We start from the raw sequence: 69,189 nt of genomic DNA, 5'->3' as shown, positions 1-69,189 counted from the left end.
CTTGGCAACAGTGAGGGTGGTCCTCCAAGCTCTATTTTTAGTCTGGTATTTAAACTGAGACACGTTTCTAAGCAATATGAGGCCACCCTTCAGTCTCAAGCTGGGTTGCCAGACCCGGGGTCCCCTCCCCGCCAGCCCCACTCTAAGGAAACACTGCTGATCATTGCAAAGAGGCTGCCGAGCTTTCGTGCACTTTTTACTTAAGAAAAAAGGGGGAAAAAAGGAAAAAAAAAAAAACCTTGCCACAAACTGAGCCGCAGAAACTCCCGCCTGCCCTCCCGCCTACACCTCTCCGCACCCTCCCCCTCCCCCCCTTTCTTGGGCTGTGCACCAAAGCCATAGGAGCTGTGGTCCAGGAGTCCCTGCCACCCCTGCCAGCTCCAGGCACCGCGTGTTGGTGCCAAGGAGGGCACCTCCACCGCCTGTTTCCCCAGCCTGTGCCTGGCAGGTGCTGACCAGCACTGGGCCTGCCAAGGCCAGGTGTGCCAGGGGCTGGGGTATAGAACAGGGAGGATTGGTGAAGGGGGCTCTTGAGTGTCAGAGGCAGGGGGTCCCGGAGCAGGAATAGAGGTGGAGTGCCCCCCACTCCCGCCTGAGCCATGCCCACTTTCAGGGGCTCAGCAAGGCTGTTCATTGGCTGCCTCCCTCCCCTCTGCTCTGAGAGTGTCCCCGAACGCCCTCTGGGGTGTCTGGCAGGAGGAGCTGAGCTCGCCTGCCTGCCATGCTGGCTGCACTGGTCAGAGGGCAGATGAGTTTAGGGTCTTATTCTGAGCTCTCCCTCTACCAGCCCTCCCCAGGCCAGTCTTGGAAGTCAGGTGCACTGCAGGTGAGGGGCTGCGAGGAGTGGCCGTGAGCACCTGTCCAACCCCATGCTTGGACAGGTGGGGGGGGGGGGCCTTAGGTGATGCAGGACGTGTCCCCCAAGTCTACCCTGCCCTCCCTGGGGCCTCAGAGGAGAGAAACCCCCTGCACAACCCTTTCCCGGAGAGCTCTCCCCTCCGAAGTATCCCAGTATCTTCAAGTGGTATGCCAGTCCCCACCCCAGGTGGCTTTGGGCCCAGGTGGGCCGGCCTGGGAGTGAGGGCAGGAGAAAAGGCGCAGCCACCCTGGCCCACACCCACTGGGGTTCTTGGGACCCAGGGTTTTTGGAATAGATGTACCCGACCTCAGAAGTCCTAGGGTCTAGGACATGGGTGGGCAAACTTTTTGACTCGAGGGCCACAGTGGGTTCTTAAACTGGACCGGAGGGCCGGAACAAAAGCATGGATGGAGTGTTTGTGTGAACTAATATAAATTCAAAGTAAACATCATTACATAAAAGGGTACCATCTTTTTTTTTTTTTAGTTTTGTTCATTTCAAACGGGCCGGATCCGGCCCGCGGGCCATAGTTTGCCCACTGGTCTAGGATGTGGAGCTGGCCCCTAGGGAAGCTGGCAGAAGGGGTGGCCCCGGCAGGACTGAGTCCCACCCCCAGCTGCCCCTCTGGCTGTTTCTATTTGTTCTTTGGACCCACAGCCCCATGTCCCTGTCATGCCTCCTTTAAGCGGAAGTCCTGTTCCTGATCTCTGTCCCCACCCCGTTCCCCAAGAAATAAGCTATCATTGTTGTATTTGCAATCTATGGATTAGAGGTTTAAGTATTTATTAATATTGGTTAATTATTATTATTATTGATTATGTAAATTGCCTCCTGTTTGTCTATTGTGTTGGGTTTCTGAGGTGACACTAGGTGGAGTGCTGTCCCGGAGACAGTGGCCCGGGCCACTAGTGGCCCAGCACTCTGGATGCAGGTCCCACGGGGGGTGGGCAGAGGTGCTCTTGCTCTTGAGGCACTGGTCACCCCAAAAGGAGCAGCTGCAACGAGAAGGTTCCCTTTGGGTGCTGGGGGCCCCTCCCTGGTCGTTTCCGCCCCCTGTCCCAGGCAGGGAGGGCTGGGCCGCAGTCCTCCCCAAGTCCCCTTCAGCTCTCTCCCCCCTGCCTGCCCCCCACCCCGTGCCCTGGCCTTGGGGTGGCTCCAGAATGGATCGCCCCCCTCCTATTATTTGCTGGAAAGTCCAGCGGAGGAGCGGAGGCAGGTTCCCCCACTACACGGCTCCAGTCTCTCTGGACTGGCTGCCCGGAACCCTCCCCCAGCGCGGCCACACTTTCTGCTCCCATCCTGCCCCTTTCTTTTGTATTTGGGAAAATTGTGTTGTAATAAATCCTGAGATGGATGTTTTCTCCACGCGTCTGGTGCCTCTTTCTTCAGGGTGGGAGGGTGGGGAGGGGTCCTGGAGGCCCCTCCAAGGCCAGGAGGTCAGGGTGTTGGGCCTGGAAAGCTGGACTGCCCCAAACCCAGAGGGCAGAGGGCAGGGCAGGTGGGGGTTCGGGGGAGGGCATCGCTGAAGGAGGCCCGGTGTTACGAGCTGGTGGGGACTTAGAACCAAGTGAAATAAAAACTCAGCCCTGCCCTTCGACTGCCCCTCTCCCTCTCCCTAGGAGTAACCCCGGAAATGATTGGCTGCAGCCTCCGTGGGTCCCGTGTGGGCCCAGGGGTGCACATACCTACGATGGCTCTTCCTGCTCATCAGAAATGGGGTCCAGCTATGTACAGTGTCTGCAGCTATCTTTGCTTTTTAAATATCATGTAAATGATTTGTTGAAGTCATAGGTTCACGTGGTGCAAGGGCCTCTGGCGTCACTCCCACCCTTGGGCCCCCCCTAGATTCCATTCCCTGGAGGCCACCCTGCCCGCCCTCGGACTTCCCTCCCCTGTCGCAGTCGCCAGGAAGCAGAGGCTGCAGGCTGCATGGTGTGTGCGATCCTATGGGACTCACAGTAGGCTTTAGACAGGCTGTCCTGGGTCCCTCCCAAGTTTGCTTGGTGGTTGTATAGCTTGGCCCTGCTGCTGGACACCCACTGTGTGCCAGGCACCTCACTGGGTGTGTCCTAGGCAGCTCCAAACAGGCCTGTGCCCTCGACCCCTCAGTCCTGTGCAAATACCGTCTGAGACCCACAGGGGCCTGACCTTGGAGGTTCGGCCTGCTTCTCTTCTGCTATGCCCTTCCTGCTGGGCAAGCCGGGAGGTAGCCACACCAGTGACCCCGGCCAGACCTGTGTGGCAGTGTGCGCATGTGGGTGCACAGGTGGGCCTGTCCGCATACATGGGTGGGGGCTGTGGGAGGAGCTGGGGTCCTTGAATCCTGCACCCTTGAGAGTTCTGAAAGAGGCCGAAAGCTAGAATCACCGCTGGCGCTCCAGCAAGGTTATTTTTAGCTAAAGAACATCTATTTATAACTCTGGCAGCCCCTTGGAGTCAATAAAAGGAGGACTGGAAAAAGCGGGTGTTGCTTCAAGCAGCGTGGAGGTGCTCCCCCACCTCTCATGCTCCTGAGCCCCTGCAGCTACGGGGGATGGGGGGAGGGGGTTGACCCCTGGGGTGCAGACGGCCTCGAGTAGTGAAAGACTGAATGGGGATGGGAATCACTGAGCAAGTGGACCAGGCCTGAACCAAGCAGGTAGTGAGGCAAGACCGGAACCCTGTGGTCTGGCCTGCACCTGCTCCAGCCCGCACACTGTCCTAGTGGGACAGCAGGTCTTCTAAATGCTGGGCACCCCTGTATCTGTCTCTGTGTCTACCCAGCTCTGGGCTAAGAACTGTAGGCACTGGAGGGTTCTGGGTGGTGGGTAGAGGGTGGGTATGGGGTGGTGTTGTGTGGGTCTTGACCTGTCCATGGTGATGCTATTCTATTGGTTAGGATGCCTGGGTCACTCTCTTGAGCTCCCCTCAGAGACGTTTCCCAGACCAGAGCCAGGGCTGTGTTTGGCCCAGCCCTGTGGTTCTTACTTTGATCGCAAGACGCAAATGTTTATGGGTGATCCATGCCTTTGAGACAGATGCCTCAGCCACCAAAAGCTGCAGCTCAGGTGTTTACCTTACAATCAACAAAGCCAGTGTCAGACACTTACAACTAACGGATGGGTAAATGGGTGGGTGTAAGGGTGGGTGGGTGGGTGAGTGGATGTGAAGGAGAGTGGGTGGATGGGTGGGCGGGTGAGTAAGTGGTTGGGTAGATGGCTGATTAAGGAGTGGATGGGTGAATGGGGGCATATAAATGAGTGGGTGAGCAGATGAATGGATGGGGTGGGTAGGTAGTTGAATGTATAGATGGATGGTTAGGTGGATAGATGATGGATGGATGGATGATGGGTGAGTAGGTGGATGGGCAGATAGGAAATGGGTGAGTTCATGGATAGGAGGTGGATTGATGGGTAGGAGGTAAGGTGAGTAGGTGGATGGATGAGTGGTAGGGTGGATTAGTAGGGTGGGTGGGTGATAGGGTGGGTAGGTGGGTGGGTGGCAGGGTAGGTAGGTTGCTGGGTGGATGGGTGGGGAGCAAGGTGGGTAGGAAATGATGGGGGGATGAATGGGAGGAAGGAAGGGAGGGAGAGAAAGTGGATGAGTAGTAACATTTATTACTCTGCTAGTCCCCTTATATCAAAGCTGTGTGCTTACCTGCACGCTCCCAATGAACCAGAGAAAGCTACTGGTCCTTGCCGATAGGAGGCGCCCAGTGAATACTTAATGAATAAACTGAAAACTATGGGTCTCAGAGTTGGACACCACCCCAGAAACCCAGGTCAACCCTTTCTGAGGCCCAAGGAGGGGACCTGACTTCAACATCTCTCAGAGTTGGGCTGGGGGGGGGCGGGGGCGCTCCATTCCCTGATCCGTAGGCTCTGCTCTGCCTGGCTGCACAGTCCCTGGAAGGCGCCAGCCTCAGTGGCCACTCAGCCTCCTCCCAACTCAGACTGTGCTCCTGTGGATGGATTTGTCAAGGTCTTCTGAGGCTCTGGCCTGAGGGACTCTGTGGGGAAGAGAGAAGAGGGCCAGGCCGCAGGAAGGCGGGGCCAGGCCTGGAAGGCCAGGTTGTATTTGGAGAGACTGGGGCATTGCCACCAGGGCCCTTGAGGGCAAAGGGCAGAGATGGGGTTGCACAACATTGGGGCCATGCGGACCGCCTCTGCCCAAGGTGAGGTTAGATGGGAAATGGGGGCAGCTCTGCATGGTTCTCAGCAGCAGCGGGGCAGGGAGTTGCATGTGTTGGGCAGAAACGTGGTCTGTCGTGAGCAGGGCAAGGCCTCTCCATCCAGGAGGAGCCAGGGGCCTCTGAGGAGTTGGAGAACAGAGCCGGAACCCGGCAGCTGGTGTCCCCTTCTCCCAAAAAGGGGCGCAGAGGGCCAGGTGCTGGACAGACAGGCGTATGAGTGGGCCGATTCTTGGCAGGGCTACTCCAGGGGCCTCCTGCAGCTGGCAGAGCACCTGGGAAGTGCAGGTCTCCCTCCCAGCTGACCATGCTCCGGCGTCCACTCCCAGAAGAATCTCACCCATTTTGGCAGGGGGTGGGGTGGAGGTCTAGATTGGTAGGCAGTCCCTGGGCCTGCTCCCAGACAAAGGGTCCTTTAGGAAGGCATGGCCATGAGGACATGGTGGTGGCTTTATGCAGGGAGAACGGGTCGTGGAGAAGGGGGCCATCGCTAGGCTGGGCAGGCAGGAGAAAATGAGGCTGAGAGATGGGGCCAGTTCCCAGAGCCCTGAGTGAGTCCTGGTGGGGCTGGGGGAAGAACAGGGTGCTCCTGGCTGCTACCCCGCAGGCCTGGCCAACACCAGGCAGGTGCCCGGTGAGCTCGCTCCAAAGGTCTTCTCCTGGGGAACTCAGATCCAAACTGGAGACTAAAGCAGGGAGGCCTTTCCTCAGGGTGGCCCAGCAGGGGTTTCAGGGAACAGAAGAAAAAGTTGCCATTACTCTTCCTGGCCATGAATTAGGCAGGGCGCTGGGTCTCCCATCCCACCCCAGCACCTGTGTTCCTTGGCTCCTCCCTGATACCCCAGCCCCAGCTTTGGGGCTTCAGGGCTGCACGCGCGCGCGCACACACACACACACACACACACACACACACACACGGTGCCAAGGACTCCACAGGGCAGGTGATGCAGGGACCAAGGGGAGGTGGCACCATTGGTGTGGGGGCCAGCAGAAGCCAGACTGGGCCTGATGCCATTGGCCGATGTGGCTATAAATAGCCAAGAACTTGAAATAGAAGTGGGGGAAGGGAGGGGGGGCTAGCCTGGAGCTCAGTGTGGAGGAGCGCCTGTCACCTAGGAGGAGACAAAGCCCTGCTGATCACCCTGCCCCTGGCCGGTGAAGTGTCCACAGAACATTCGGGGAAGCGGGATGAAGCCGAGACTCCGCCAGCCCAGTGGAGTGGAGGGGTGTGAGGGGCAGGGTTACCTGTGCCCACACAGCTCCCCCTCCCGTCCCAGGTGGCCCCTGCTCCTCTGCCTCCAGGAGGAGCCCGATGGAGATTCCAGCTGCTCCTTCCTCGCGAGACCCGGCCAAGCCCCTGGTGCTGGAGACCCACGGGGACGGGGATCACTGGGCACTGCCTGCCCCGGCCTGGAGGAAGGAGACTCCTCTGCACCTTGACCTGCACCACCCTGTAGGAACCTCCCCGACTGGGAGGAGGCTCAGAGGCACGGCCGACCTGTCCAAGGACGCATGCTGCGCTGAGGGGAGGCTCTGGGGACGGGAGCCTGGCTTCTGGCGCCAGTGGTCTTTCTGCTCAGCTCCTTTTTCTCCTCCTGCCCACTGACCTGGGGGGTCTGGGCCCCAGGCCAAGACTGGACAACTGTAGGCCTGCAGGCCTGAACCCACAACGGGGCAGGGATGCCCACAGCTGCCCACACGCAGGTCAGGGAGAGAACCCAGGGCCTCCTTCCTGAGTCCCTTCCCTGCCCAGTTACTTCAGCCCTGGGTCCCACCCCTCACCCTCTCGGAGATTCCCCCCGCAGGCGCCGCCCCTCTCTGCTCCCCATTTCCGCCGGTGGCAGCCCGGTGGCAGCCCGGGAGGGGGCCGGCAGTCCTGGGGAAGATAAAGAACCAGGGGATGGCGCGGCGCCGCTGATCAGGCCCTTCCCGCCGAGTCACCCCAACGGGAAACTGCGGGAGGGGCAGGATTTGGGGCAGTAGGGCGGGTGGAGGAGGGGCGCTCGGGCGTGACCTCTCCCCTCGGGTGGCTGCCTGCCCCGCCCCTTCCCGAGGCCAGGACCCACTGGCGGCTGCTGGCTGCTCCTCTGGCTGGGGGAGTGGGCGCGGTCAGGTTGGGTGGGTGGGTGCCCCGGGTGGGCGGTGAGGTCGTCCAGGTGTCGAGCGCCCACAGCGCCGCACCTGTAGCGGGTCCTCCGGGAAGAGCTCCGGTCCCGCTGAGCCGGCTCCCAGGAGGCCGCCCCCGCCCAGCCGCCGGCTTCTCGAGCCCGGAGGCCGGGCGCGGTGGGTGCGCCGCGCGGCTCGGGGTGAGTTCGCGGCAGGAAGGCCGCGCCCCCTCCGCCGCCGCAGGCCGAGCGCGGCCCCCTTCTTCCTCGAAGCGCCGGCGGCTGCCCGCAGGCTCCCGCCTCTGCGCGCGCCCTCGCAGGCCCGGCCGGGAGCGGAGGGCGGGAGCGGTGCGCACCTGCCCGGCGCCAGAGCGCGAGCGCACCCGGGCCCCGCCCCACCACCCCTGGCCGTGGCCCCTCGTGGGCAAACACCTGCCCGGTGCGGGCCTGGGCCGTAGTTTGCGCTCCGCTTGGGGCTCGGGTTCTGACCTCGGCTCGCCGGCCACCCCGCCGCGCGCTCCCGGAGCCCCAAGGGCCGAGAGCAACCCCGCAGCGCCATCTGCTGCCCGTGCCCGGGAAGGCAGACCGTCGCGGGCCAAGGATCACCCCCTCCCAGGCTCTGCACGTCCCATCGTTCAAGGGCTCTGCAGGCTAGGAGGAAGCGGCCTTCCGAGCTTCAGGTCCTCTGCCCTCTCCAGCCCGAGGCCCCCCACTTGGCCTGTCTGCAGCCTCTACTGCCCACAACCTCCACCTGCTCTGAGCCGCCACACCCATGGCTTCTGGGACCCTCAAATGCAGTCAGCGGCCCCAGCTGCTCTCCAGCCAGATTTCATCCTTGACCTTTGGACCCGGAACTGCCAAGCAGCTGGGTGCTGCCTACAGTCTGGCTGGCATCTCATCTCAACTCCTCCAACTCTTCCCTGCCCATCCGGGTATTAGTGGAGGGAGGGAGGGAGGCACACACTCTCCCCAGGATAATGGGAAGCCCCTCGGACGTGCTCAGCAGCCGGCCTCGGGAACAGGCTTCCGGCACAGGTCTGCAGAGCCAGCCTCACCACCGTCCATGGTCTGGGTCTCTGCACCAGGTTGATTACGAAATGCCAATAGGGCTCATCTCGTCCAGGGCTCTCACCTGGCTGCCTGTCAGGATCCCCGAGAGCAGACCTAGAGTCAGACACTAAGGAGGAACAGAGCCCAGGAATCTATATTTCCAAAGTGCCAGGGAGTTGGAGTTGGCTGCACCTATGGGTAGGGAGCTCTAGTGACCCTGCCCACTGGACAGAGGGGATGAGAGGGAGCCTGAGCTGGCCTTGGGGGCCAGAAGCAGAGCTGAATCTCTTGGCTCCTCCCAGGCCCACTTGTCCATTGCCACCTGCCAGGGGCCATGGCCTAGGGCCCCAGCCAGCCTGCATGGAACAGGGTCAGGGAGAGGAGCCCTGGAAATGCAGTGGCCCCTGACCTCTGACCTGAGGCACCTCCACTCTCTGTTGAAGTTCAGTCATGACATTCCACTGGCAGGCGACCCAGTACAGGAGAGCTGGGAGGCCCTGTGAAAGCCCTGGAAAGGGTGGGTGAAAGGGAGTGAGGCCTATGCAGTCCCTCTTGCCTTACTCACCCCTTCCCTCCCCTGCAGATGTTTCTGGTCACCCACCCCACCCAACTGAAGAAGGGCTGATGGTGGCCCTATAACACCCTGCTGAGGACTCTGAGCAAAAGGCGCAGCCATCCCAGCAACCGCCAGGTTGCAGCCCAAACTGGGGGTGCAAACCCGGGGCCCTGCTGCTCTAACCTCCCAAACCACCAATACCCCCAGACCACCCTGTGCCCCTCCCAGGGCACAAGACTCCCACCAGGATAGCCTCCTCTCTACCCTCCACTCTGATCCGGCTTCTGCTGGCTCCTGGGGGGGGGGGGTCTGCTTCAGTCCCCCTACCCCCAGGCCTCCAGGGAGCAGACCCAGTGGCCTCCTCCTGACCAGGAGTCCAGCCCGGCTCCACCAACTCCTCACTGCACCTTGGGCAAGTGCCACCCTCCCAGGGCCTGTTTCTCACCTGTAAAATGGGAATGGGGAACCAGGAGACAATATCACTGACTGACCTTCCAGCTCCCTCCATTGTGAACTATCTCACTTGCCATGTATTGAAAGCCCTTGGTGCTGGGGATCTGCATAAGACAGACTCCTCACCCCCTTACACCCTGGGGCACCAGTGTGTGGAGATGAGTGACAGGGGGCATGCGGCACACCACCACAGTGACATCAGAGGAAGGGGGCAGCAGGAAGACTGCCCCTTGGGAGGGACATTTGAGAGAGGCCTTTGAGGGATGAGCAGGAGTTCTCTACACTTAAAACAACAGGAGGGGGAGAGGGGCACGGGACCCTCAGAAGGCAGGGCCGGGAGTAAGCTCATAGTGCTCAGAGGCATGTGCAGGCTGCACTCTGGCACCTTCTGCAGGCTGGTGCCTACCGCCCTCCAGGGCTTTCCCTTTCTGGAGTGGTGGCGGGGGTGGGGGACAAGGCGGACAAAGATGAGGCAAGAGAGGCGCCTAGGCCACCTCCACCACCCTGAGAGCGAGCACTCCGCGCCTCCTAGCACTCTCTGCCCTGCCTGAGACTCACCTTCAGCTCCACTCATTCAGCCCTGAGCTGGGCCCAGGGGTGTCTTGGGAATGTTACCTACACACCTGCATGTCTCCTTTTGAAAATGGAAGGCCTGGCAAGGTTGGGCCTGTGGTCTCAGGCCTCGGGTGGTCATCCTTTCCTTGGCTGCCCTGTGCTGCGGGGCCAGTGGGCCAGGAGAAACCTCCTTCCCCAAGTCGTTTCCTGCTGTTCTGGGCTGGAGGGCAGAACCAGCCACAAAATGGAAACGACCTCCTGGGGGGAGAACCCTACCTGCACACATGGGCTCATAAAGGGGGAGGTGGTTCCTTCTCTTCCTCAGAGGCAGGAGGGTCCGGGAAGAGGGAGTTTGGCTCCCACAGTCAATGCTAGAGAGGACCCAGGTGAGTGATGCTCTTGAAAGTCCCCCATGAGGTTCCAGCGAGTAGAAGACCGAAATTTGGGAACTGCTGGGGAAAAGACCAAGTTAGACCTTAGGATTAATTCCTAAAAAGGAAGCTTGGACTGTCACCTCAGGAATGAGTCACACTTAGGTCATGACACAGCAAATCTGTAACTGCGAGTCCTTGCGGACTTACAGAGTCCCATCCAAGTCTCAGGTGGAGCACTGCAGGTGTGCTTGGGGTCACATGACTGAAGCACCACCGCTGTGATGGGTTGAATTGTGTGGCCCCCCAAATCTATGGAAGTCCTCACCCCAGCACCTGTGATTGTGACCGTGTCTGGAAATGGGTCTCTGCAGGTGTCATCAGGATGCGGGCGTGGCGTGAGCCTGGACCCACTGACTGGCGTCGCTAGAAAAAGCGGGAAGTTTGAATACAGAGACTGAATTCCCACAGGGGGTATCATGGGAAGGAGGCAGAGATTGGAGTGATGCTGCTCCATGCCCGGGCCGGCCTGCAGAAGCTGGGAAGACATGGCAGGGTCTTCCCCCAGGACCCACTGACACCCTGACCCTGATATCCGGCCCCCAGAGCTGCGGGAGAATACGTTCCAGTTGAGGTAGGCCACCCCATTTGTGGCCAGTTTCTACAGCACCCCTAGGAGATGGAGACCATCTCCCACCAGCACCTCGATTCAGTTTTTCTAAAGGTTAAATCTCCACATACATACTAGTAAGTCCCAAACTGACAGCTGGGGGCAGAGGTGTTGGCTCAGCCTCGGACCTTGAGCAGAAGAATGAGCCTCAGACAGTGAAGAAAACACAAGAGTCATTAGCCTCAAAGGTCCCAGCAGCCCTCAGCTAAATAAAAAAGGAGGGTTTCTGGGAGCAGAGGTACCCCTGTCACTGGTTCTCAGGACACCTTGCCTGGCCAAAGCTCTCAGTCACCTGCAGGTCCCATGGAGGGGGCTGGAGAAGGAGGAGGAAGACCTGGATGCCAGGGCAACAGGCAGGGTAGCTCTGCGTGGTGGTGACGAACCCAGAAGCAGAAGCACTGGCTGAAACTCCCCTCACATACAGCCTGGGCCAGGTGGCTTAGCCACACCTGGAGACAGGGATGCCGAGGCCCCCACTGAAGGGTGCAGAGAGGAGGCCATGGGTCATGGGCATGAAAGGTTAGTGTCCCAGAAGTGATGCCAGGTGATATGACTAGTGTCCCTATTGAAATTTTAGCCCTGAGCCCTAGTTGCAGCTTCCTACCTGCTGGCTGAGGGACCTGGGACAAGTCCCTGCACGGTAGGAGCCTGGGTCTCCTGCCTGAGTATCACTGTCCCCAAAAGTAAGCAGGTGATGTTGTGTTAGGAGCCTGCCCAGGGCGCCAGCCCAGTGCAGCTGCAGGAGCTAAAGGCTTCCAAGGGCAGATGCCCTTGGAGCGGGAAGGCAGGGGCATGTGTGGTTCCCCTGCCGGGAGACTGGCTTTCGGCAGGGCCTCCCCCAGAGCAGACCCGAGGCCTCTCTGAGACTAAGCAAAGGGGCTTCCTTTACTGGGCTGGCCCTCTGTGCTGTGGGCACTGCTGTTGCTCATCTTCCACCTCGCTTGGGACCGTCCCAGGCACAGGAACCAGCTCAGGAGGAGAGGGAGCCATTATCTCCGGCCTCTGGAGTGTAGGAGAGTGTGTCACGAGGCCTGCCCCGTGCCAAGGCCTCTTGGCGGGGCAGCTGCACGGGGAGGGGATGTTCTGCACTGACCCTCTGGCCAGGCCCCATTGGCTGTGGGAGGAAGGGAAGGCAGCGAGAGGAGGGCCCTCTGCCCCATACAATGATCAGGAGCCTTCAGAGGGGGGTGGGGGGAGTGCAGTCAGTGGGGTTGTGGGACAGACAGGATCAGGCCAGAGGCCAGGAAAGAGAAGGGAGGATCCTGCAGGCTCAGCCTGCATCCTGGGTAACCGATCAGAGTCAGCTTTGCCCCCTAAGTCTCAGCCATGTGGCCACCCTTTTTCTGGAAGCCTCATGGTCCACCCCACAATGGAGGACAGCTGCCTTGGGGAGATTCCTACAGGTCCTGCCTTCACAGGGTCCCCAATCCAAAGCAAAGCATCAGTGAGAAAACCAAGCCCCCCACTTCCCTGGCTCGTCAGCTCCAGGTGCCCCTGGGAACCTGGGCAGAGGCAGGTACCCACAGGAAAAGGCAAGGCTGAAGCTGCAGCCTGGATTAGCTTCCTAGCGCTGTGGTAACAAGGTCCCACAAATGAGTGGCTTCAAAACGTAGAGATGCCTTGTCTCAGCTCTGGAGGTCAGAACCCCCAGGGTGTGGTGTCAGCAGGCTGGTGGCCTCTGACCTGGAGAGAAGCTGGCTCAGGCCTCCTCCCCTCAGCTGCAGACACATCCCCTCCCTGTGGTTCTTCACACCCTCCACCCACTGTGCTCACCACTCTCTGGGCCCCAAGTTCCCCCGGTCCTAAGGAAGCCAGTCAGTCATATTGGATTAGAGGCCAGTATGAACTCATTGTAACTGATTTAATCTGCAATGGCCCTATTTTCAAATAAGGTCACATTCTGAGGCACTAGGGGTTAGGACTTCAATATGTCTTTTTGTTGTGGGAGGGGTACATTTCGGCCCCTGACACCCAGCCTTCTTTGTCCCTACCACTGGGGTGACTGTTCCATCAAGGAAAGAGGGGAGCAGGAGAGGAGGAAATGGATGTGGACAGAGGGCAGGGGACTGACAGTCTGGCCAGTGCTCCCTGGATGCGCTGCTCTAACCCAATTAGCAAGGCCCTCCGTGCCCACACTGAGAAGCTGTAACCGAGGCTGCAGACCAGGCAGTTCTACCGCTTGTCACTTATGAGCCCCAGATGTGTGGAGACCGTGGCAAGCGCCAACAGAAGAGTGAGGCAGGAGGGCCCTGGGCTTTAGGAGCAAAGCCAGATCTTCTTAGGGAATGACTCGTGATTCTTTGAGATGCAAGTTTTGACTTGCCACTGGGCTCCACCTCAGACAGCACACAGACCCTGGGATACCACGTGCCCGTGTGATCTGAATTGCTCATTGCAGACTGGGTGACGTGATGCCATAAAGTGGGGTGTGCCCAGCAGCACCCTCATCAAGGGCACTTGGATTTGCCTTGAGCACAGGTAAGCTGCTTGAACAGGTGGGTCACACTCCAGATACGCCCAGTCATACCTCCCACTTCCCCATCCCCGACCTACACTTGTGACCTCATGAAGTTCCTTATGACACATCTGGCAACATTATTCTCATTATACTAATAAAAAAAACCCTGAGTCACAGGGTGTTAAACAAGTTGTCCAAGACACCAGCCAGTAAGTGGAAGAGCTGAAAGCTGAACCCCAGACTATGGAGGGGACATAGGATTGCTGTTGCACAGTGGGGACAGGAAGGAAGATGGATGGGCCTTGGGGGTTGCCTGAAGCATTCCTAGGACCGCATGCTATTGTCACAGCTAATAGAAGAGCAGCGCCACAGGCTGGTGGGGTCACCAAGACCCTATTTCTCAGGAAGGGTGGTTTGGGTCACTGCACCAGGAGGAGACATAACCTGCCGCGGGCTGGCTAGAGGCAGAGTGAACGTGGACTGGAGAGAAGGAAGCCCAGTGGTAGCGAGAGACCCCAGCACATATCTGCATGCTTTTCCTTTCTGAGACATCACATGTGGAGGGAACCTCTCTCCTTTGTCTCCTCACTGCGCTGTCTCAGCGGCTGTTGGTGGAAAGCTCTGCAGTGTCCACCAGGAGTTTCACAGTCATCGAGGAATGAAGGGAGAAGGGAGGTCTCTGCATCCTGGTGGTCGCTGGCAGCACTTGCACCTGGCCCTTAGGGAGGGGTGAGCAGTTTCAAGTGTATAAGGGGCAGTTGCACTATGGTGGGCAGCACGTTTTTTTTCTCTCTCTTTGGACCTGTAGGTGAGGGAACAGTGGCATTTGTCAGTACAAAGCAGCAAACTTGGGTGGACTAGCTTCCTACCGAGGACTCCTCACCTGCTGACTCTCACTCTAAGGCTGCCTGCCTCTGGTGCAGCCGGGCGCAGGCAATGGACCTAGTTTTCCCCAGTCAGCCTGCTGCCCAGCGTCCACCCCAGTGCAGGGTCACATGGTTGCATCCAGGAACATTGGTTCTGGAACCAGTGGCAGCAGTGGCCACCTTCAACATCCCAGTTCTGCAGCTCACATGTCAGTTGGAAGGGCTTGGCTGTGACTGGCAGAAGAGCCTACATTTCTTATACCTAGAACCTGGAGGAAAGCAGCCTGGGGCTGGCGAGGCAGCAGTTTGAAGACACCCATGTCCCAAGGTCTGTCTTTTGTTCCCAGTGGCTTCCACTGTCATGGTCCCAAGATGGCTCTGTGCCTCCAGGCATCATGCCCAAGCAGCAGAAGCCCCAGCCTCTTCTGGTCACTCAGGAGGGAGGCCTCCACACGGATCTCTGGTTCACCTCATAGGCCATACCACGTCCCTGGCCTCCCGCTGCTGCGAGGGAGGCTGGGATTGACAGGTTTACTTGCTGGTCTCCACCTTGGGGACGGCAGGATGCAGGGGCTCAGAATCACAGAAGAGGCCGCTGTTACTGGCCCGTGGGCTCAGTTCTCCATCTCTCCACCTCTCCTGGCAATGCTGCGGGCACCTATATCCGTCCATAAACTCCTTTCACCTGAGACCTTTCTGTTGTTGGCAACTGAGAGCCCAGCCTGATGATACCTGAGACTTTCTGAGCCTGGAGAGAAAGCGAGGCGACAGGAGGGGATCTGGAGAAGAGGGCAGGGCTGGAGGGGCACCTCTGAGAGTAGGGGTGGGGGGGCTGCTTCCTTCTGGTGCGAGGAGCCGGCGGGCGTGGTGGGGCGGGGAGGGGTGGGGGGAGAAACAGTCCGGAGAGCGGTGGACAGCCCAGGGTGTGAATGGACAGCCAGGGCGCCATGACACAGTCCGGGGTGTCCGGGCTGCAGAGGGACAGTCCGAGGAGCGAAGGACAGTCTGGGCTATGAGGTCAGTCCCAAGACAGGGACGGACAGCAGGGTGCACGCTCCGGGCGGCGCGGGCGGGGAGATGCAAGGGAGCCGGGCGAAGCAAGGGAGCGGGGCCTCCGGGACTACATTTCCCAGCAGGCGACGCGCTAGCGTCACTTCCGGCGCCGCCGCGGTACGCGTGTGGGAGTGTACGAGCGAGTGTTTACTTCCGGCCGCCGCGGGCTTGGGGCCGAGCGTGTCGGACGGCGGGCGCGGCGGGTCCCGCGCAGCCATGGACTGGCTCATGGGGTGAGTCGGGCGGCCGGGCGGGAGGGCCGGGCCCGCGGGAGGGAACTCGAGGCGCGCCGCGGGCAGCGCGGGTCAAGGGCATCCGGTGCGGGCGGAGCGGGCTGGGCCGGCAGGGGCGGCTCCGTGGGGACTGGACTGGGGAGCGGGCGCCGGGCCAGTGACCGACCGGGGCGCGCGGCGGGGCCGGACGCGGGGTGTCGGGACCGGGAGCAGGGTGGCTCGCCCTGGGCGGGACCGGCGCCCGCGCTGCCCGCCGCACCCCGCGAGCCGGCCCAGGGCAGGCCGGCCACACCTCGCCGCTGGGTGTCGGACCGGGTGCTGCTCTCGCCGGTCGCCGAGGGGAACTTGCTTCTGGGAGAAATAACGTTAGCACCGACCGAGAGCAGCTCCTTAAAACCGAGGAACACGAAGCACAGCAGCCCAGCTTGGCCCGTCAGCCGGGCTCGGGAAGAGGGCGAGCCGGGCGAGGCTGGGGTGGGGAGGGTGCGGTGGGCGAGGCGCACGCCGCGCTGCGATCGGCGGATACGGGCCGCGGGTGGGGTAGGAAGGAAGCGTCGGGCCGGGAGCAGCGGGCTGGGCTTCCCCTCCAGTGGCTTTTGTGTTTCGCTGGAAATGAGAGAAACGAGGTAAAATGTCACACGGTCTCCAAAAAGTTCACTGGCTCCAGTGATTGTTCCAACCGTTTACCTTTTGAGGACCAAGAAGGGAGGCACTTTCCCCCCAGCAGCGGGCCCTGCCCCATGTCCTTAGCTCTGATTCTACTAGCACTTCTCCCCCCGGAGGCAGGTTCCTTACTCAGGGGCTGGGCGCGGGGAGCCGTTGCTGTTGGCCCCCGGCTCCTGGAAAGGCTTGTCTGGAGACTGAAGTCCTGGAAGGAGGGGGAAGGCGTTTGTTCCCCTTGCAGGGCATAGGGCAGGGTGGAGGGTGTGCTGTTGGATAACTAAGGCCATGGGCTAGATCATCCACCTTTGCCTGCAGGTTGTGTGGAGTCTAGGAAAGGGGGATCCCGGGGGGGACAAGCAACTTGAGGGATGAATTGAGCAGCCAGAGCGAAGTGCCAAGTGGGGGGGGGGACCCGGGGGGGGGGGGACCCAGAGTGCAGGGGTCAGGCAGGGCAGCGTGTGGGTGATGCTGGGGACCAGCCTTGGTGTGGCCGGCTCACTTGGCTTCTTGGGGAGGCAGCACTGCTGCTGTTAGCTGTGTGACTTTAGGTGGTCACGCTCCTCTCCTGACCTCCTCCTGTGAAATAGAAACTGTAGTGCTTGCAGGATGGCTTTCGGAGAAGGTGAGCCGAGGAGATGGAGAAGGGCACTGACACCGTGTTTGGCGTTGCTGTGCGCTGGCGGCTCCTACCAGAGGTGTTTTGTAGGAGGCCTTTGAAGGCAGACGGCTGTTTGCCTTGTTTTGAATTGCAGACACTCGCTTTCTGCACTTACTGGGAGGGACTATATGGGGGGAAACCTGGCCTCCCAGTAAGCCTGTTTCAACCGAGTCCACTCAGTGAGTGTGGGAAGGGCCAGCCTAATCGGCTGAGTTGCTGAGGAAGCAGCCGCTGGCATTCTGGTCTTTTGCCCCCTCTCTGTGAAGATGGCGTGCTTGTGTCCATAGGAAGCAGGTACTCCAGCGCCTGGAAACTGACCAGCAGACAGTCATTTAACTTGACAGACGTCTGTGCTTTGTGGACTCCACTGTCACCGCTGTGACTATGCAGGAACTAACCACAGTTAGGCTTCTAAGGGACTGGTTCTTGAGGTCCTTGCCAAGACCTTGGCACCCAGGCAGTCGTCTGTGTAAGGCCCTCGGGGCACCCATCTCCTGGGCCCCCTTCTGGGGGGCTGGTCCGGGAAGACAGTTCTGAAAGGGATGAGGCTTGGAGCTGCTGCTTCCATGGGCCCCTGGGAAGGGAAGGAGTGTCCGCTCTGCCTGGCTGTGCAATGGACAGTTCCAAGAGGACACTGAGATGTGGGGAGGGCATCGGTGGAGTTTGGTTCTTTGTGCATGTGTTCTTAAATTCAGTGGATTGCATATTGGACACTATAAACCACGAATTCTCCCATAGTTCCTTAACTATGACCCCCTCCCACTATTTTAAAAAGGGGTATGATTTCATTTGTCAAGTACTAATCTTCCTCAAGAGCTTGTTTTCAATGTGGTATCCTAGGATGCTGGAGCCAGCAGAGCCCAGGTGCCCTTCTGCCCCTCCCACGTGTTTATTGAGCAGCTACTGGAAAATATGATGATGCGAGGCCTAGACTAAGCCACAGAGTGGGTGAGCAGCAGAGCCCTGGAGATGTCTCCTACTCGGGTCCACGTCTCACTTAACCCGTCTCTCCACTCCAGCGAGAACAGCCAGCCAGCGGCGCTTGCACCCGTTGCACGCCTTTTGTGCACTCAGTACTGGGGCTTGAGCTAGCCATCAATTCTTCAACTGGGTTTCAGCCTGGGAGATGTCAGGAAATGTGTTATTTTTTTATATTTCCTTACTACTTTTATTAATTCACACCATTCAGTGTCAACCATGTAGTTTGCAATATAGTTCGTTCTTTGTGTTTTAAATGCTGTTTATTCAGTTTTTCTAAGAAAGAGTTTCTTTCCATCAGTTCATCTCAGGTGACAAAGTATGGACTCCACTAACGTAGCGCTCATGCTCCCTCCAGCTTTGACCACTGTCACTCCAGCATGGCTTTTGTCCCTGGAAGGGCTGTGCTGAGTAATGGTGCGGCCTTATCTTCCGCTCTCCCGGCTGCGTCTGAGGGAAGGGAGGTCCCGCAGGAAACCTGCTCGGAAGCCAGAAACAACGCCGCACGTTGCAACTTGCCTCTGGAATCTGCCGGCCTGACTTAGAGAGGAGCTTCTTGGTGTGTGGCTTGCATGCATCTGTGTCACTGTGCATTTCCTGTTCTTGGCCTTGAGCTGGCTGTTGCAGTAGGTGTGTAGCACTTTCTTTTTCTACCTTGCAAAGGGTCACCGCTTCTTGTGTGGTCTGCTCTGCAGTCCCTGGCTGTCTCCACCCTGGGAAGCTGATGGCAAGGTAGCAGCCTGGCCCCTGGGAAGGAAGCAGCCACATCAGATTCAACGAGGTTTGCGGCGCGAGGAGCCCTGCAGCAGCATCTGGGGAAAACGTGTGTCTTACCCTTAACTGGCAGCCGTGGGCATTGATGAGCGGACGAGAAAAGAGCAGTGTCAATGTTACCAACAGAAAGCACAATGCAGCAGCTTCCCGGCTCTGGACATACAGAAGAGGAAATGTACTTCCTCCCTCTTCTGACTGCGGGGCAAACCTGGGCACCCTTCCCTGGCCCTGGGTGGGGCCCACAGGGTGTTGTTTGCAGGGACAGCCCACCCTCCGGCTGGAACCCGAAGCTAGGGGCAGCAAGCACACCCCAGGAGCCCTCTTCTCCCATCCTGGGGCTGCGGACACCTTGACACAGCCACGCCCTGCTCCTCCAAGCAGCAGTTGAGGTGAGGTGGGGTGAGGTGTCAGTCAGAACTTCCTGGCTCTGGCCAAGGAGACAAACCGACCACCAGGAGATGCAGTGCTGAGTGCATGGCCCCGGGAGCTCCCGGCCAGCTGACCGTCTTTGCTGAGCTGAGCTGCAAGGCGTTCTGGCCTGTGGCTCTGCCTGCAGGAGTCCTGTGCCGGGTGGAGCCTACCTGCCTGACTCTCAGGGACTGAGTGGCTGTCACACATTGCCTCCTGGACAGGTGTTGCTGGTGGCTGGCCACTGAGCCTGGTTATGAGGGGACCCGACTGAGCTCGCCCCAGTCTCTAGGCTATTTTTATAACAGCCTCATTGAGGTATAATTTACATACCATAAAGTGTACTCCTTTCGAGCATACAATTAAGTAATTTTTAGTGAAATTACAGAGTTGGGTAACCATCACCACAGTTTAATTTGAGAACGTTGCCTTCACCCCAGAAGAAAACCCCATGCCCGTCAGCAGTCCCTCCCCGCTCCGCCCCTGCCCTGCCCCGTCCCCGGCAACCACTTGCTTTCTCTCTGTCTGTGGATGTGTCTGTTCTGGGCATTTCGTGTAGGTGAACCACACATGTGGTCTTCTGTGGCTGGGTCACTTAGTGTGACATTGTAAAGCTCGTCTGTGGTGGGAGACAGGAGCGCACGCTGCACCCTGAGCCTGCCTCTGGCAGCCGCCACATGAATGCTGGCAGTGGGCATCTGCCCTGCAGGCCCTGGTTTTGGGAGGGGCACTGACAGGAGGCATGGGTGCCCACCTGGCATGCCATATGTGTCAGGCTGTCCCGGGAGTCACAATTCTCTGAGCCTCGGCACCCAGCTCTGGGGAGGACTCCCAGCCCTGCATGCAGTGGTGTGGCTGACGTGGCTTCTCGGAGGCCCTGGTCATGGCAGTGTCGTTGTAGTCAGGTTTGCTAGTGTCAGGGACACTGATGTGCTGAAGCCCCAGAGCGCGGAGGCACCGAGGGCACGGGGGCGTATGTCCTGTGGTCACGTTGTCACCATGCAAGTTGTCCCTGCTGCCACCCTTCCTTGCCTCCGGGAAGCAGTGTGGCTGTGTGCTCCGGGGCTGGCAGTGCTGTGGGCCGGGGCTGTAGCCTGACATTGGCTCCTACATTTGCAGTCAGAGCAGAGAGGCCGTCCTCTGGAATGTCACTGCAGGGCTCAGACACGTTTTGTCATTAAACCTGTGTTCAGGATCATTCTGTGTTCCCCCTGGGGCGGCCTCCTACCTTTTTGGCTGAAGAAATGCTGGACTCCCTGAATTCTGCTGTGAGTTTCTGGCACGTATAATTCATGTAAAAACAAGTGTGTGGTCTTGTGGTGCCCTAATTGTCTTCAGGGCCTCCTCCAGGCTGACTGGCAGCCGGCAGCCCCGCCATGCTCCATGCCGACTTTCTGCACAGGACTGAAGAGTGGGCAGTGGCCACGGAGGAGCTGTGCTTCCTCTGGGGTGCTTGGTGCTAGTTTCTCCTCGTTTACTGCCTCCTCATTGGACTCATGTTTTTAGGGAGGGAAGAGCACTGGTGGTTTGCTTGTCCCTGAGATCTGAACTGTCTCCAGGAAGGCGGCAGGGCCCTTGGTTCAGCGGCAGTGTCTGCTCACTCCTGAGATGGGGCACCACCGCCTCCCCAACGGTGGAGCTGGTGCAGAGGGCACCACCAGGCGACTGGGGACGTGTTGTGGCCGAGTCTTCACCCCATACCTGCACCGCCAGGCTGACCACACAGCTGGGAACAGCTGCAGAGAGCACAGCCCGCAGGATCCAGTTCGGGGGCCTCATTGGGAAGGCGGGAGGCAATGCTGGTGAGGCCGTGGAGAACAGGGAGCCCCCCACACTGTTGGTGGGAATGTACATTTGGTGCAGCCACTGTGGAAACAGTGTGGAGACTCCTCAAAAAATGTTAGAAAAGAATTACCTTCTGATCCAGCAGTCTCACTACTGGATCTATTTTTAAACAAAATCATTATCTTGAAGAGCTATCTGCTCTCCCATGTTCATTGCAGCATTATTTTCAACATCCCAGACATAGACATAATCTAAGTGTCTGTGGACAGGTGATCAAGAAAACGTGGTCCGTATACACAATGGCAGTTACTCAGCCTGAAAAAACAGCCCTTGGGAGGATGTGGCACTGGCCCGGGGCCCAGAAAGGTGCTGGGGCTGAACCCACTCACCTGCCCTGCATTCATGCAGCGGCGGGAGGGGCTCTTCACACAGGCTCAGCGTAGCTGTCCTCTGACCACATGTGCCAGCAGCAGCAGAGACTCGAAAACTACGGTGCACACATTTGACCTAATGCAGAGAGTAGAGTGCCCACCAACGGTGGACTGCACAGCCTCTAAGCCAGCCATGGGCAAACTACGGCCCGCGGGCCGGATCCAGCCCATTTGAAATGAATAAAACTAAAAAAAAAAAAAAAAAGACCGTACCCTTTTATGTAATGATGTTTACTTTCAATTTATATTAGTTCACACAGACACTCCGTCCATGCTTTTGTTCCGGCCCTCCGGTCCAATTTAAAAACCCATTGTGGCCCTCGAGTCAAAAAGTTTGCCCACCCCTTGCTCTAAGCACTCGAATATCTACTGACCGGAACCTCTGCGGATTTCAGCAGATGGAAACCCTCCGAAGCATGTTCTTGGCCAAAGTGAATCAAATCAGGGCTCAGCCACAGAGATCATCTGTATTTAGGAGTTAGGAGACACACTTCTGATTGACCAGTGGGACAAAGAAGGGCTCGTCAAGGAAATCAGAGAAGAGTTTTAGCTGAAAGGTCACAGCAGCACTGCCGTGTGGGAAGCAGACCGGCCTGGGAGGACCTCGTGCTATCCTGACAGTTCTCTGAAGGGCAGAAGCCTGTGGCTTGTTGGGTCAGTACCCCTCTGGGCTCCTGAGCACCCTGCTCTTCCCCCGGCATCGTTTGCATTTTCTCATTGGACTCGGGGACCACACTGAGAATCAGCCGCCAGAGGCAGGGGAGCACGTGGTGCTTCTGCGAGGTGGTCCCGACACGGGGGTCCGGGCCTTGTTTGATGTCCTACCTTTCTTCACTGTGTAAAGAGACGCAAAGTAAAGTGATACCTGTGTCACCTTCCACTGTTGGAAGGTGAGATGCCAGTGTCCCGTCTCCTCCTCCACCCCTAGGCCTGGACAAGAAGAGTCTTCTCTCTTGTGTCTGTGTCTTGGTTCCCTGTTCTGGGTCTTGCTGAGACCTGCTGTGGCCTCCTCCCGAGCTGGTGGTTGGGAGCCAGCCCAGAGGGACTGTAACCTGGGAGACTAGGTTGTTTCCATGTGTGGTGGCTGGAAACAGTGTAGCAGGGGCCACAGGCATCTGAGGGTAGTCAGGTGGCCCTACCCTTGTTGATACATTTTGTCACATACTTTCTATTAGCTTGTGCCTGCTGGGTGGCCAAGGGCCTGCCCTGGCGGCTGCCAGTTTTCAAAGGGCTCTACTGTCTGTCACCTGTGTTTCGCTGTTCGTAGGGTGAGCCTGTTTGTGATCTCCGTTACTTCTGTGAGTTTTCTTCTGCAGGCTGCTCCTGGCATTCTCCGGATGCTGTTTAGAGTCACCTGGTCACGGCTGAGAAAGGACTTTTCTTGCTCGCTCCTCAGCTGCACTCGCCATGCAGAGGCGCTAGGGAGACAGAGGGCAACAGAGTCCCATGTCGTGGGGCCCTAGCAGCAGCAGTGCTTGACTCTGTCTGTGTGCACTGGCCTCGCCACTGCCCAGTAGGAGATTCGGCTTTCCCAGGGGCTGCTCCTGGCGGCCCAGGCGCCCAGCTCTTGGGCAGCAGACCCTGAGTGCCCAGGGCATCCAGGAGCTGGTGGTGGGTTCCTCTGCTCACTCAGGACACTGGGCTGTAGGTCAGCGTCCCATTTACAGGCAGGAAATCGAGGCCGAGAGGCCAGTAGCTGCCAGGGACCGGAGGCTGGAGGCTCGTGCCGGGTCGGTGCACTGCTCTCTGCTCTAAGTCCACTATCCCACTGGCCTCTGCCCCCATCTCACCACTGCCTTCAGGACCTCCCCACATAGTTTCCGGAGGCTAAGGGTGTGCAGACCAGGCTAGCCATGGGGGAACTTTCGAGGGCTCTCAGGAAGAGAGAGAAGGTCTGTCTGAACTCCAGAGTCACCTTTATTCCCCTGTCCTGTTACCAGGGAAGACAGGTCCCTGTAGATGGTCCACCAGGGGGCGCTGCCGACCATGCAGGTGACTACAGTGGTGGCAAGCACCGGCTCTGTACCAGACCACATGAGTGTGGAACAGGTTCCATGTCACCCACAAATGTCGCCATGGGCTGCTGGGAGCCAGAGGGGTCAGGCCAGGGTGAGTGTAGCAAGGTTGGCTTCACGGGGCCAGACCGAGGCCTGCTGCGGGCTGGACTGGCCAGGCCCACCTTAGGCACCTGTGCACGTGTAACTGCAAAGTGAAACCTCAGGGGGCGCACCCCCGCTGCCCAGGCCAAAACGTGTGATAAATTCCACCAGTGTGAATGCCCACCCCACTACCACACCCTGGGCTCTGGGGCCAGTGTCCCCCAGGATCAGGGACCGTGCCTGTGACTCCAGCAGATCGGGACCTTCATGAGCCACACAAACCTTCTCCGAGTGGTGTTGGAATCTCATGTGGGGGTGGGCATGGGTAGCGGTGGTGGGGACCCCCAACACGAGGTGCTGCGTGCATCCCGGCAGGTCAGAGGCCCCCTTCTAAGCAGCGATGAGGCTCAGTTATTAGTGTGTTGTTGAGGGTCCAGTAGAGGACAGGTTTGTGCTTGTTCTTGGCCTCTCAGAACCCCCAGGGAGACAGTGTTGTTTGTTCAGAAGCCTTGGGCTAGGACCTGGGTACAGTCATGGCCTTGGACACTGACCCTCAGGGTTGGGTCCAGGCCGTGGCTTTCTGACTGGTTGGTGGCGTGGGGCTAGGGCCTATATGGAGGGTCATCCTGTGATGCTGGCAGGAAGTGGGTGGGGCTGAGCCTTTTGGGAGAGGCTGTCAGGGCACCGTCTAGCCCTGCCATCCAGCTACGTCCAGGCAGGGCTGGGCCCTCCTCTGTGAGTGGTCCTGAGCCGGTGGGAGGTCCTGCCATCCATGAGCAGAGCTCCTGTTGATGCCAGCGACCCCTGTGTGTGCTGGAGACGCTGGTGCTGCCCGGAAGGGAGCTGGGCTATCCGCCCACATCCTGTATCGCACTTGGACCTGCTGCCGGAACCGAGTGGACTGGCCTTGTAATTGGACCTGCTCCCTCCCAACCCCACTGAAATGAGAGCAAGGGGAATTCTGGGAGGTAGAAACCACAGAAGCACAGGATGGGAGACAGCACAAACAGGTTTGGATGTTGGGAAGCTGATGATGGGGTGGAATGTGAATTTGAGAAAGGTGAACCAGGGCCAGCGGGGGTCGCTGAGAGACCTCCACCAGCTCCGCATTGGTAGGGCCCAGGAGCTGGAGGGTGAGCTGGAGAAGCAGCAGTGAGTCACCCCCCACCCCTGCTATCTGCCCTGAGGGGGCACCTTCAAGCAGATACAGCATCAAGGACGTCCTGCAGCCAGCCTGTTGATGTCCCCCAGCCACTCTTGTCTCAGACCCCAGCATTGCGGTCTCCTCTCCAGGCAGAAGAATGGAAGTCTGACCAGCCCAAGAGAAAGGCCCCTAGAACTGAGAGTGGAGGGGTCATCCTCCGTGTGCTGCCAGGGAGCCAGGTGGCGCCCAGTGACGCCCCCCGAGAGCTCCCCTGCCTTGGAGCTGCCAGGGAGCTCTTAGTGCCCACTGTGAAGAAGGAGTGGGTGGCGGCTCCCTGGGTGTTTTGAGGAAAACCTGCATAAGACAGAGCAAGGCCAGCAGAAAAGGGCGCAGGCTGAGCAGCAGAAACCACTGTGGTCACTCTCCTCGGAGACGCCACGCCAGGACTACGCAGCCCCCACAAGAAGAGCAGCCAGAGAACGAAGGAGAACGCAGGGCCATGAGAGGCCACAGCAAACCGAAAGCCTGACTCAAGGACCGGAGGGAAATTGGGTGCACTTCTCAGCAAGTACATCAGCCTGGCGTGGGCATCTGCCGAGCAGGGGAGGCACAGAGCATCCGTGTGTCTGTGCGGGAGCTGCAGCCACGTGGGCCCAGCAGGAGCCAGAAGCAGAGGGATGAGTTAAAGGAACTCTGCAGTTTTCCAGATCCGCGGGCAGCGAGTTCAGGTGGAACAGTCTCCCGTATGAAGGGCCTGGGGTCACAGCTGTGATGTTTCAGACACCAGGTCCAGGGAAAGTTTACAGGCACAGAGAGGGACAGGACCCAGGACCGAGCACAGTCCCACCCACATGCTAACCACAGTCCTCAGGATGCGGTGGGGGAGCCTCCTCAGTGCAGTTCAGGAGAGAGCACTTCCTGGGATCCCCATTCTTCCCAAGACCCCTTTCCTCCTGGGAACCCCTTCCTCCCATGAACCTCTTTCAGGAAGCGTTTGAGGGGACCAGTGCTGAAGGGAGAGGGAGGGGACCGTGGTGCGGGGGAGCATCCGCTGGTCACCCTGCCCGTGCTGGACGCCCCATCACGAAGAACCAAGGCTGCGGCCTGCCTTCGGTCACTTAAAACACCTAGGGCTGGTCCTGGCTCTTGCCCAACCCTCTGGCCCTGGCCCCGGCCCCTGCTCCGTGCTGAGCTCTCCCCCCTGAGCTTCTCTGGGTCTCCCCTCGGGAATCTCAAGTATGGACCATGGCATCTCGGCATTCCTCTCCCTTTCGGGCACACCCACATCTTATGCCTCCCCTCTCATTCCAAAGAGAAAACAGCGTTTCCAATTAGAGGGGAATGTGCCCTTTCACCTTGGCCGCCAGGGAATCCAGGAGGAGGACCAGGGTCCTTGTCCCAGCACGGCCAGCCCCATTTTCCTGCCTGTGACCTGCTGGGTGTCGTTCTCTCCATAAAAAAACCAGGGACACGCCCTGCTCAGGCCTGTGGTACCGCAGGAAGGGAAGTAGATGAGGCCCGGCCAGCCGCCTGCCGGGGTGGCTGCAGCAAGCTCTCGGGGACAGAGCCCTGTGGTGGGTTTTGACCCTCATGCCCTCGCTGAGCTGCAGCCCAGGCAGACCGGGTTCCGTGTGCCTGTGTGTGCTCACGGGCACGGGGCACCTCCAGTCTGTACTTCCTGGGGTGGATCTGCTGTGAGGGGATAGCCTGGGCCCTGGGTTCAGGGAACGAACGGTCCCTTCCCTGTGGGTCTGCAGGGTGACCATGGGGTGGGAAGGCCTTCTCCGCTCGTTGGGCTCTCAGCCTGTGCCTCTTGGGATTCCCTCCCTCTCTGGGAACATTTCCACTGCCCTTGCACAGGGAGGGCACTGCTCTCTCCCTGGCATTTTCCCAGGCCAGGCTGTTTTTTTCTTAGATCTCAGTGGGTATTTTTTTTGGGGGGGGGGGGGATTCCCAGTGTTTCTGGAGGATCAGCAGGTTGCCAGGTCCATAGGGTGAGGGACGACTCTGGGTGCTGGGAGGCCATGGTCTCCTGCCTCTCCCAGGCTCCCCTGGGTCTGCCAGTGGCTGCTCCGGTCACTGCTCCCTCCCTGTGGCCTGAGCCGCCTTCCTGTGCACTGAGCCTGGGCTAAATCTTGCAGCCAAGGTTTTTATACCCACAGGGAGGGTGGAGTGACTTGGCAGGACCCACATTGCCCTTTTCTTAGGCAGCCTGGACCCTGGCTGCCTGGGCTCGGTGCCTGCTTGGCTGGTGACACCAGAGGAGGGAAGAGAGTGTCACCTGTCCCCTGCCATGAGTCCGCTGGCTTTTCTGAGCCCAGGTGACCTCACTGCAGAGCAGCGAGCACCAGCCTCTGTCCGTGCCTGTGCCCTGGGTGGGCAAGGGCTCTGCTGTATTCAACAGGGTGCTGTTTACTCAGGGGTCTCAGCCACTGTGTCCGTGCCCAAGGCTGGTGGGCCCTTGTTCGGCAGATGCAGTGCAGGGTCAGAGGGGAGACTTGCCAGAGGTGGCTGCCCCATGGCCTGGGTACCCTGCCCCTCGGTCAGCGGTAGCTGGGGCTCAGGTGGGATGACCCATCAGCTCCAACAGGCACTGTGATCGCTTGAACTGTGCCTTGACTTGAACTTGAAACAGACGGTTTAGGTGGTATGTGGGGTGCACGGGTGTTTCCCTGCCTTCTGTGACCTAACACCCTGGCCCTGGGGTCTGTGGCCGCCGGTTCCGGGGGCTCCAGTGTCCCGGCGTTTCCATGGCTGGGCTTTAGTGGGCACTTGGCCTCCAGCCTTACCCCTTGGCCTGCCACCCAGAGGGTCTTCCCTGACCTTTTGGGCCTGGTTGTACAGAGCTGTCAGGTGAGTGTGTGAGGTGAACAGCGTGAGACCCACCCTATGTCTGTCTCTGCCTTACCCGGCAGACCTGGCCCTGCCCACACACTGGTGCCAAGGCGTGTCTTGGACAGGCAGGGCTGTCACCTCTCCGCTGTCCCTCGGGGCGTCTCTGTGGTGTGAGGCCTGTCGGCTGTGGGGGCAGGTGCACTGGGGGCCTTTCCTTTCCTGATCCCTCCCTCTGCTGTTGGGTTGGGAGGGAGGCAGCACGTGCTCGCCCTTGGAAGTTGAGGCTCAAGGGTGCAAACAACTGGAGAGCGGTCGGAGGGTGCTGGGGGCGCAGGTCCGTGGGCTGATCCAGACAAGGCGTCACACCTGCGCGTGGTGCCACCCTGGGCCGGTGAGGATGAGGCCCAGGAGCTGGGATTCCAGGCGGCCAGTGCCTTTCTGTCCCGCCTCCTCACACTCCCAGGGCTCCCAGCCCAGTGAGGTCTCGGGAGCAGGTGAAGGCCTTTCTACCCAGCTTGGGACATGCCAGGAGTGGGTCAGTGGCCAGACCCACTGAGCCTTGTTCCCATGGTCACCCTGGTGGCTCACCTGCGGGGGTGGTGCTGAGATGCCTTGGTCGCCATGGACCGTGTGGAGTGGGACCTCTGACCTCAGGAGGCTATTTCAGTCCCTGCGCCAATGACTCCAGAGTCAGCGTCCCCACGGCCCAGACCACCCCTGCCCCGTCTGTCTCCTTGGACACCCCCCGCCCCCCCCGGACCAGCGCTTCCTCTTATGTAGCAGGTCAAACAGACCGTAGGATGAAGTTAGCGTCGCAGCGATCACTGGATGTGGCGATCCCTCCCATGAGAGGAGGGCTGCCAAGCAGGCAGTTGTCCAGGTAAAGGGCGAGCCACCAGGCATTGTCTGATGGTCCAGCGAGGAGCTCTGGGAAGACGACCCAGTGCAGCAGAGTCACTGAATCAGACGGCACGGGGGTCCCACACATTCCCAGGATGGTTGTGGGTGCTGGGATGCAGCTGTCAGCACACTGGGTGACATTCCGGACATGACTCCCTGGTGTGGTGCTGGTAAGGCATGTGCCAGGCTGTGTGTGCCGGAAGTGGAGTGAGCACAGCAGCCGATGCTGGCCATGAGCAGAACCTGAGAGAATAGAACAGGACAGTCTGGAGGAGCAGCAGGTGGGCATGGCGGGGGCTGAGCCCAGTGCGGTGTTCAGGAGCTGGGAGGCGAGGGTGGAGGGCTTAGGAGGAAAGGAGCACATCTGCCCAGCAGTTACACACACACCTACATGGACACGCACTCACACACACCTCTCACACACGTATACTTATACGCATAGGCTGGATTCAGTTTACTAATACTCTCAGTTTTACATCTGTGTTCATGGAGGATGTTGCTCTGTAACTTGTCTTGTGTGTTCTTGCCTTATTTTTATCTAATTGAATTAGTTTGGTATTGTTTCTCCCTCTGTTCTCTGAAAGAGCATGTGTAAGAATGGTATTGTTTCTTCTTCCTTTTTAAAAAAATATATTTGTATTGATTTCAGAGAGGAAGGAAGAGGGCGAGAGAGAGATAGGAACATCAGTGATGAGAATCATTGATCGGCTGCCTCCTGCCCACCCCAGACTGGGGACCGAGGCTGCAACCCAGGCATGTGCCTTGGCCAGAATTGAACCTGGGACCTTTCAGTTCTCAGGCTGATGCTCTATCCACTGAACCAAACTGGCTAGGGCTGTATTATCTGTTCTTTATGGGCCTGATAGAATTCACTCTTAAAGCCACCTGTACCTAACATTTCCTTGTAGAAAGGTTTTTAATTATATAAATTTAAGTTTTTAATTCCTTGTATCGGTTTTGGTAGCCTGTGTTTGGTCGTCTACATTTTCTGTTGGCATGAAGCTGTTCACTGTAGTCCTCGTTATTCTCTCAGTGTCTGTGGGGTCTGTAATGACGTCTTTTATTTTTAATACTGGTTGCCTCTCTCCCTTTTCTATCAGTCTAGCTGGATAATTTATCAGTTTTCTTAAACTTTTCAAAGGTGACTGTGTTTAATTTAATTCTTCATTTGTCCATTTCCTGTGACATAGATTTTTAGTATCTTTATTTCCTTCTACTTTCTTTGGGTTTCATATGAACTTTTTTCTAGTTTCTTAAGGTAGATGTATAGATTATTGATTTTAAGCCTTCTCTCTCTCTCTCTCTTTTTTTAATATATTTTATTGATTTTTTACAGAGAGGAAGGGAGAGAGATAGAGAGTTAGAAGCATCGATGAGAGAGAAACATCGATCAGCTGCCTCCTGCACACTCCCTACTGGGGATGTGCCCGCAACCAAGGTACATGCCCCTGACCAGAATCGAACCTGGGACCTTTCAGTCCACAGGCCGACACTCTATCCCAGCTGTGGGCAAACTACGGCCCGTTTGAAATGAATAAAAATTAAAAAAAAAAAAAAAAAAAGACCGTACCCTTTTATGTAATGATGTTTCCCACCCCTGCTCTATCCACTGAGCCAAACCAGTTAGGGTTAAGCCTTCTCTTTTAACATAAACATTTATGGTCATAAATGTTCCCCAAGCCCAACTTTAGCTGCATTGTACAAATTTTTTTAAAATCCTCACCCAAGTATATGTTTATTCACTTACTTATTTCATTGATTTTAGAGAAAAAGGGAGAGAGAGAAAAAAAAAAAAACATCAATGTGAGAGAGAAACGTTTGATCAGTTGCCTCGTGCATGTGCCCTGACTGGGGATTGAACCCGAAACCTAGGCATGTGCCTTGACTGGGAATCAAACACAAAACCATTTGGTGTACGGGTTGACACTCCAGCCAACTGAGCCACCTGACCGGGGCTTCTACAAATTTTATGTTATATTTTAGTTGTAATCTTTTTTTAAAATATATTTTATTGATTTTTTACAGAGCGGAAGGGAGAGGGACAGAGAGTTAGAAACATTGATGAGAGAGAAACATCGATTAGCTGCCTCCTGCACATCTCCTACTGGGGATGTGCCCGCAACCAAGGTACATGCCCTTGACCGGAATCAACCTGGGACCTTTCAGTTCGCAGGCCGACGCTCTATCCACTGAGCCACACCAGTTAGGGCTGTTGTAATCTTTTCTTTGCGTTGTTTAATCTGCTGTTAAGTCTATCCCATAAAATTACATTCCAGATATTGTAATCTTCAGTTCTAAAAGTTTCTGCTTGTATTTTTCTAATTTCTATATCTTTCGAGGACCCTAATCTTTTCACTCATTGTATTCATCCTTTTCTTTAAGTCCTTGAATCGTTGAATATATTAATTTTTGTTGTTTAAAGTCTTTTTTACCTTCAGCATCTTTGTCGTGTCTGAGTCTGTTTCTGTTTTCCTGGTTATGGTTGCATTTTTCTGTTTCCTCACCTGATATGCACATCTGCTGTGTTAGCTATGGGATGGCGATCCTGTTGAAGGTCCTCCGACAAGGACTGTGGTGGTGGTTCCAGCGGGCCGTTCATTTTCTGTTGGTTCAGCAAAAGCTTTCTGGGGGCCAGTCTAAAGATACCCTTCCTCTGGGGCTGCTGCTCCCCCTGCAGAACCTGCAGTGGGGCTCTGGATGTGGGAGCACGCTGTCTTCCTGCCCTTATGACCTCTGGAATGCTGCTTGAGCTCACGGCTCCTTGGAGCTGTTGTTTGTGAGGCTCTGTACACCCTCAGCCGTGTGGTTGGCCAGAGGGTTGGGTGGCTCTGTCCATAGGGCCAGAGCAGGGGTGGGCAAACTTTTTGACTCGAGGGCCACAATGGGTTCTTAAACTGGACCCGAGGGCCGGAACAAAAGCATGGATGGAGTGTTTGCATGAACTAATATAAGTTCAAAGTAAACATCATTACATAAAAGGGTACGGTCTTTTTTTTTTTTTTTTTTTAGTTTTATTCATTTCAAATGGGCCGGATCCGGTCCGCGGGCCATAGTTTGCCCACGGCTGGGCCAGAGTCTCTTGATGAGGCAGCTCCATCCTGTTAGCAGCCCCAGCTGTGTGCCTGCTCCACACCAGCCTCCTGTGCGTTGCCAGTTGCTTTGTGTATTTCACTGATTGCGTTGATGGCGGTCTGGGCCCCTGTCTGTTGCTCCATCATCGCACAGTGGAAATGAGAGTCCCACTTGTGTGTTCTCTCAGCTCTGTGTTCCCGTGTGTCACTTTGAGCTTCTGGTAGCTCCCCCGTTGTTCAGGAGCTCTCGTTCCCGATTCTCAGAGCTCTTGCGCCTCTGTTCAAATCTCTCCATATATCACTTTAGTTCTGCGCTGTTCTGATGTCTGGGTCTGGTTACAGAGGAGCCTGGAGGAGGTTGCAGTGATCCATGGGTGAGGGACCAGAGTAGGGGCATTGAGAGGGACTCGTGTGCAGCGTGATCTGCATGCAGACGCCATGTCTGAAGTGGACAGATGTGCACACAGCTCTGTGCTGCCAGTGGAGAGGCTCGCAGCAGTGTGTGCACCGGCGCAGTCTCGGGGCTGTTTTCTCCAGTGAAGGAACCAAGGCGGAGGTGGTTGGTCCTAGGACAGGGCAGTGCAGGGGATGGGACACGGTGAGCCTAGAAGCACCCCCTAGTGCTCAGTTATTCCAGCTGCCTGCTGCTGTGGCTGGTCCGTTGGTGTCTGTCCCCAGACAGTCTGGGTGGCTGTGGGGGCAGAGGGGCTTTTTGCCCTGGTCCCCGTCGTTCCTGTTGTTCCGTCCTCAGTGCTGAGCTGGGTTGAACCTGGACAGGTGAGAAGGTGGGTGGGGCCCTTTATGGGATGCGGCCTTGGGGAGGGAGAGGGGGGTGGAGGGCAGGGCTGAGGGGGTGGGGATGTGAGCATGGGGCTCCTGGCTGGGTGGGGCCTCTCAGGGATCTTTGTGGACGGCTAACCACAGGGGCAGCCATTCGGGGTTTCGGTGCTTCCTGCTCTCCTACCTGCCAGCAGCTGTCAGGAAGGCGTGGCCGCACGGCCTCTCCCCCCACTGGAAGGCCCTGGGCAGCTCACGCCTGGTCTGGATGCCCCAAAGCTGCCAGCCGTGTCTTCCTCCTGCCTCGGGCGGCGTCACTCTTCAGGTGACAGCCCGTGTCTGCAGCCACACAGGGCTGGGCTCAGGCAAGGGGTGCTGTCAGCCCTAGGAGGTCATGGGCAGAGCTGCCGCCTGCTCTCAGAAGAGCTCTCCCAGCTGTGTCAGAAGGGCCTCCAGGTGCCAGGGCCTGGCTGACGCATTCTTCCCTGGGGCTCTGCCCTCCCCATACAGCACCGCCCGCAAGGCGCCACTTTGAAAAGTTGACTGAGACACGCCCTCATCTAACCAGGCGGGCTGGCCTTGGCCTGTGAAAGGAGCAGCTGTGTGTCTGCCAGGCCAGAGCCCTCCTTTCCCCTGCGCGTCCTCATTGGCTGGTGTCGCTGCTCCAGGCAGACTGCCCAGGGAGGGAGCGACGTTGGTGCTGGGGCTCCCACTTCCCTCGGCACCTCTACTCTGCTCCAGCATGCTGGGGGATCACAGCAGCCTCCCCGCAGACCGGGCTCTGCTCAGCCAGCCCCCCAAGACTGGACTCAGCTGCAAAATGGTGCTTCAGGCGGTCGGCAGAGTGCTCAGGTGAACGCTGGGCACCGGGGGTGCTTGTCAGACTATCCCTGGTCCCTCCCCTGGGTCAGGCTGCAGTTGTCTGCTGCCCCCAGGACTTGGTCAGGAACTTGGTTTGCAGGGGTTCCCCTAAATGCCTGCATCCTGCTGCTCGAGGGAGGGAGTTTGCCCCTGCAAGGAAGGGGCACCTGTACCTGGGAGGTGAGAAGGGCCCACTGGTGAGTCTTTCTGGCCACAGCAGTCCTGCCTCGTCCCCGCTGAGCCTGCGGGACAGGCCCTTCTCCGTGGGGGGGGGGGGGGGGGGTGGCCTATTGTCTCCAGGCAGGTGATTGGAGCCTGCCTATGAGTAGCCATACCCCGAGAACTGACCTAGGCTGTGGCCGGCTGGCCATGATCGTTTGCACCTCTTCTTTTACTGCAAGGCCTCCAGTGCCCCCACATGGGTAGCACCTTTCCTTGCCCAGTATGAGTGTGCGTGTGCATGGGGGGCCCGAGGGCCATGCCTCAGCCCCAGCCGGAGCAGAGAGGCGCTTGGGGGTCAGGGTCGGTGCTGGAGGGGCCCCGGGGGTCAGGAGCGGCCGTCACTTGGAATGTGTCACAGTTGAGCTCAAGCCTGCTTTCCTTCAGGTGACTGTAGTGGGTCCTCTGTCAAGTGGAAGCGTCTCGCTTTCCCAGTTCTGTCTGTAACTGTAAGTGAATAGCAGCCGTGGTGAGGGTCTGGGTGTGGGCCAAGCCTGATGGGTGGTCCTGGTGGAGTGACCGCTGAGTTCTAGAACCAGTGAGGTCCGTGCCTCTGGCCATCTCTGGGCACCTCTGGTGTCCACCTCTCCCTTCTGCAGCAGGTCAGCTCACCAGGGGGTTTGGAAATGTGACAAGTTGGCAGTACTCTTCAGCTCGTTGGTTCCAATAGGGAAAGTGACTGTTTTGGACAGCGTAGGCGGCCATGTGTGTGCACACCTGTGTGCATTGTGGGTGTGTGCACACCAGTGTGCATGATGGAAAAGGGCTGGCCATGGAAATGGCCCCACGGAAGACAGGGTAGAACCCACGGTCTGAGCTGCACATGGGACTCCAGAGGTCCCGGTGAGCTCTGGGGGTTGGGGGTGGGGGGCGGTGGCCAGGGCTGGGGCGAGCCCGCTGTTCTCACTTGGGGCCTGGGAAGACTCCAGGCGAAGGTGATACCTGGGCCCGGTGTTGAAGGAAGAGCCGCTTATTTCACAGGCAGAGTGAGAGCGGAACCCGTGGCCACATGGTGGCCGCAATTTGGGGCCAGCGGCGTGTGCAGCTCCTGCCCTGCCTTCTTCTGGCTGCCTGCGGGCAGTCTCCCTCCTGGTGGGGCATTAGCTTATGAAAGCCCCCTTTGTTTGGGGTGCTGACCGTGGGCAGTCAAACCAGGAGAAGCAGTCCAGCCGCCACAGCCTGTGGTGGTCTGACGGGGACCGGACAGGGGTCCGTGACATCTCCCAGGCTCTGTGCCCGTCGGGGTGCAGAGGCGCCAGGCTGGTTGGGACCTGAGAGAACAGTCAGGCCAGGAAGTTCTGAGGTTCAGGACAGTTCAGGCCCCACCCCAGGGCCCTGCATCAAAAACTCGGGTGTGAGGTGTCCCTGGAAGGCGGAGAGCCCCAGTGCCAGCAGCCTCCGGCATGTCGGTGCCTGGCCGTTAGGGGTGACAGGGTAACCCCACAGCTCCAGCCAGGGTGGGGCTGAGTCCCTGTGCCCTATGGAGCAGGTTGGCAGGAGCTGCCTGTGCCTCCGCGAGGGACATTGCTGCCCCGCCCCTGCCTGCACACTGCCCCCCAGACAGCTCTTCCTCATGTCGGGCGCCTGCCCTGAGATAGCCTGGAGTGAGGAGCAGTGGCTGAGGCTCAGGGTGGGGTCCTGCTGGCCGTCCTCTCTGTGGCTCCCCTTCTAGACTACCAACAGCACCCCTTTCCCTGGAGCAGTTTCTGTGGGGGCTCCCAGCACCTGAGTACTGCTCTCGTACCCTAGGTTTCTGTAACCCTGCTCCCTCCAGACTTTCCAGCTCCCACGCCCCATGTCCCACGAGGCTGTCTCCAGACACAGCCAGCTCTGGTCCTTCCTGCTCACAGGGTCTCCACCCTTCTCTGACTTCCCACGGGCGCCCCTTCCAGACCTGCCTGCATCCCTCTCCTGGCAATGGCCTGAGCTATCCCAGCATCCTCGAGGGAGCAAGGGAGTGACAATGCACGCACAGCAGGTTGAGGGGGGCCCTAGGAAAAGAGGGGAGTGCATTCACCCTGTACCTGGGGACTACCAGCCCTCGCCAAGCCTGACTGGTGCTTTGAAGATTCATCCCACTTTCAAAACCTGGAAGTTACTTGCTGCTCCTCAGAGGGTGGGACCATGCCAGCCAGGTGCCTAGGGCCGTGTCCCGTGGGCTGTGGGGCAGGCTGGCGCTTGGCACTCGGTGTGTCCCCTCAGCTGGGGCCAGCCCACCAGTGCTCTGTGTGTTCCTAGAGCCAGACTCCTTTCGTAGCCGATGGGGAACAGCCCCACTGCACCTCCAATGGGCCCAGCAGGCCTCACTCACACCTGCGCACATGGTCTAGCTCAGCACAGATGGGCCACACTGACGACTGCAGGGCCCTCCTGGTGAGCAGGGGCTGTGACATTGGATGGGTCTCGTGGACAGGAAGCATGCAGGCCTGTGCGATGCCCACGATGGTGGCAGTGGCTGGTCGTGGCCGCTCCTGTAATGGCCACTGCAGGCTAGTGCTCTGGCATGTTCGTGAGTCACTAGGTGACACTGCTCCTAAGGAGCAAAGCGTGGAGGTAGGTCAAGCGGCCAGCTCCACGGCCTGGGCCCCACCTCGTCCCGTCCCCATACCGTGGTCACCAGACCCGGAGGCCCAGGCTGTGTGCACCAGCCCTGTGGTGGCCGTGTACCAGTTTGCGCGAGTGCGGGGGAGGGCAGAGCAGCCTGGTCCAGGTGCTGGACACGGTGCGCAACCGGAGCAGAGGCTGGCACTGGTGCAAGGTGTGTCCTGCAGGCATATCCTACCTGCCTGGGGCTGAAGGCACCGTGACCTTCCTGGCCAGTTGTGGCACAGGGTGGTGCATCACTCGGGAGCAGGGGCTCAGGGTCAGGAGAAGGGCTGCGGGCAAGGAGTGGCATGGCCCACCTGCCCACCCACTCCCAGTGAGTGTCTCAGGGCGTCAGCAGAGCCCCCGGTGCTCCCAGCCCTTCCTGGGGCCTGGTCTCCCTCTGTTGCTCCGACCTGGAGAAGACGGAGCCTCCCTGCCTGGGCCGAGGCTGCGGGGCTCTGAGAAGTTCTGGGCACATGTGTCCACAGTGAACAGCTCGCCCCCACGGGGACCCCTGAGCGCCCACTGAGTGTGTGGCATCCGTGCTCGCACTCCAGCTGGCCCACCCAGGCAGGGTCAGGGCCCCGGTCTGAGTCTGTCCCGTCGTCCCCCTGGCACTGGCCACTCAGGCCCTGCCCCGGAGGCCAGCACACGCCGCCTTTTAAGGCGAAGATCTCCTGTGAGAAGCCGAAGGGAAAATATTTCCCTGGCGTTCAGGGACCATTTTTTCTTCCTGTTTCTCAAATAAACCACCAGCAACTTTTCAAAACAGAACAAAAAAAGGGCAAGGTCAGGGAGCTGCAGAGACCTCTCATCCCACAGCCAGTGCCCCCCCCCCCCGCCCCCGCCCATGGGCCTCGCCTGGGGCATGGGGGAGGGCTGCCGAGGTCCCAGGGCCCTATGTTTTTATTGTAGGTGTGGGGACAAGCGACAGGGGCCAGGAGAGAGTGGGTTGGCTTCTCCTGCAGGTCTGAGGACCCGAGAGAGTGGGCTGCTGGGGCTGGGCCTGCACCCGACCACACGCCCCTCCTGGGTTGCAGGAGGCAGGGCTGAGGAGGGGGTCCTGTGCGCAGGGGGACCCTCCCAACATCTGCCCATGGGCTGCAAGGTATGACAGACACAGCATCCTGTGTCTAACCTAGCCTGGCCGGGCAGCTCCAGCTGCGGCTCCAGGCCACTCCTTGGGCAGTTTTCCTTCTTGGGGATATGCCATCTCGTTGACCTACCTCAGCCGCAGGGACCTGGCCCCAGATCTGGCCTGGGGCAGTGGCAGGAGGCTGGTTCTGGGCCACAGCCTCCACTGAGGAGGGGATGCAGCCCCTCAGCACCAGCGAGCATTGGTTCGTGGTGTTTAGCCACCGATGTTCATACTCAGATGGAAGCAAGACGTGTTAGAAATATGGACTCGTTCATGTAAAAATAGCCACACACACCTGTTGTGTGTTAAATGATGGCACATTTTTGTGAGAAGAACTGTTTTCCTAAATAAGAAAAAACCTCAGTGAGAAATGGCCGTTTCTGCAGATTTTTGTAGCATTTGGCTGGCACCTCCCTCTCCCTGGGAACCTGCTCCCCGCACTCGAGGGAGAGAGGCAAGCGGGGTAGGGGTCGTGCAGCTGAGCCTGCAGCCGTGATGATGTGGCTGGGGGGTCGGCGGCAACAGTGCTCAGGACGCCTGCCCACCACCCACCTGCCTCTGGGACTCTGTTCATGGGTCAGGGTGAGTGATGCCCAACCCTGTGTCCTGCTCATCGGTCCCGCCTTGGGCGCCAGGCCCTTGGCGTGCGCCGGGCTGCTGCAGGGCTGTGGCGTCACACGTGGGGGAGAGCCCAGAGTTCCAGGTTCAACCCATGATGCCAGGCTGCCGGTTCATGTGTCTGTGTCCCCCTCTCCCCTGTAGTGGCCAGACGGCTCTGCTGGCCAGACGATGGCTGGGGACGGCACGTGGTGCCAGTGGGAGCAGAACCCCCAAGGCATCTCCAGGAGGCTTCTCTGGTGTCCCACTGGCTGTCTCCTGGGGTTCTTGCCGGGCAGTGATGGTACTCCTTCTCTCGGCAGGAAGTCCAAAGCAAAGCCCAACGGGAAGAAGCCTGCGGCCGAGGAGAAGAAGGTGTACCTGGAGCCAGAGTATGCCAAGTCCAGGATCACCGACTGCGAGTTCAGGGAGCTGGTGGTGCTGCCCCGGGAGATCGACCTCAACGAGTGGTTGGCCAGCAACAGTGCGTGGGGACGGTGGGCGGGCGGCTGGTGGGCTGGGAGCCACAGCAGCTGCAGGTGGCCGCCCTCCAGGTCCTTGGGGATCCCCAGAGCTCTGTCTGCAGAGGGTGTGCTGCCCATGTGGCCAGCGGCCTGGCTGCTGCTCACCAAAAAGGAGGGCTGGACGCTGAGGCATGGGGTGGCCAGCCCTGCAGTGCACTGAGGGGCCTCGGTGTGGGCCCTGAGCAGGCCTGGGGCTCAGGGCTCATAGAATGCCACACGAGGGCCGCCTGCACACGTGGTAGGATTCTGGAGGGGACTGGCTCTTCTCTGAAGCATGGCGGGCTGGAGTGGCCTTCTGTTGACTCAGGCCTGACGGCCACCAGCTCCCGCCCGCCTGGTATTTGCTGCCGGTTTGGCGGTGGCTGGTGGCTACTCCCCAGGCTGGTGCTCCCCACGGGGCGTTTGGTCTGTGACACGTGCTGGCCATCCCAGCACAGAGCACTGCCCTGGGCAGTGGCCGCGTCAGGTGGCGGAGCTCACGCCTGCTCTTCTCTCCTCTCGCAGCCACCACGTTCTTCCACCACGTCAACCTGCAGTACAGCACTATCTCGGAGTTCTGCACGGGGGAGGCGTGCCAGACCATGGCCGTGTGCAACACGTGAGTGCCGCCTGGCCCTGGGGACTCGGTGGGCTGTGGGGCCATGACCCTGCGGCTGCACCTCCGCCTCTCAGACCTGCTCACGGTCCCTGTGAGGTCTCCCGGCGGCACAGGGCCTTCTTCAGCCGTGCTCTCCTGTCCCCATGGGGCCCAGGGCCTGGCAGGGAAACGGGAAGAGAGCCCAGCCAGGGCAGGGACACTGACCATGTGGGTCCTGCTGGGGTGTGGGTGCCAGGAGCTGGCCTGAGGCTAACAGGCCGGATTCCTCGGGACAGGACATGCCCGGTGGGGCTCCCAAGACGACAAGCCCCGCAAAGTTGCAGGCGGTCCCTGCTGCAGCCGGCCGTCCTCCAGTAGAGGCTCCTCCTCGGGGCTCCTGCACTGCACAGGGAGGGAGACCTCTACAGGCCTGTGCTGGTTGCTCTCCCTGGGACCTTGTGCCATGTGTGTCCTCAGCAAACAGCCCCTGGCAGCACTGCCCTGGCTCAGTGCAATGTGGGAAGGAGAGCCACCATGTGGCCAGGGCTTGCCCCCAGCCTTCAGAGCAGGGGTGAGGGTCATGGACACAGGCCGACAGGAGGCTGGTCGCCAAGGAGGAGGCCAGGAGCTCCTCTCTGCGGCCTCGAGCACACTGCCCTGCATTCACGCTGCAGACGACGGTGCTGGCTCTCAGCCCCTGGGTCCTGCTCTCCTGGCCCCACTGGGTCCCAGCTCAGGGCCAGATCACGCGGGAACAAGGTCACATGGCACCAGCTCTCTCTTCCTTGTTTTGGGGGAAGAGCATGAGGTGTCCCTCATGTCCCACTGTGAGGCATGGCCCAAGGGAGGACGGGGCAGGCAGGGCGGGTGAGCTGGGCAGGAGGCCACAGAGTGGGACAGAAGTGGCTCCTGCAGCAAGTGTGGCGGGAGGTGTGCAAGGACTGGGTCTTCTTCCCTGGACTGTCAGAACCGGTCCAGTCGGCCCCCTTATCAGACACAGCTCAGGTCCCACAGGTGTGTCCCCAGGGCCTCGGAGGAGAAGCCTGGGCGCCTGCCACACCTCCTCCAATAGTGGCCACCCACCTGGCACCACCTCTGACTGCAGCAGGCCCCTCGCCCCCGGACCAGGGTGGCTGTGTGGCTGGGGTGGCACCATGACCAGCCTCTTTGTCCCCACAGACAGTACTACTGGTATGACGAGCGAGGGAAGAAGGTCAAGTGCACTGCCCCCCAGTACGTCGACTTTGTCATGAGCTCGGTGCAGAAGCTGGTGACGGATGAGGACGTGTTCCCCACGAAATACGGTAGGACTCTCAGCAGTGCCCCTCAGTGTCTGGTGGGCCTGGCTGCAGGTGAGGAGGAGCAGGCAGCTGCCTGACCTGGCGTCTGCCACCCTGGGTCAAGATGCCATCCGCCCCAGGCTCTGGGACCTGTGTGCCTTGAGCAGCCAGTGTGGGTGTGTCCAGCTGGACAGGGCTTGGCGGTGCTCTGGGTCATCCTGAGCTTCCAGGGGCCTCAATCTGGCTGGCAGGACGTCCCCATGTGCCTCCCCTGGGTCCAGGCCATGTAGAGGGAAGCATGCAGGACCCCCGGGGCCAATCCAGGTGTGGGCGGCATGTGGTGGGTCTCTGACCTCTGGTCGCAGAGGTGGCCCAGGGGGTTCAGCTCTTGGGGACTGGGCCCCGGGGACAAGTCACTCGAATGTGTGCTGGTGGCTGCTCAGTGAGGGCTGCTGGGGGTGACCCTGCCTGCCTGGAGGGCTCTGAGGGGCAGGAGGGGCGCTTTGGGGAGCAGGGCCAGGGTGACGCAGCCCTGTCCGCAGGCCGAGAGTTTCCCAGCTCCTTCGAGTCCCTGGTGAAGAAGATCTGCAGGTACCTGTTCCACGTGCTGGCCCACATCTACTCGTCCCACTTCAAGGAGACCCTGGCGCTCGAGCTGCATGGACACTTGAACACCCTCTACATCCACTTCATCCTCTTTGCCAGGGAGTTCAATCTCCTGGATCCCAAAGAGACCGCCGTCATGGACGACCTCACGGAGGTGCTGTGCAGCGGCGGGGGCCACGGTGGGGGCAGCACGGACGGGGCCAGCGGTGGGGGTGCAGGGGCACAGAACCATGTGAAGGAGAGGTGAGCCGCACGGCCAGACAGGCGTGCACGTGTGCAGAGACGGTGGCATGTGTGCCTGCGTGTGTCCACCTGTGTGCGCACATGTGCTGGGCACGCTGGACAGGAAGTCGGAGAGGTGACGCTGCCCAGGCCAGGCCATGCAGAGTGTGGAACCCGGAGCCGGCGTCTGCCTGCTTCCCGCGCCATTTTCCTGTTGGATGGACAAGTGCCGCTTGTCGAGAAGCACCTGGGACTCCTTCCTCCGCTCATCACACCGAGGGGACTCTGCTGTTTCCTCCGGGCTTCCTTTCCTTGTCTTCTCTGCGGCCCGGCCCCACCTCCCCAGCTCTGCCGCTCTGAGAAGTCGCCAGTGAGATGGGGCTCCTCCCAGGCCTTGGGCTGCAGACCTGGGTTCCTCTTGGTTGTGTTGTTTCAGGGTGGGTTATCTTAGATTCCTCCTGTCTCCCCTCGACTGGATCTTGGCTGTTGGCAGTTCAGCTTCGGGGGGAGGGGGAGGCCAGCGATGCTCTGTAGGGCCCCCCAGCTCATGTCCTTGTTCCTCCTGCCCCTGCCGCCCAAGAGGGACCCTGGACTAGCCAGCCTTGGGACCGAGGCATCGGGGGCAGCAGCCTGTGCGGAGCAGCTGTGGGCAGAAGGCAGAGCCTTGCACGCTCTGCTCCTCTCTGTTTGCTCGAATAAAAAGAATTCTCTCAGGTTAGCGCCTGTGTGTCCTCAGCGTCTTCCTGACCTGTGCTGAGGGTGGCCTGGCCCTGCAGCCACTATTGTTTCCCTCCCTTTGTCCCCCATCCCACCTCATCTCCCCCAGAGGTCCCCACACCCCCCCTGAGGCCGCCACCTCCCTGTGGCCTGGGGTGTAGAGTTCTCACTGGCTTCCAGGACCCATGCTGGCTGCGGCCAATGGCAGACGCTGCCCTTTCTGCCGGGACAGCCACAGGCTTCCCCACTGACCCCTGGAGAGAGGGCACACCTGTGTCACCCATCTCCAGAGGCTGGATCCACTCTCCCTGTGCTGGGCCTCCATCAGGTGGCAGGGACTCTAGAGCGTGGGTGAGAAATGCTGGGGTTTCCCAATGGGCTGAACTGCAGGGGCCATGCTGGGTGGGCAGAGGGAGTGTCGGCACAAGGGGGTGGGGAATGCATACAGTGGGTCAGAGCATGAGGAACAAATGGTGGAGGGGCTGTGTCCAGGCCCTGTGTGGGCAGAGGAGGGGCTCTGGCAGGTCCCCCCCTTGTCTGACATCACACTTGGTGATGCGGGGACATCTTGGTCCAGGGGTTCCCAAAGGTGTGGACGGAGTCAGCGAAGAAGGAATGACACGGAGATAGCGTTCAGTTGATCAGTAGCCTAGCCAGGTTCTCTAGCCAGGTTCCTTCTTTATTCTGTTTCATCTGTATTTATACTATTTGATTTTAATTCTATCCATTCTATTCCAAAGGTTAGGGTGTTTGTTATCTCCATTCCAAGCTCACTACTCTATTGTTCTGTTCAACTACAAGGAAGTAACTGAAGGAGATTATCCTAAGTAAAGGTTGTTCTGATTGTTCGTAGTTAAGGTACCCGCCTGGCACTTAGTGAAGGGGTTTTACTGATTTATTCCCTTCCTTAGTCCTGTTAATCCCTAACTGCAGGGGAAAATCCCCACTTGGGGAAACAACCTTTCTCAGGGAGGTGGCCTCATAGTGCTAAGAAGGGGAGCAAACATATTAAGAACAGTACGCCAGCTCCCTTGAAACGTATGCTGTGCAGATGTTTCTTGCCTGTAGCAACTGTGTCAAGCAACAAGGATGAACCGGCCTCCGGCAGGGACAGCCTACTCTGATGATTGGTTTCAGTCACACTCACCCCCACGCACTCCTTAAATGGGGGGGGGGGGTGCTGGTGTCTGTCTCCCAGCTTGAGGGAGCTCCTGTGCCCTCGCACAGGGTCCTGGGTTTCCTGCCCTCCGGATGGGCCCCTGGCTCTGAAGCTCAGAGCCACAAAAGGCACCCGTGGCTCGCTGGGCCCTGCTCTACTTTCCTGTGTGAGATTGTCATTTGTGTTTTCGTTTTCAGACTCCGGGAATTCGTTACTAGCTGGTGTTGCTCAGTGGATAGAGCGTTGGCCCTCGGACTAAAAGTCCAGGGTTCAGTCCGCTCAGGGGCACGGACTTTGGGCGAGTGCGGGAGGCAACCAATTGATGTGTCTTTCTGTCTCTCCCCCTCCCTTCCACTGTCTCCAAAATCAATGGGAAAATAGCCTCAGGTGAGGATGAACAACAACAATAGGACTGACGCTTGGGTTTTCTTTTCAGGCTGCTAGAATTCCTTACTGGGTGCTGTTCTCAGAATACCCACAAGGGGCCACTATTGCATCACCTCTGCAAGGTGCCCTCTACGACTGTCAATCAGGGCTTTTCCCCCCCGCTGAGCGGCAGGGTTGACTTTGCCATCTGCAGTAACAGGAACAGACCAGCAGAGGGCGACAGCGTCTGCCAGCTCCCAAGAGACCCCAGGCAGGCAGCTGGGCTGGGCGGAAACCACGCCTGGTTTCCCTTCAGCAGGGGTGAGTGGGAGGCTGAAGGATGGCTTTGGGGCCAGCTGGCCAACCAGATGCCCTGGGAATCCTGTTCTGCCTGCCGCTCTGCGGATGAGTCTCCTCTGGTGGGCTCACTGCACAGGCCAAGCCCTCCAGGAGCTGGATGGCAGCACAGACTCGGTGCTCATGGTGTTTGGGGGTGGGCGGAGTGCCCACCTGGTGTCTGCACCCCTCTGTCAAAGGGATCAACCCACTGGCCCTGCCCAGGCTGATTGGAGGACCCTGGCTCTGCAGGCAGGACCTGGGGGACTAATGACTCAGCATCTCCCTGGAGCTGCAGGGGATCGCTGAGGGTGCTGTGAGCTGAATGGGGCTCCAGGGATGAGAGAGGCTGCCACAGAGGTGGGGTGGCATCAGGGATGTGAACCAGGAGGCACCGGGGCAGAGCCACGTTTCAGAGCGAATGCAGGAAGTCAGCCGGTTTTCAGACCCTGAATCAATTTCTTTTCGAGGTAAAACAATCTGCCATGGGAGGCAGGTGGCGATAGCCAGAAAAAATGATGGTACTTTGTAATTTAAGCCACAGAAGGCTAGGGGAGGCAGGGCGTTCTCCACACAAGGCCCTCGCCCAAAGGCAGCTGGACTCTTCTTAGGTTAGCAGCTGGGAGGGACCTCAGGACAAAGAGAGCAGCCGCCCAGAGGCACTGGTGCAGTGACAGGACCCCTGTCCACTGGGGGTGGAGGGGGTGAGGTGGGGGAAGAGTGAATCTCATCAGAGCAAATGGCCACAGGGTGAGGGGCTGCTTACCCAGAGGTCACAGGTAAAGGAGAGGTCACAGGCTGTGGGGTCAATTTTTAGCTCCGCCCTTTTACTGCTGTGTGCCCTCGAGGTAGTCGCTCGCCCTCTTTGCTGCAGTAGCTTCACCTGTACAAGGGTCCACAGCTGCTCTTCACAGGAGTGTGGGGTGATTGTGTGTGTGCCCCACTTGCCCTGAGGGCTTTCCGCTTCCCAGTCAGCACCCCTGCCTCACCACCCTTCCCTCCCCCAGCTTCCAGGGACGGCAGGGCCCCCTCTGGGCCTCTTGCTTTTTTCTCTGAAGGAGCCACTGCTCTCCTGTCTCCTTTCAATCCCAGCTGTCACAGGCCCAGCAGGAGAGAGATGACACGTGCAAATTATTTTCTGGAAGGACTTTGGCAAAGGGACTGTTGACAGGTGTGAGAGCAGGGCAGACAGCCAGTGAGGTGGCAACCCCGAAACAGAGACCAACCGAGGTCTCAAGGGGGCAGGGCCATATAAGAGTGGGCACGTGAACAAGGGGGCGGGGCCATGTGAAGATTGAAGGGATGTGGACAGGAGCCTCCAGAAGCGGAAGAGGCCGGAAGGACCCTCCCCTGGAGCCCTCCGAGGGAGCATAGGCCCAGACGCCCCGATTTCAGATTCTGGCCCCAGAACGGGGGGGGGGAGCACATGTTCCTGTTGGTTGAGGCCAGTTTGTTGTCATGGGAGCAGCAACCCCAGGAAATAGTCCCCTCCTTGCCCCTCCTTTTGGGGCTTTGACCGGGTTCTGGGAACAGCTGAGCCCTGTGCCCCGCAGAGGGGACCCCCTAGATCTCTCACTGCAGGGCTCACAGGGAGACCCATCCCTGTGTCCTCGGCAGCGACGGTGCAGTGGGCACAGCAGGCAGGCTGCTGGGTGGGAAGCGCAGCCACGGGGCTCAGGGACTCCCCGCTGCCTTGCTGAGCCGCCCCCTCCCCTGCAGGAGGGTGCAGGGTTCCCCCCAGCCCGCCCTCCCCTCCCGTGCCCTCCCCCTCATGAGTCCAGCCTGGGCCTCCGCTCCCTGGAGCACCTGGGTTGACAGGAGCAGCACTGGGTGGTCATCCCCATATTCCAGACGCCAAAACTGAGGCTCAGAGAGGGGAGCAGAGGGCCCTACCCCCAGCCCCCCTCCCCCTCCACTCAGCCCAGCTCACAAGCCGCTCCCCCGGCCGCTGCCTGGTTGCAATGGAGATCAAGGAGGCAGAGGGTCCAGGTAGTGGGTTCTGGGCCAGAGGTCAGAGGTCTAATATCAGAGTTCAAAGGTCAAAGGTCAGCTTAAAGGTCAAGGGTCTATAAGAGGACAAGTGTTCGGATACGGTTCAGGTTTGGGTTTTAGGGTTAGGGCTAGGGTTAGGGCTGTGGCTAGGGTTAGGGTTAGGGATGGGTCATGGGTTAGAGGTTAGGGGTCAAGAGTTTGGGTTTCAGGGTTAGGGTTTTAGGGTTAGAGTTAGAATTAGGAGTCAGGGTTGGGGTTAGAGCTACGAATAGGGCTAGGGTTAGGGATGAGTCATTGGTTAGGGTCAAGAGTCAGAGATCAAGGGTCAAAGGTCAAGGGCCAAGGGTCAAAAGGTCAAACAGCAATGGTCAGAGGTTGAAGGTCAGAGCTTAAAGGTCAAGGGTCAGAGGTCAAGTGTTCGGGTTTGATTTTAGAGTCAGGTTCAGGTTTTAGGGTTAGTGTTAGGGATTTAGGGTTAGGGGTTAGGTCTAGGAATAGGGTTAGGGCACAAGATTAGGGTGAGGGTTAGTGTTGTATGTGTGTTCCCCCACGTCCCATGTGGTTTAGGGTTCAGGATCTGGAAGAGGAGCCGCACACAAATGAAAGAGAAGAGACAAGAGATACTTTGGAAATATTGGGGGCCAGGTACGTAAGTCCAACTCAAAGGGAAGGACCTCCACCGGTGCCCAGGCTCCTCCAGCCTTTTATTCAACTTTGGTTACACATAAAGCCCTTAGTCAGGCAGGTAATTGCGGTAGCAGACAGGCTATCTTAAAGGTCAGTAAATATTAGAAGGATTTACTTTGAGACTATTCGATCAGGAAGTAGCTTGAGCCCCATTGTCAGGACTAGACCATCGGTGCATAACTCAGGCCCTGCCGTGGGTTCAAGGGTCACCAGCCTCCCGGGATCCTTGTGTGCACCTCTCTGCTAGTGAAGACAGTGGGCGGCCTCCCACAGGTCAGGGTCAGGGTCAGGGTCAGGGTTAGGGTCAGGGTTAGTTGAAGTGGGGAAAGTGGCTTAGGGCGAGGGCGAGGGTGAATGGAGAGGTAGGAGGTGGGGGTGGGGGTGATGTGAAGATGAGGTTTAGGCATTAGGGTTCAGAGATTAAGGTTAGGGTTAGGATTACGGTTAGAGGGTTAGGATGGGGGTGAGGGTGAGGGTCAAAAGTGGAAATGGTGAATTTGCTTTGCAAAAGATAACTTTGCAAAAGGTGAATTTGAAGTGAAAAAGTGGAATTTGAATTGGAAAACATAAATTTGCTCTTCAAAAGTTGAATTGGCTGTGCAAAATGTGAATTTGCTTTGCTAAAGAGGAATTTGAAGTGAAAAAGATGAATTTGCTTTGAAAAGATGAATTTGCTTTGCAAAAGGTGAACTTGCTTTGCAAAAGGTGATTTTGCTTTTCAAAAGTTGAATTTCCTTGGCAAAAGATAAAGTTGAAGTGTAAAAGGTGGATTTGCTTTGAAAAGATGAATTTCAGATCTGCCACATTCCAGAAGGTGACTGGGAAAAATCTGTTTGAAAGGAGACTCTGGACGAGGTTGGACCTGAGACGAGTTGTTCTTACCTGTTGGGTTTCGGGGGCTACTGGACTGGCTCATCCCCGAACCACCACTTTATGCCATTGCCGGGTCGGTGCCTCTGACTGAGGGCCTGGCTCTCTTACTACGCATTCTTCCCACTTTGCGTCCTTCAAAAGGGGGTGGGACCAGTGGGGTCTATGTCCCCATGGTGCCTTGCATGTAGGTGCTACAGGGGAAATGACCTTCATTTGTCTGAAAAATGATGTGCGAGTTTGCTATTAGAATAAATTCCAGGCTGGGAAGAGGAATCTGAAATCAAGGTTAAATGAATACCCCTTCACTAGAGAAGTAAAAGGGCATAAGTATTTTTTCTCCAAAGTGCTAAGAGCTAGGTCTTATAATCATGCATTCTATGTTTATGTTTTAATATGTAACAAAGATGTGATAGGAGAAAAGCCTTCACTGGGTTCATGGGAAGTAAGAGAGGTCTGTTCTTCCTGTTACTGTAGATTTCTGTTATTCACATTACCAATAGAAATAGAAATACAAACATGGTTGATAATAATAGTAAAACTATGATCACAGTGTACCTCATTTATGAACTTTCAATAAGATGGGACTAATATCCTCCGGTGAGGATTAACAACAACAAACAAACAAACAAACAACAACAAGAAGGAAGTCTTAGCGAGATTCTGTGTGGATCAATGTGTCCAGGCTGCCTGTCACTACTTGAGCCAATCAAGCAGGGTTGAATCACTTATGAGCGTTTATTCCAATACTGACAGCAGTATGGGAGAGCAGCAGGTCATCCACAAAAATCTGCTCTGCAGACCACCAGAAGCCAGCTGTTTATATAGGATAGGACAAGAAATTAAACTTTTTATTGTTACAGAATTTACCAGGCGACTGAAAAATACACAGGGAATACTCGGAGATCCAGGATAAACCCATTTATTTTCAGATGTTTCACATGTACTAGTACAGTGACTCAGGGGGTTAGTTCTCCAAATCCTGAGTGAGTGAATATGGAGGAAGCTTTCCTTTTATACCCTTTGGTTTCTTTGTTTTCTGTTTCCTAACTACCAGGCTTTTGTGGTGGCTTCCACAGCCCCTCCCGAGTCAGTTAGAATGGGGAAGTTAGATTGTTATCTATAGGCCTGGTCTGGGTGGTGTCAGTGACCTCCCCTCTAGCTAAGCTGTTACAGTCTTTGTTTATGGCCCCTTTGTAAAAGGAGAGTATTCTGGGAAACAGGTTCTGCAAGACAGGACAGGCATCAATGGAGTTAATTATCGGCCAGCAAGAGTGTGCAATAGAAGGCAGGTTACTGGCACAGATTCAGATTGCTAGCTCCCCCCCCCCCCCCCCCCCCGCCCCAAATGTCTTATTTTCCCCATCATTATATTAAGAAGCAGTCTATGGTGCGTAGACATGTCCTAGGCTGGTATATTCCATGACAAAGATCAACTTTGGTCTTAACTGAGACTATTGTCTTTTTTGCATCTGATAACATACCTTTGGCTTGTCAGGGTAACTTTTAACTTCCCTTCTTCTGGATCCCTCAGGGCACAACCAGTGCATCAGGGCAGAGACCACAATTTCCCTCATTGTTATTGTTATGTTAATTGTTGACTGTTAACTCTCCTGAACCACCCAAGTAAAAGAGCCGTGTCTATCATTTTACTTTTACCCAATTGCAGAGGTTTCCCCTCTTTGCTTTCTCCCACCTCCTCAATCTATCACCAATGGATTTCATGTAACTCACTTATATCTACTCCTTTGTTGGTAATTTATAGAACTTGGTGGGAAACCTCCATTCTCCATCAATTCATTGAGATTCTGCTTCCTGCCAATTGTTGACAACAGCAATTGGGACCTGAGATGACAAGCTGGGCCAGGACGCACAGTCCTCAGTCCACACAACAGGAGAGCAACGAGGTGGACATAAGGTGAAGTGTGTCCATGCAAGCGGTGGGGCCTGGTTGTGAGACCAAACATGAGGTGAGCTGGGGCGGGGGAGCAGGTACAGCCAGCCTGTGAGGACCAGAAGTGTGTGCCTGGACTGGGTCTGGGGTACAAGTCTCAGGTGCCAATTTAAGTGAGGAATTCTTGTGGGACCACCTTTCCGTGAGCACATCCTCTAGACTGGAAACGGGATTTAGGAGTGTACAGTTCTGGTCTCAGTTTACTTGAGCACTGCAAGGGCCAACCTCACAGGCTCTCAGGAGCAGAGCTGGGTCTGAAGCTTAGGTCTTTCAATAATGAATGTGGTAGCTATAAAAATGATGAATTTATTGGTAATAAAAAGACCCTAAGAGGTTTGTTCTGTGTCCAAAAGAACATTGCCTGTAAATGCAGACCCAGGCTCAGATCGGGTTTAGAGAATTTCCTCTATTGGAACTGCTGCAATTATACATGAAGAAATGCAAACGAGAAAAGGAGCGAATTTAGTCAAAATGTAATAATTTCCCCCCTCTGACTGTCACGAGACCTGTTAATGTAAAAAAAAAAAAAATTGAAACCTGTAAAGAATTTTTGTGAGTTTATTTGAGCCAAGCTGTCATCATATGCCAGGAAGCAGAACCTCAACAAATTGAGATAATGCTCCAGAGAATGGCGGGTTACACCCGTATTTATACATCCAATCCAAGGAAAGGGACGTGGGTGGGTTACATGAAATCCATTGGTGATAGACTAGGGAGGCGGGAGAAAGTGAAGCAGGGAAACCCCTGGGATTCATTAAAAAGTAAAATGATGGACACATGTTTAGGTGGGTGCAGGAACAATTAACATGATAATAATGAAGAAATTTGTGGTATCTATCCTGGTGCCCAGGCACATTAGGTTGACCCCCAAGGAGTCCAGAAAACTTACACGTTACCCAGACATTTCAAGGGTATCTTATCATAGATGCAAAAACACAATAGGCTCAGTTAAGGTAAAGGTTGACCTTGTCAGTGAAGATACCGGCCTAGTACATAACTACCTACCATAGCTGCTTTTAGTTAAAGTTTAACCTCAGACCATCCTTTTGGTGACTTTAGGTCTGAGTCTGCAAGACTGCCATGCAGGCCTCCCCTGAGCTTGTCAGGTCAGCATGTGGCCCCTTTCGTCCACAGACCAAACTGAGTGACCAAAAAAAAGGCCTGTGGGGCCTGTGGTGTTCTCACCACAGCAATCTAGGTTCTTATACTTTTTTTTTAACTATCCCATGTTTTCCTCTCGTACTTTTTTTTCTAAAATGAAAATGGCTTTGTTTGTTGCAGCTTACTTACACTATTTAGAATAATACAGTTAATTCAGAATCCTGCCACAAGAGGTAAAAACTGCTTTCATTTTAAGTACATACCTTTCCAGACAAGTCTACACGCACAGTTCCACTTTCTGTGGATTTAATTTACTCTTCTAGATTCCAAGAAGGGTGTAAAACTTGTAAATAGTCAGCTTGTCTCTTTCCCTAATTTGTGCACTTATGACTGCACATTTTTCTGTAAGTCTTGTAATGTAGTATTTTTATTATCATTCAGTTCTAATTATTTTCTAACCCTTGGGCCCCTATTCTGGAGCCCTGCTGACAGTGTGAGGCCTGGGGCCTGTGGTTCAGCTCCTGTGTCTGCATCTGGTAACTGGTGTCCGGTGTCCAGTGCCTACTTAGGGACCTGGGTTCCTAAACACAGACCTGAGTTCCGACTGCAGTGTCTGTGGTCTCGGGTGAATTGTATTTGGGTCTTTGTCTGGGTTCTGGGTTCTGTTTGGGTGTGGCTGGTTTCCTGCATTCCTCTGTGGGGTCCATGTGCAGCTCTGACATCAGGGCCTGATGGAAGGTGTCCTGTGTCATTCTCTGGCACCTGGTGTCTGGCATTCATGGTCCAGGGTCTGGCTTTATGTCTGAGGTTTAGCTTTCATGGTCTGCTGTGGGGACCGGGGTCTGTTTCTGGGGTCCTGAGCCTGGCTCTGCTGTCTGGTGTCTGTTAATGATGGTCCTTGTCTTTAGCTCAATGCCAACTGGAGTGCTTAAGTCATGGCTTGAGGAGCCCTGGGGTCAGGCTGCCCCGAGTGAATTCCCTTTCAGGCTACACAATTCAGCTCCGCTCTGCTCCAGTCTGCGTGTCCTGGTCTGGTCCTGGCATCTCCTCTGGGCTCAGTCCAGATGACTTTATCAGCCAGTTCAATGTGGTAAGACATTCTCAGGTCACTCCCTGAACTGAGGTTTGTATGAGAAGCTCCTGTGTAGAAATGAACACGAGGCTCTGTTTGTTTTTTTTTTTCTTTCTTTCTAAATTTGAGCTCAGTTATTCACCAGGAGCTCTTTATAGTAGGGATCTTTATTCTTATCCATATATCTGTCGTATGCTGTGTGAGTTGCATGGGGAGTCCTGTGGTAAGGGACGAGGAAAGAGCTGGAGGCAGATTTTCTGGCTCAAACCCGCTATGAAGGAGATGAGGGGTGCTGGGGAAGAACATAGAAGACCTGGGGCCACATTTCCAGTCTGCTTTGAGACCAGTGTGTGAGGGGCAGAGCAGGTGTTTGGCTAAGAGGTGAAGAGAGAACTGGAGACAAATTACTTACCCCTTTTCCACACACCTTTTGAGGGGTCATGAGTCAGTGGGCAAGGAGAGACCTGCAGGCACATTCTCCCTCCCTGCTTCAACCTGCTGTGAAGAGCACAGTGGTTGTTGGTTACGTGGCCAGGAAAGGCCTTGAGCAGAATTCTGTACCTCTGCTCTCGCCAGCCTGTATGGTTACAGTGGTTGCCTGGCAAAAGGAGAAACAGCTGGAGCTGAATTTTCCACCCTGCTTTCACCAGGATGTGATGGGGAAGAGGACATGAGGAAAGGGGCCAGGGAACATGAGGGTCCAGTAGAGATCTTGAGATGAATTATGTGTCCCGACTCCAGCCTGGCATCTAATGGGCAGCTGGCACCCAGGGAAATGGGCGAGGAGAGACCCGGATGCGATGTCTCTGTCCTGGGGCAGGCAGTGTGGGGGGTAGAGAGGGAGCCTGAGATCAGGGTACAGTGCCAGCGAGTGTTTGAGAACCAGAGGGGATGCCTGGGGTGGGGTGTACAGCGGCAGCTGGAGTCTGTGAGCACTTTCTCCCGTTGTTTCCAAGTCAGCGCTTCCTCAGGACCAGTTTCCTGGGGAGCGTCCTCCTGGGTCCAGTTGGACCCCTTTTCATGATCACCTCCTCCGGACAGGATTCAGGAGTGCACTGCTTCCCAACAGACATATTTAAAAAATATATATGTTTTATTGATTTTTATGGAGAAAGGAAGGGAGAGGGATAGAGAGACAGAGACATCAATGAGAGAGTCATTGATCTGCCTCCTACACAACCCCTACGGGTGATTGAGCCTGCAACTCTGGCATGTTTCCTGACCAGGAATTGAACTGTGACCTCCTGGTTCATAGGTCGACACTCAACCACTGAGCCACACCAGCCGGGCCAAATAGATAAATTAATGGAACAGAATAGAAGGTGTAGTAAGAGACCCAAATCCAAAGATAAATTTTGTCTGATAAACAGGTCTCCTCAGGTCATTAGAAAAATGTGCATTATATAATAAATGGAGTTGGGACTTGAGGCCAGCAGCAGGTCACAGATAAAAGTCTAGCTGCAGCCCCAGCATGTTTGCTCAGTGGTTAGAGCGTCGGCCCTGGGTTAAGGGCAGCATTCCTGACCTGGGTGGGCTGCATGTGGGAGGCAACCGATGGATGTGTTTCTCTCAGTCTCTCCCTTTCCCTTCCACTTTCTCTCTCTTTTTTTAAAATACATTTTTATTGATTTCAGAGAGGAAGGAAGAGGGAGAAAGAGATAGAAACATCAATGATGAGAGAGAATCATGGATTGGCTGCCTCTCGCACGCCCCACACTGGCCATGTGCCCTTGACCGGAATCGAACCCGGGACCCTTCAGTCCACAGGGTGACGCTCTATCCACTGAGCCAAACCGGCCAGGGCTCCCTTCCACTCTGTCTTAAAAAATCAATGTAAATATTCTCCTGTGAGGATTAACAACTGAAAAATGGCTAAGCCACAAAGCTTTATTCTGGAGGGGCGGGGCCAGGCTGGAATGAGGGGCGGGGCCAGACCTGAGGCGGGAGCTGGTCTGGGACGTAGGGGCGTGGCCTCGCTGTGCGTCCTCAACCAAAGGACCCGCCATGATGTGCGGGCAGAGCGGGAACTGAGGTGAGAGGCGCGTTGAGCCTGAGGGGAGCGGAGGGTGGACCTGAGGAGGGGAAGGGGGTCCAAGTGCAGCCACATGGGGTTCAGGTCCGAGGCAGGCACTGGCGGGCCTGAGTCGAGTGGTGGCCTGGGAGCAGCGTGGCCGGGTCCTGAGGTGAGGCTGAGGTGAGGCCGCGGAGGCCATGAGGAGAGGGGCACGAGGTGAGGGGGGCAGAGGCCGTGAGGAGAGGGGCACGAGGTGAGGGGGGCACAGGGGTGTGAGGTGAGGGGGGCAGAGGCCGTGAGGAGAGGGGCACGAGGTGAGGGGGGCACAGGGGTGTGAGGCGTGAGGTGAGGGGGGCAGAGGCCGTGAGGAGAGGCCTCCGGGTGTGAGGAGTGACACGGGGCCGCAGCTGAGGCGGCTCCCCTGTCGCTGGGACCTTTATGTCTCAGGAGCCACAGCCGCCCCGGGCCCTCCTGTGGCTTCTGCGCGGAGCCGCTGGCTGTCACTGTCCGCAGCTTGAAGGACGGTCTCCGAGGAACGGAGATGTGTTTCAGCTGCAACAACATGGCCCCGGGACTCGGTTGGTCCTGGACACAAAGACTGTCGCGGCTTTGATCCCAGGTCCCGGCGGGTCCGGGTTTCTCCAGCTGCTTCCCTCCCGCTGAAATCAGTGAGGATTAAAGGGGTAAAAATATGTACATAGTTTAAGCGTCTGGATGTGAAGCTGTTATTTACCGCCCAAAGGTGGGAATAAAGAGGACACAGCTGTGCATCGTGCATGTTGATGTAGTGTCTTCCTAAGAGGTTTCCATGGCGACGCCTGGTGTCAGGAGGGAGCGTGAGCCCAATGGCCTCAGCTTCAGACCTTAAGGTGCAAACAGGAGCCTGCGAGCCCCCCACCTGCACACATCCCATTGGTTTGGGTTTTCGTATAAACACAACCTGCCCAGTGTGCTGCGCTTTTCCTAAATATCACCCTGCCTCACCGTTTCCCAAATCATTTGTATTCCAAATATTACCTCATTGCTTTTCGCATTAACTTGTGTGTGAATTAATGGAACAGCATAGAAGTGTTAGTAAACGACCCAAATCCATCAGTAAATTGTATCAGATACAGATGTCTCCTTAGATCAGTTGGGTCAACACACCTCGTAAAATAGCTGGTTTTGGGACACGGGACAAACAGCAGCTCACAGATACAGGATGACCAGCAGGATTTTTCCTGACTCAAGAGGCAGGTGGACACCAGGGAGCCTTTCCTGTGGGACCACTTTTCAGGAGCACGTCCTGTGGCTGAACCAGCACCCGGAGCGCCGCCTCCCTGTCAGTCCACTGAGCTGCACCCTCCCACCCTGCAGGCTCTCCGGAGGCAGAGCCCAGATGTTGAGGCTCGGTCTGTCAGCAACGAATGTTAAAGTTATAAAATGGGGATTTGGCCTGGCCGGTGTAGGTCAGTGGTTAGAGCATCGGCCCCCATCCCGAAGGGTCTTGGGTTTGAGTCCCAGTCAAGGGCATGTGTCTGGGTTGCAGGTTTGATCCCCTGTGAGTATGGGAGGCAGGAAACTGATGTGTCTCCTTCACGTGGATGTTTCTCTCCCTCCCTTCCACTCTCTCTAAAAGATCAATGAAGAAAATACCCTTGGGTGACCATTAACAAAAAAAGGCATGTGTGTGTGAATTTTACAATTTAAAGAATGATGACCCTGAGAGGTCTGTTCTGTGTTCAAAAGAACATCACTTGTAGATGTTAGAACCAGGCTCAGGTAAATTCCAGGGACCCAAAGCTTAGGAGCTCCCTCTCAGAACTGTTGGAATTGCACACAAAGAGGTACAGATTATGAAAGGAGCCACTTTGGGCTAAACAATTAGAAAGAGCTTCTATTCTTTTTAGATGAAGAGGCCAAGCTTGGTGAGCAAAGGAAAGACTTGTGTTGCCACCACAACAGTCTAGCTTATTATTTATAAACTAGAGGCCTGGTGCACAAAAATTTGTGCTGGGGGGGTGGGGGGGGGGGGTCCCTCAGCCCGGCCTGCGCCCATTCACAGTCCAGGACCCCTTGGGGGATGTCCACCTGTTGACTTAGGCCCACTCCCTGGAGGATCAGGCCTAAGCTTGCAGTCAGACATCCTTCTGGCAGCCAGGGAGCCCTCGGGGGATGTCCGACTAAAGGCTTAGGCCCCCAAGGGATCAGGCCTAAACCGTTAGTTGGACATTATTAGTGCTGCCACAGAGGTGAGAGAGGCTCCTGCCACCACCACTGCGCTGGCCAGCCATGAGCCAGCTTCTGGCTGAGTAGCACTCCCCATAAGGAAGTACACTGGCCACCAGGGGGCAGCTCCTGCATTGAGCGTCTGCCCCTTGGTGGCCAGTGTGCATCACAGCAACCGGTCATTCTGCCGTTCAGTCAATGTGCATATTAGCCTTTTATTATTATTATACTAGTAGCCTGGTGCACAAAAATTTGTGCACTGGCGGGGGGGGGGGGTGTCCCTCAGTTATTAAACATTTATTGGCACAACACTGACCACATTGGTGGTGGTGGTGGTCTTGTCAGAATGTGTTATATTATGCAGATGAAAATCTATTTAAACAGATTTGATGTAGATATTTTCAAAGATGGAAGAATTGTCCCTGTCAACTATTTTAGTTGATTCATATCTTCACTAATTGTCATCATTGCAAAGTTTTCAGTCCCCATATGGATTGCTGGATATAATAGGTCATGCGCTGTCCCTGTCCTTTGTAGCCTTTGTTACCTTAAGGACTCTAGTTTTCCATTTATATGTTTAAGTACCAACCTTACTTGCTTAAAAATGTAAGCTTTTAACACTGCTCTCTCTGTTCTGTATCCTTCCGATGAAAAGTGGAGTTGGGTTGCAGCACAGGAGAGAAATTCAGAAGGGGAATATTGAAGTAATGACTGAAGTAGGAGAAGAGGTAACCTATTTCCTTGGCCACAGGCACTGGCGCCCTGGACCACAGGGCTGGCAGCTTCTCCAGGTGGCTGCAGCCTGGGACCTCAGGCAGGTGGCTTGTCTGTCTCCTGGGCTGCAACCAGCCGCAGGCACTGGCACCTGGACCAAAGGTGGGCGGCTTCTTCTTCTTCTGTGCTTCCAGGGAGGGCAGTCAGTTATGTGTATATGTGTGTGCATGCAAACATAGACCTGTACACGTGTATATGTGGAAATCTGCTGGGCAAGTCAAAACCATAGAAGAGTTGCCCCCTATCTCTTGAATCTTCTAGAGATATCCCCCACTTTTTTATTCTATCACTACTGGAGAGTCAGTATTTTCAGCCAGCCAGTCAGTGACTCTCTCAGTGTCTATTTCTGACTTCTTTTCCTGTCTGTCTTCCAACCCCTAATCATATTTCCACCTGGATGCATCATTTTTACTCCCAATATGCTGTATAGAGAAGGGGTCAGGATGCTGTCTTCCCATGAATATTACTCAGTAACAAACCAATTGCATTTTAGTTGGGCAATGCCCCTACCCACCCTTCAAATCCCTTCTACCATGCATTTCTGTTTCCCTTTTTGTTTGTTGGATTGTTCTGCTGCTCCTTCTCACCCCACCACCCTTGGATCATAATGTAAAATTCTTTTACCATGTCAAGAAATTATTAAAAATACAGGTACTTTGAAAAAAAAAATACAGGTACTTCTCCGAACACTGGCTGGGGGGCGGGCAAAGGCGGCCCCGGTTCTCCGATCATGGTCTGGGGCAGGGCAGAGGTGGCCCTGCCACCTGGCTCTTGCCTGCCACGTGGATTTCTGATTACCATCAGCAGCTGGCAGCTTCTTCCGTCCTTCCCCTTTCGCCTCCCAGCATTGTGCCTATGTATGCAAATTAACCACCATCTTTGTTGGCAGTTAATTTGCATATCTTGCTGATTACCCAATGGGAAGCATAGCGAAGGTATGGTCAATTACCATGTTTGTCTATTATTAGATAGGATAGGATGTCCCTATTTCTCCCCTTTTGCCCCCTCTACCCAGCTCTTGCTCCCCACTTCTCTCTGGCCATCACCATACTGTTGTCTATGTCCATGGGTTGTGCATATATTTTCTTTGGCTAATCCCTTCTTTAAATTCACTTCTTTAAATTTTTATTTTCAGAGAAGTGCTTATAACTGCACTATTATATATTTTCTATTATATCATTTAGAATTAAGATATTTTTAAGAGAGATAGAATTAAGATATTTTTAAATTGAACCCTTGTAAATTTTAGCACAATTTAATAAATTATGCTAGAAGCAATTAGGAGATTTTTCATGTAATGCAGATACATTTCAATTAATATTTTATTTTGAATTTTCTAATATTTTAATTTGAAATAATCTCATACATGTAAAAAAAACTATAAAATACTACAGCATATTATATGTACCCTTCACCCAATTTCTTAGGTGTTAATAATTTAAACATAACCATTATACAACTAACAAAATTTGGAATATATTTTTCTTATAATCTCTTTAATGTTACTTAATCCATTTACTTTGTTTTTGTTAATCTTCACCCAAGGATATTTTTCCATTGAATTTTAGAGAGAGTGAAGGGAAAGGGAGAGACACATTGATTGGTTGCCTCCTGCACATGCTCTGATAGGGACTGGGGATCAAGCCAGCAACTGAGGTACATGCCCTTGACTGGAATCTAACCTCGGACCCTTCAGTTCAAGGGCTAATGCTCTATCCACTGAGCAAAACAGGCTGCAGCTTAATTCATTTACTTTTAATCTATGTGTGTCTTTATATTTAAAGTGGGTTTTGTTTTTGATTCACCCTCATAATCTGCCTTTTAATTGGTGCATTTATGCCACTGACTTTCACAGTGCTTACTGATAGAGTGACTGCCATATCTGGCTGCTTCTGGGGCTTCCAGGGCGGCAGGCAGGCGGCGCCTGGGGCTTGCAGGGCCGGTGTGCCTGCGGCCCGGGACTGGATCGGGTCCCGGCGGCAGGCAGGCGGCTTCTGGAGTCGTCCACGGGGGCCTGGATGGTGGCTTGCACTGGCGGCTCATGCGGTACTGCCCTGCCGGCAGTATGCAAATTAGCCGTCATCTTTCTTGGCAGTTAATTTGCATATCTCGCTGATTAGCCAGTGGGAGGTGTAGTGAAGGTATGGTCAATTACCATGTTTGGCTATTATTAGATAGGATAGGACTAGAGGCCCGGTGCATGAAATTCGTGCTGGGGGTATGTGTCCTTCAGCCTGGCCTGCGCCCTCTTGCAATCCGGGACCCCTTGGGTAGGGTCCCTAGGCCTGACCAGCAATCAGGACCTTTCAGTACTTTCCTTCCCTGGCTGCTGGGCTGCTGGCAGCTGGCCCTACCCCTGCCGCTACCATTGCTTGCCATCTGTGCTGCGCTGCCCCCCTCCCCTGCCACTTGTTGCCTCCCTCTGAGGGCGACAGGCATGGGATACAATGGCTTGGCTGGCCTGGGCGCCTCTCTTTGGAGTGACCGTGGAGGCCCACCCCCACCTCACCCCCCATCAATCATCCTGCTGGCCGGGGGCCGGAGCCTCCTTCTGCAGGGTGATTGTGGGGCAATGGTGGGGCCCCCAAACCAATCGCATTGCACCTGCCTTGGCTGGCCTGGCGCCAGTGCGTGTCATAGAGTGGTTGTCCGGAAGGTTGTCTGGACGGTCATTCTGCTGTTTGTTCATTCAGTTGATTTGCATATTATGCTTTTATTATTATAGATTATCCCATGTTTTCCTCTAGAACACTTTTTCCTAAAATGAAAATGCCTTTGTTTGTTGCAGTTTACGTAAATAATGCAGAAAAAATAAAATTAATTCAAAATTCTACCCCAAGAGTAAAAAACAAACAAAAAACCTGCTATGGTTTTAAGTATATCCCCCTTCAGACATCTATACATGCACACATTTTCTTTGTTCTGTTTTCTCTCCATTTATTTTACTGTTTTAGGTATATACATTTCAGAGAGGAAGCGAGAAAGAAGCATCTATGATGAGATAGAATCATGGGTCGGCTGCCTCCTGCAGACCCCACACTGGGGATGGAGCCCACCACCCCGGCATGTGCCCTGGAATCAAACTGTGACCTCCTAGTTCACAGGTCAATGCTCAACCACTGAGCTACACCGGACAGGCTAGGTTTCTGATACGGATGTAAAACATGTAAATTTTCAGCTTTTATTCCTAATATGTGCATAAATGAGTGCACATTTTTCACCATATGTTTTGGTATGTACTATTATCATTTACTTCAAATTATTTTCTAACTTGAATTGTGATGTATTTTGGGGTTATTTAGAAGTGTATTTGATAAATCTTAAATATTAGGAGTTTGTAGGCGCCTTCTGTTCCTGATTTGTAGATTAACTGCAATGACAACAAGAAACGTACTGTATATAATTTCATTTCTTTGAAGTTTGTTGAAACTTGCTTCATATCACTGCGTGGTCTCATCAAGTATAATTGAAGTGTGCCCCTCTGCTGCCACCTCGTGTGCAACTTGGGAATAACACCTTCGTGCCTTTCAGCAGGTAAGGTTGTTGGCTACAGTGGGTCTCAGAACCTTGACTACAGTTTGCTGCTCAGGTTGTTGAAGTTTTTACATCTTTACTGGGGTCTTTGTGGGGGGCTATTGGTTCTGAAAGAGGTATGCTCTGTCTCAGAATGAGAGAGGTTTGTTATGTGTATTATGGTTATAAATTTATTATGATTATAGAATTGTCTAGTTTCCCTTGTAGCTCTCTTCTCTGTACTTTGATTCCATGTTATGAAGTGCTTGGGAATTTGGATCTTCCTGGTAAAATGAAGTTATTGATCCGAAGTGATCTTCTTTAGTTATAGTTAAGCTTTTGCCTTTAAGACTTGTGTGTTATCGTATAATTTTTATTGGGTTTATGTTTGCTTAATATATCTTTTTCCATTCTTTCACTTTTGATCTCTTTGTACCCTTATGTTTTAGGTAGCTTTTAGTTTTTATAGTAGTTATGAGTGAAATGAGTTGCTTCTGTTTCAACATTTTTTCCCCCATTCAGTTGTTCCAACACTGTTCTCCACTGCTCTAAGGAGATGTTGTTATCACACCAAATTTCCATATGTATTTTAGTTTATTACTTGGCTTTGCATTCTGTTCCATCAACTTTTCTATTCATAGGACATTACCCAAGTTTTTAAATTACTGTAGCTTTATAACACAATATATTTTTCTATCTGGTCAGGGTAGCTGTTATTCATTCATTTGCTTTTTCAGATGTTTCCTTTATTATTTTCAAATATATTTGTATTGATTTCAGGGAGGAAGGGAGAGGGAAAGAGAGAGAGAAATATCCATGAGAGACGATCATGGATCAGCTGCCTCCTGCATACCCCCTACTGGGGATCGAGCCCAAAACCTGGGCATGTGTCCTGACTGGGAATCGCACATGATTTCCCGGTTCATGGGTCAATGCTCACCACTGAGTCACACTAGCCAGGCTACCAGGAGTTTCTTGATACTCATATCTTACCCCTTCTTCCCATCCTATAGTTTTTGAGATCACCTAACAGAAATTAACATACCACATATCCTGCACTTTTCCTAAATATGACCCATTTCACCTCCACAGTCTAAGACTCTGGTTCCCCATTTTCCAACATTTCCGACCGATGCCAGACAGTCCCACTTCTCCCCAGAGACTCGCCCGGAACTGGAGCTCAGAGCCTGAGACTCCCTCCGGATTGAAACAGACAGCTGCGCCCTCAGCAGCCAGCCCTCTCCGCAAGCACCTCCGCACCTTTGTTTTTTACTTCAGCACCGCGCCTCCTCTGAGTCTCAGTATTCTTTTCTCTTTCCTTCTAGTTGTAGAATTTCCCCTCAGCCAGCCTTCCTGTGGTTCTGGGTGATGTCCGTTCCATCTTTTAGTTGTATTTTTGAAGTGGTTGTGTGAGGCAGCAATCTCCGGTGTTTACCTATCAGGTGAGTTACTCTTGAATTCTGTGGCTGCCAGCTTCATCCCTGGGCCCAGCCCGGGGAGCTTGGCATGAGTGTGGGGGAGCCATTTTTTGTAATGGGAATGTGTTAGTAGCAGGAGAAAAAGATTGTGCTGAATGGCTTGTTGCAGAAACAATGTTTTGATTTAGGTAGGAAGTTATTTGTATTATTTTAGAAAGGAAGTGAGAGAGAGGGTGGGAGGGAGGGAGGGAAGGAGGGAGGGAGAGAGAGAAATATCCATGCTGCGAGAGAATCCTTGATGCTAGAGAATTCTCTGAAGTCACTGTTCTGGCTATAGGCTGTGCACCCCCTGCAGCCCTTTGAAGAGGCGTCCTGGAGACAGGTGCCCTGAGGTTCCCTGTGAGGCGACTTTCTGACCGAGTCGAAGCTGCTGATTTTGTGGCCTTTTGAAAGAAAGCAGTGAGTGTTGGTTGTAGCAGGTGTATCTGTGAAGCTGATGCAGCGAGCAGCATGGGCTAGTGCTCGTCTTCCCTGTGAAAGATGTCAATTTGCAACCATTCCCAGGCACCGTAAGCGGAAATAAAGATGCATTCCTGGGCCTGTTTTGAGCACATGGCATTTATAGGCATTCCTGTTGAAGTGGCTATGCAATAAAGTAGGATTGTTGTGTTATTTGCCGTATTGTAAATGTGAATGTGATCAGCATCAAGCAGTGCATCCTTGTTTCAGAATGTGAATCCTTTGAAGTTGCCATGCCAAGTTCACTATGTTTGAAATCTGCTGAGGAAAGAGAAACGATCTTTGTTGAAAGTGAAAGGTTTGTACTTTTTTTTTTCTTCCACTCACTCCTGGTGTGAATATGACGCTACAGAAATAAGATTTTTTAAAAAACCACAGGCATTCCGAATGAAAAGATGTTCCTTGGAATGGAAGTCTGGAGGGAGGAGAGTACCCTAGCCTTGTAAACTTCCTCCCAGGAAGGTGGGAACCCATGTGTGTCTGCCCGTGTTGGTGAGAGGATTGCATTTGGAAAGGCATGTCCCTGCTTGTCCAGCAGGTGGAGCCAAGACCTAGCTGAGGAGGAATGTTTGTGTGTTTGTGCTGGAGAGATTTGCTTGTCATCCCTACACGATGTGAGGCTAGTGAGTGGGCACTGAGGGCAGAGGTGCTCCTTGGTAGCGGCTGTTATAAAGCGGGGGAGGGTGATCCCGTGGCTACGTCCTTTTTGTACTGGAACCCGCATTTTTTTTCCGCCGGAATTGCAGAATGAATTCCCGGATAGAAAGTGTTGTAGTAAGTGTGGAGATGTGTTGAAGACGAAGTGCAAACTGCCACGTAGGGAGGGTGAAAAGGGTCCCACTGAGTTCCTTTCTGTATGTCCTGTCAAGCGTGCAGATCGTGGTGCCTGCTAATCCCTCTGCTGGGTCCATATTCCCCTTGGAGTTGATTCGTGGAGTAAGTCATGGGCTCCAAGGTTGACCCTCCCATGGGCACCCCCAGGTTGTCCCACCTCATTCCCTGTGAGCTTTCTTCTTTTGCACCTGAATGCAGGGCTTCCTTGTCTTTCTTTTGTAAATATTGACCTTTGTGGGGTATTTGCATTTTGTTTGTGCTATGCAAAATGCGAGTGTTGGTGTTCCCTTGTGTTATGGAGATGTGAGCGCCCCTGGCTTGGTTGTGTTGTGCCCATGTCCCTTCTCCCAGTGTGTGCCCCTGTCTTTTTTCCTTGGAGTCCAATTGTCCCAAATGCTTAAGGCTGGCTCTATACCCCCCCCCCCCCCCCCCCCCGCCTGAAATTGCTGCTTGACTGTGACTGTGTCCCAGCTTAGCTGGTTCTAAGGGAAAAGGTGTCTTCCTATTTGTCATGTACCCTGAGGCCCGCGGTCCCCTGTCCACTGTGTTGTGTGTTCTTTTGCTCCCCCTAGGCAAATGTGTTGGAAGCGAGGCCAGCAGTCCCCAATGTTGTGAGGAGCCCCTTTTGTGGAGGTTTCGGTTGTTTGTCAATGGGCCATGCAATTGTGTGATGTGTAAGGAGGCAGAGGCTTGGTGTGTGAGTGATGGAGAAGATGATGGGATTTTATATGTGAAGCATGTGAAGGTGTTTTCCTGGGAGGATGGATGGCGTTGGGTGGTGAGGCCCCCTCGGCCATGTGAGGAGGGAGGGTCAGTGGCCTCCCCCCACACCGCCCTGCTGTGCCCCTGTGTCCGTGCAGGCTTGACTTTGTGAGCCCACGCCTGCCCAGGTGTTTTGAGCATCTTGGGTGAGTACCTCTGATGGGGTGGGTGGTGGATGTAAGCTTTGTGCAATGAATTGGTCGCTGCCATCGGAAAAGCTGGCATCCCCCACGGCCAATCCCCCTCCCCCCCGGATGTGGTTTGAATATGTGGACAAAAGGGGCTACATGCTGACCTGACAAGCTCAGGGGAGGCCTGCATGGCAGTCTTGCAAACTCAGAGACCTAAAGTCACCGCAAAGAATGGTCTGAAATTAAACTTTAACTAAAAGCGGTTATGGTGGGCAGTTACGTCCTAGGCCAGTATCTTCCCTGACAAGGTCAACCTTTATTTTCACTGAGCCTATCTGTCTTTTTGCATGTGTTAATGTAAAAACAACCATTGAAACCTGTAAAGAATTTTTGTGAGTTTATTTGAGCCAAACTGTCGACATATGCCGGGAAGCAGAACCTCAACGAATTGAGATAGTGCTCCGGAGAATGGCAGGGTTACATCCGTATTTATACATGAAATTCGTTGGTGACAGATTTAAGGAGGTGGGATCAAGCGAAGCGGGGAAACCTCTGTGATAGGATAAAAAGTAAAATGATGGACACATACTTAGGTGGGTGCAGGAACAATTAGCATGATGATGAAAGAATTTGTGGTATCTGTCCTGGGACACGGCACACCTGGTTGTGCCCCAGGGGCTCCATAAAAAGGGAAGTCACAAGTTACCCAGACATCCCAAGGACATGTTATCATAGATGCAAAAAGACAGATCGGCTCAGTTACGGTAAAGGTGGACCTTATCAGTGAAGATATCGGCGTAGGACATAACTGCCCACCATAACTGCTTTTAGTTAAGGTTTAATTTCAGACCATCCTTTGTGGTGACTTTAGGTCTCCAGGTCTGCCAAACTGCCATGCAGGCCTCTCCTGAGCTTGTCAGGTCAGCATGTGGCCCCTTTTCGTCCACACATGTATGATAACATACCCTTGAAATGTCTGGATCACTTGTGACTGTTATGCCCAGATTTCAAGATCCCCAAGAGCCCACCAGGGAGCCAGTGAGTCTGATGCAAAAGCAGAGAGTCTTTTATTCGAGTGAGTTTGGCTACCCGACCACACTCACCGATGCAACCGTAAGCCCAGTGGGAGAGAGAGGGCTAGCCTGATGGGAAGAGGAGTTTTATAGGGGGGTGGCATTGGTTAGTTTAAAGAAATCCTGGGCGTGGCTAGCAGAGGCTTGGGCTTCCAGGAAGAAGGTACTTTCCTGAGCACATGGCTGCTGCCCCAACATGGAGGATACGGGGCAAGATGGAGGGCATAGCCCTCGCCCTTTCATTCCCCCCTTTGTCTTGGAACTTCCGGCTCAATCGTGAGATGGATTGCATTTTTATTCCACCGTTGCTAGAGGCCCATACTGGGCACACAGAATTATCATCTGAATTCATTTTTAGCTTTAATAACTTCTATTGAAATAGGATTTTTCTTCTTAAAATTCCTCCATGGCTATCAAAAAGCCAAATCAAGGTTAATTTATCTACTGTCCTGATGTTTGCATAAACACAACAAGAATGGTAACTGACTACCTTTGCTGGAATCTCATGGTTGAATCTTAATGTGCCCCGTAGGGCCAGGGAGCCAAGCCATCCAGCTGCCATCAGGCCTGCCTGCAGTATCTGCTGAGTTAGGTGAATCCCTCACCTGTAGCAACTCCACCTGAGCCCACGCTCCAGGCTTTAAGGCCCATTCTCAGTAGCCCTCCTACTCGTTGCGGCCCAGAGTGTGTGGGGGTTCTGCAGGGACGCAGAGGCATCTTTCCTGCTCCCCTTCTACTCTGACCAACCGCCAGTGATGGTAGGGCATGGGCCTGACGCTCCAGCGCCAGCCATCTTCAGGGCTCCCAGGCAGGATACCAGGCTTTCTTCGTGGCATTCTTACTGGCTTCAAGTCTTTAGAGCTCAGACAGGGCTCTTTAAAACATGATACTCCAGTCAAAGTTTTCCATTAATAAAACCATTATTAGGAACTAGTCTTATTGAATCTATGCAAAGAAATGTATTGCCATGACTTATTCAGCATTGCCAGATATTGGAGGAATTACATAAGGAGAAAAACATACTGATCTACTCTAAGATTTTCTGACTTTCCTTGCCAATTCCGTTTCATGGATTTTTCAGTTATAACAAAACAGTAATTGTTGGCATTAAACTTTCTTTCTATGCATAACCATGCCTTAGACCTTCTATTCTAAACAGGCCTTTTCCAGCTTACTACCCCTGACATGGGCATGGTCATGCAGGTCTGCAAGCAGTACACAGGCTGCCAACTGTCAACCGTCTCTCAACAGTGACCAAAACCTGATGGGCACCCCTCCCTGCCCAGTTGGGCACCTGCCCTCTTGGCAGCTAGACACCTTTTACTTTTGGGGGTCACCCCACACAGTCCCCTTCCAGGACAGCCAACATATATTCAAACCTGCAAAAGAATCAAAGGTTAATATAACATATCAATACAATGAAACATAATATTGGCATCATGGCCGCTTCAGGCAGCCAAATCTTCTGCTACTAAACATGTGATTCTATAAATTGTCCTTGTCTCTTTGGAGCCATGTCCATGAAGATGCAGGCATCATCTAAGTCTATTACACAGTATTGTGGGGGCCCCCCGGTGACAGGAGTGACCGCGAGCAATGTTACCAGCATCAGGCAGGTCGAGCACACCGTAGAGCGGGTTGCGTTGATCTCGATCAACGCTCCATTTGGTGACGAAGTCTTCCCGGATCACGGATGGGTCTGCTGACCGGACGTGAGTGTGATGGACCCAGGTCGTGACGCCGTCTACCTTGAGAACGGTGGGGATTGTTAGCACCACAGTGTAGGGACCCTTCCAACGTGGCTCGAGGGTCTCCCGGCGGTGCCTTCTGACGTAGACCCAATCTCCTGGTTTGTGCTGATGAGGAGTTGGGGTTGGGCTGGTCTCGTAGATGGCGTGGAGGCGCGGCCAAATGTCCTCGTGCGCCCTCTGGAGCCCTCTCAAGGAAAGAGATAAAGAAAAGTGTTTTATAGGGGGTGGCCTGCCAAACATGATATGAGAGCCATCCAGTCCCCGCCAGTCTCCGAGTCAGAGTCCTCCTCTTTTGGAGAACTTCAAAGTCCTGATGGCTTCTAGGTAACCCTGTTTTTTAGTTACAGCGCTCTGCTTTCTTGCCTTTCTACCAGTTCCCTTTGTGGCAGAGCAGCAACCAGGTCTCTTTCAAGGGAGTGCTCTAGAAGGGGGTATCAGCCCCTCTTTTGCTAGCAGCAACAGGTACCAAACCCTTTCAGTACATTTGACCAGCTTCATTCCCGCCCACCTTTACAGATTCTAAGGCCCATTGTTTTCCTTTAACCAGCAAGCCAAATGACACTGGCCTGTATTATTTAATTCAGCACAGGCAGGGGGAAGGGCCCATGAAATCTCTGCCCTGAGGAACTGCGAGCCCCACCCTTAAATGTCCCAATCAGACTAGAAAAGCCACAAATACCTTTTAAATCTACCCCAGAATTCCAAAATCGCAATCCAGCACAGAATATTACATAGCAAATCAAAGTTCCCAGCAAACAAACAGACAGAGATGTTTACTAGTTAGGCGGGCTGATTCCACCTCTGACAGAGACAAACACCCTTTGGAAAAGAACCCAGTTTACTATCGGTCAGAGCACTCAGCCTTAAATCAAACATGGTTTTTTTTTCTCTCAGATTTCCACATTTACATGAACAAATAATTATACCTAATTAGACATACAAACATCAAATAAACATTCACACTTATACCCTTTCAGTGAACAAGTACTTTTACAGTCATGGGATCTTGAGCAGATAACAGGAACAGCGCCCAAGTCCCCTGATGGGGGCCTGACAGGAACAGATGTGGGGGCCTCCCTTCCCCACATCCCAGGACAGGATTCTTGACCTATGTCTCATCCAGATAGAAACGGTACTCATCACAAGCAAACAAACAAATCCAAAAACCAATATCCAAGAAAACCAAGGCCAGAAGTACCCTCTGACGTTTCAGGGGTACCAAAGGAGGAGAAGTTAGGCCGCGCCCAGCCCTTTTCACAATCCACCACCAGTGACCAGTCCCAGCTTACTGGTCTACCATCCATTTAACATTTTCCTCCCATCACACCAAGGCCATGCTTTCCAGGTAGCTAGAACTCTTAGCCTTAATTTTTAGGTGATTAACAATACATTCAAAAATTTTTTCAGAGACACAGAAATTTCACTAGTTAAACAATTTTAAACAACAAAGATACATATTTAAGCAATAAAGACAGGTCAATTTACAGAAGCAGAGACAGCATGCAATCTAAACCACAGCTTTGGGTAAACACATTATCTAGAACAGCCGTGGGCAAACTACGGCCCGCCGGCCAGATCCGGCCCGTTTGGCTGTTCTATCCAGCCCGCAGAGCCGAAAGAGCGGAGGCTTCTCTTGCTCTCCCCTCCGCTCCTTCACCAGCAGCAGTGTTAACATGTATTAGGTCACACAAACACTCCATCCATGCTTTTGTTCCGGCCCTCTGGTCCAGTCTAAGAACCCATTGTGGCCCTCAAGTCAAATAGTTTGCCCACCCCTGATCTAGAACCTAGGTTAAACTCAGGCATGTCCTGGGTCTCCTGAACACTGAGTTGGCAAGTTAACTGGAGCCCTTCAACTCTGGGACAGCTGTGCTGTCCCTCCCAGGCAAAGGAAAAATGTGCCCTTTAAGATCAGTATGAAACCACAGTTTCTACCTGAAACAATTGTACTTTAGAAATTGGATTACTGCTATCAGTTCCTTTTAAAGACTTTGATATAACCTTTAATTGTCCTTTGTTTAAGGAAAGCAGGGTTTTCTAGATTTAAGAGATTGGCTTAAAAATAAATCCCCGAGGCAATCGCACTTCCTGCCCCATCCACATTTCTGCAGCAAAACTCCGCCTTAAAGCTCCACCCCTGACTAAATCAGAGTGAGGGGCCTTTGCTGTTTCAAGATGGCGGCCCCCAAGGGAGCGGCAAGTCATGTGGCTGCATTGTAGACAAACAGAAGTCTTATTAGCTGTTTATACCTTTTATAATCATTTTAAAGAATATCAATTAAATTTAAACTGGTCCTTGCATCAAAAATCTTCAGTTGAGGTCACAAAATCAATCCTCTCTTCTCAATCAGATCAATAAGCAAAGGCATTTAGTTATCACAATTATATAATTTTTCCTAATTCAATCCGAACCTTAAACTTTTAGCTGTCAAGTCAAATATTCAGCATTTAAACTTCAAAAATGCAAGACATTTTAGCATTTGTTCAATTTAGCAGACTCCCAAAGCCTTGGGCTGCCTTTGACTGGAAACAGGTGCAAATTACTTACATCCTTTCTCCCAAGGATGAGAAACTGGGAAGCAAACCTGTCTTTAGAAGTTGCCACTGGCGGGAAACTTTTGCCTACCTGCATGTTCTGTTGGGGGAAGGGAGGCTAGCCCTTCCTCCATTAGAAATTGCCTTGGGAAGCCAGTCTCAATTAAAGGGTCTACAGCCATCTTTTACCTGGGCTACTTAGATTTTTCTTGAGATTCAAATCATTTAGTAAACTTTACTTTTTATTTTCAAGCGGCTCTGGAAAACCACATTTGAGCCTTGCAAAACAGGTTCTGGCCTACCTGGTCTTTTCAGATGTAAATTGACCACATTTTTTTTTAAGATTTTGCTACAGGCAGGAGGCGACTATTTCCTTCCTCTATTAAGAGAAGCTTTCTTAATTAACAAAGGACTAGTTTTTTTCCCTTTTGGAAAAATTGTTCTTTATTATGGAAATGCCAATCCTGCTGCTAGAATTTAGCTAGCATCTTTTCCCCTGGGTAAATGATCAGTCTTGGGCTCCATCCTGCACATTTGTAAAGAGACCCTAGCTCAAAACTCTATCCAAAATCGGACAGTGCACACAGTAGTTTTAAGCCAGCTTTTCTCCTTACACGTGCACAGAAATCCCAGACGCATTTGCTTGGGGAGGGGGTGACCTGTTTTCACAGATCCTCACTCAGACGCCTGCCCGGCCGCCACACAAAGGAGGGGAGAGAGCAGGCCCCCTCCCTCCACACTCGCACACTTTCACCAGGCAGTCATTCAGAGTTTAAACAATAACAACTTCCCAACTCCTGAGGGAGCTCTACAGCCTCCCCCAATCTCCTTGAAATGATCAATCACAATACCCAAAGGAGCACTCTGAGTCCG

At 54.8% G+C, this 69,189-nt stretch overlaps 2 protein-coding genes across 5 annotated transcripts in view; both read left to right on the top strand.

Moving 5' to 3' along the window:
* The window catches only part of DUSP8 (dual specificity phosphatase 8), a 15,434-nt gene extending 13,214 nt beyond the window's left edge, over nt 1-2,220 (top strand). The window contains exon 7 of the mRNA XM_081100353.1: nt 1-2,220. This exon is cut by the window's left edge and continues 1,247 nt beyond it. The gene's annotated coding sequence lies outside the window, so the exon portion shown is untranslated.
* Nucleotides 2,221-15,291: 13,071 nt separating this feature from the next.
* Nucleotides 15,292-41,243, top strand: MOB2 (MOB kinase activator 2). Of its 4 annotated transcripts, none has more exons than XM_081098819.1 (6): nt 15,318-15,397; nt 17,998-18,859; nt 37,645-37,805; nt 38,350-38,443; nt 39,602-39,726; nt 40,245-41,243. In XM_081098819.1, exons 4-6 carry the CDS (start codon nt 38,427-38,429, stop codon nt 40,553-40,555), a joined length of 453 nt encoding a protein of 150 aa, XP_080954945.1. In that variant the 5' UTR covers nt 15,318-15,397; nt 17,998-18,859; nt 37,645-37,805; nt 38,350-38,426; the 3' UTR covers nt 40,556-41,243. The 4 variants fall into 4 exon arrangements, with proteins under 4 accessions (XP_080954943.1, XP_080954945.1, XP_080954944.1 ...); XM_081098818.1 differs by having other exon boundaries at nt 15,324-15,397; nt 18,360-18,859; XM_081098817.1 differs by lacking the exon at nt 17,998-18,859 and having other exon boundaries at nt 15,292-15,397.
* Nucleotides 41,244-69,189: the final 27,946 nt, after the last annotated feature.

The sequence above is a fragment of the Myotis nattereri genome (assembly GCF_964212035.1).
Source record: "Myotis nattereri genome assembly, chromosome: 9".
NCBI classification, from domain to species: domain Eukaryota; kingdom Metazoa; phylum Chordata; class Mammalia; order Chiroptera; family Vespertilionidae; genus Myotis; species Myotis nattereri.
This window is presented reverse-complemented; position numbering and strand designations above follow the sequence as displayed.

What these genes read in the sequence shown, in the direction of transcription:
- MOB2 (XM_081098816.1), top strand. Translation starts at nt 32,663, where the DNA reads ATGCTGGGGGATCACAGCAGCCTCCCCGCAGACCGGGCTCTGCTCAGC. An exon ending in ACCATGGCCGTGTGCAACAC is followed by an intron (nt 38,444 to 39,601) that starts GTGAGTGCCGCC and finishes TTGTCCCCACAG; the next exon opens with ACAGTACTACTGGTATGACG. An exon ending in CGTGTTCCCCACGAAATACG is followed by an intron (nt 39,727 to 40,244) that starts GTAGGACTCTCA and finishes CCCTGTCCGCAG; the next exon opens with GCCGAGAGTTTCCCAGCTCC.